Source organism: Amblyomma maculatum, chromosome 9, assembly GCF_055883805.1.
Source record: "Amblyomma maculatum isolate TAMU_Amacu chromosome 9, ASM5588380v1, whole genome shotgun sequence".
Lineage (NCBI taxonomy): Eukaryota > Metazoa > Arthropoda > Arachnida > Ixodida > Ixodidae > Amblyomma > Amblyomma maculatum.
The window spans coordinates 38027334-38088281 of record NC_139352.1 but is presented as its reverse complement, the minus strand read 5'-3'; the positions used below and the strand labels follow the sequence as shown (position 1 = coordinate 38088281).

General features: G+C 47.5%; 1 protein-coding gene across 5 annotated transcripts; it reads right to left on the bottom strand.

Moving 5' to 3' along the window:
• Positions 1 to 6511: 6511 nt before the first annotated feature.
• LOC146178874 (uncharacterized) lies at positions 6512 to 17288 on the bottom strand. 5 transcript variants are annotated; one of them, XM_084578613.1, is made up of 5 exons: positions 16468 to 17288; positions 13970 to 14108; positions 12759 to 12840; positions 10250 to 10456; positions 8633 to 8779 (listed from the first exon to the last, which is right to left on the bottom strand). In XM_084578613.1, the coding sequence occupies exons 1-5, from the start codon at positions 17068 to 17070 to the stop codon at positions 8767 to 8769; spliced, it is 1044 nt and encodes a 347-aa protein (XP_084434739.1). In that variant the 5' UTR covers positions 17071 to 17288; the 3' UTR covers positions 8633 to 8766. The 5 variants fall into 5 exon arrangements, with proteins under 5 accessions (XP_084434741.1, XP_084434738.1, XP_084434737.1 ...); XM_084578614.1 differs by having other exon boundaries at positions 8633 to 8773; XM_084578615.1 differs by lacking the exon at positions 12759 to 12840 and having other exon boundaries at positions 6512 to 8779; positions 17002 to 17288.
• Between the last annotated feature and the right edge of the window lie 43660 nt (positions 17289 to 60948).

Here is a 60948-nt window from a genome sequence, read left to right as displayed (position 1 = left end):
CATTTCTTTTTGTATGTAGTTGTTGGCAAACCCACGCAATATCACGGATGCCAGTTGCATCTGCAAGGCCGGGTGCCACTGTTAGCGATGCGATACATCGCTCTCGTATGATTTCCAAGGAAACCGCAAAAAAAAAAAAAAAAAAAAAACTCGATTTTCGATTGCCTCCCGATGGTTTTTTTTTTTTTTAATAACTATTATGACACCCATAAACACAACAGCAGATAGAGCTGTTAGTTTAAAAGGACGTTTTCTCTTTGCGGGGAGCCATATGAACGTGTGTCAAGTCAGAAAGCGCACACTCCTGCAATGTGCTTCGCTCTCCATGTCGTGCTTCTAGATCTTCTACGTACGTCAGGCTAGGCTTCCCAAAAGCGAGCGCCGAGAACAGCTGGAAACTATCATTAGGAAGTCGTTAGAAAAAAAAAAAAAAAAAGCTTCCGTTGGGCAGGAAGGCTCCGCGCTCTCTACAACACAGGCCGTGTCCGAAGACCTGCCAGCGCTGGTTACAACAAATTTTAGTAGTTGTTACAACTTTAGAGCTCGAGCTGGGTCAAAAAAAAAAAAAAATAAAAGACCCGTTTTTTTTTTGTGTGTGTGTGTGTGTGTGTGTGTGTGTGTGTGTGTGTGTGTGTGTGTGTGTGTGTGTGTGTGTGTGTGTGTGTGTGTGTGTGTGTGTGTGTGTGTGTGTGTGTGTGTGTGTGTGTGTGTGTGTGTGTGTGTGTGTGTGTGTGTGTGTGTGTGTGTGTGTGTGTGTGTGTGTGTGTGTGTGTGTGTGTGTGTGTGTGTGTGTGTGTGTGTGTGTGTGTGTGTGTGTGTGTGTGTGTGTGTTTCGCGTGCTGCGCGCTCGATACAAATAAGCGATCGCTCGTGCATGCTTGAAAAAACCTAGTCAAGTACTGTACAAAAAAGAAAAAAAAAAGAAACGTGGGAAATGCGCAGCCGAAACGAAAAGCAATGGGTGCGATATGAGATTCGAAATGACTAAGTAAGTACAGGCCCTTGTTTTAGTCGCTGTTTATTTTTTATTCTTACGGGGAACCAAAAAGAAATCGGAACACAGCGTCGGCGCTACTCACGGTTGCGGATCCAGACAGCCGCCTTTTACAGCGGCGCCTCCCAGACGGCGCCACATGTTCGGCCAAAGCTGCAGCGCACCAGGCGTTTTGATCATCCATGGTTTTGATAGCGGTGTTTTCCAGTGTTGTCAAGGCTAGCGAACTTCGTAGAGTAGGTCGTTTTCTCTCGTTCAGTGTCAGCATCGGCTATAAATGCCGTCTTGAAAAGCTTTGCAAATGATAAGGAGTTATAAGCAGTGAAATAATTTTTCGTCGGGTATTTGTGCTACATGCGAGCTCCTCAAATCAAGGCCTATGCGAAAATATGTAAGGTCTCGCTGCGTGAATGCAGGCCGCGATGTCAAAGAATGTGTTTTACGAGCACTTGTAAGGTTCATACACTCTTATGCGAATTCTCTGGTGAAAAATCGGCATAACTGGTTTATGGAACAATTACCAGCTGGTAAAGTTTCCTGTTCGTGCGGACCCAAATATGGCGCTTTAAATTCATGTCCTGTGTTTGAAGAGAGACTTAGAGACAAGATCGCGTTAGGTAGAGATACTCATTTGCCAGCATTTTTTTTTTTAATGCTCGGATCAAATTCGGAAAGCTTCACATAAGATATAACAAAAAATAGATGCCCACATTGTCCAGCACTTTTTTGTCTATTATTGTGCAGCACATTGAAGAATTGACAGCCAAAACAAATGGTATAAAAGCAAATTGTTGCTGTGTAGCAAAGCAGATTTTACTGACTGCAGCCTAGGGGCTGATATATATGCATGAAAAGTGATTGTCTACACCTAGGTATATATATAGCTTACATATGAATACACTTATACTGCACTCATTGTTTTCACGATATCGCATACAATAATTGCTTGTGTCATTACTTCTCGTTTCAAAGTTATTCCACAAGGCTTCAGAACAGGTGGAAGCCAATTTCCGGCAGCAACGGTCTGCCTTCGATGCATTGTGTTTGAGATACAACACTTCTCTTTTCAAGCAAGGCATCAAGCTTTACAAATAAAGAAAACAAAATCCAAAGGCGTGTTGTGATCTAAGCCATCTCACAGAGACAGTGATTAGCTATTTCAAGAAGTGCAGGATGCCGCAAGATAGGCAGAGGTCGGTCTAGCTAGTAGCTGTTGGGTCCATTAAGGTCATAGTCATCATCATTATCAACAGCCTGACTATACCCACTACAGGACGAAGGCCTCTCCCATATTTCTCCAATTAACCCGGTTCTGTGCTAGCTGCATCCAGTTCATCCCTGCGAACTTCTTGACCTCATCCGCCCAACTAACTTTCTGCCGCCCCCTGCTACGCCTTCCTTTCCTTGGAATCCAGTTTGTTACCCTAAGCGACCATCGGTTATCCTCTCTTCGCACTACATGTCCTGGCCATGCCCATTTCCTCTTCTTGATTTCCACTAGAATGTCAGTAATTTGAGTTATTGCTCTGACCCACTCTGCATGCTTCCCATCTCTTAATGTTACCACTGCCATTTTTCGTTCCATAGCCCTCTGGGTTGTCCTCAACTTATGTAGAACTCTCTTGGTTAGCCTCCACGTTTCAGCCCCATAGGTGAGTACAGGCAAGATGCAAAGGTTGTATACTTTCCTCTTGAGCGATACCGGCAAACTGCTAGTCATAATCTGCGAGTGCTTGCCAAATGCACTCTATCCCAATCTTATTCTTCTTGTTATTTCCTTTTCAAGGTCCGGATCTGCGGTACTACCTGTCCTAAGTAGACATATTCGCTTACTACTTCCAGTGCTTCGCTACCCAACGTAAACTGCTGTTCCTTCCCGAGGCTGTTGAACATTACCTTAGCCTTCTGCATATTGATTTTCAATCCTACCTTCCTACTTTTCCTGTCTAGGTCACCAATCATTCTTTGCAGTTCATCTCCTGAGTTACTTAGCAAGGCAATGTCATCAGCAAATCGCAGATTACTGAGGTATTCTCCATCTACCCTTATCCCTAACTGCCCCCATTCCAAGTCTCTGAATGCTTCCTCTAAGCAAACTGTGAATAGTACTGCGGAGATTGTGTGCATACATCGCCTATGTCATATGCTGTGGCGGAGAAGCAAAACAAGCCGCTGCACCAACAGTGGCACCGGTGGCCCCATCTTGTGCTATTTGCGACGACTTCCACCAACCTGTGACACAGTGGCTGCAAACAGCACAAGATGGCTCTACCAGTGCCATCGCTTGGGCAGCGGCTCGTCTTGCTTCTCCGCCGCCGCATATGACAGGAAGATCCGACTTCTTCTGTTCGAATCAAGCAAGTAATCCGAACAAATTTAGTACAAAAAAATAATGCTGACCAAATGCCATTTTTGTTCAAAATTTGAGCTACAAGGATTCAGCAGTTTAGCTGGGAGAAGCAATTTATGGCAGACATATGTAATTGTGCAGCACACTGTATGTGGAAAACCACAAAAAGTATATTTTCATAAAAGGGCAAAATGATGCTGGGATAATGAGACATAGGACATTGTGGGAGTGCAACAGGTATGAGCTGCTGAGGGATATTTGGAAAGGAATTATGGTGCCAGGGCTTGCATTTGGGAATGTAGTTTAGGGCCTGAAGGCAGAAGTACAGTCGAGATTAAAATTAAATTGGAGAGCTGTTGGATGATTAGCTCAGGTGCCCACAGCGAAAACCGCAAACGATGTGGTACAGGGTGATATAGGCTGGGCATCATTTGAAGCATGGGAAACTCAGAGTAAAATATAAGGAATACCTGAGGAACATAGCCAATAACAGCTAGGTGGGCAGCAACAGTAGGTATTTAAAGTCCCGAGATGCTGAAGCCGATGTGCACCACCTGCTGTGGCAGTGTCCAGCACTGAAGCCAATGGAGATCCAACATATGGTGGCTGCTGATCTCCCTCGCCACAATCCGTCATCACATGCCACTTGGACACAGGGACTGCATTATCATTCACTCCTGGACTGTATTACATCAGCTAACCTTTTTCATAATTCACCATACCCTTAATTCATCATAACTCATCTTTTTATGCCCAGAGATTAAAAATATTGAAAAAATACCTCTACCTGAAAAGCACCGACTCAAAATAAAGGAGAAGAACTAGATATTTAACCAATACATATGCAGGGCATAAGGGCAGAGAAATACAGAGTGTTATAAACAGCAGGTAAAATGACAAGAAGGTAAAAATTGAATAAATTATGTGGAAAAGAAGCAGTGTAGAAATATATTGAAACTGGAAAAGGCAGATCAGGAAGGAATCTTTGATAACTATAGTCGGGTACAAGTGTCACAAAATAGGATCACATTTGCGTTACGTGAAGCGTGGAATGTATTGATGGGGCACACCATCCATGATTCGGTCTTCTCGTTTGATAACTCACCTTTAAGAATATTCATTCACAGCACAAATGGATATTATACTTTGTTAACCTTGTGACTTAAAGAGCCACTCTCTAGGGTTATGGCATTTTAAACAAAGATGCCCAAAGCTTCGACTGAGTATGAGATATAGCCTCTGCAAAATACAGCAATGCATGCATTGGAAAGTAGCAAAAACACAAATCAAAGCTCTCTCATGCTCCCTTTTGGAAAGCCAGCTTTCTCACTCCTGGCAGATGCTGGCAAGAAGACAGACAGGGATGTCAAACCAAAGATGGCATCCACTGGTCTGCCTTTCTGACTGACAGAAGGGTGGGTGTAGACCACTAATTGCATCGCCCACTTGCTGCATGCTTTTCTGTCGAGCCTTTCGTTTTCACACAAGCGTACAACCATACTAAAAGGCTTTTAATTTCTTTTCTTAGTGCTATATACACATCAGTCTTCTGTGCTGGTCAGACTCGCATGACCGCAAACACAGATAAAGGCACATGCACAGACATAGCCACACAGACATCTATTCGAGCACCTGCCTGATTTTTTAAGATAAGCCAGAGACAGCCTGGTGAGAGGAAGGTAACTCCCTCAGCTTTTGAACAAAAGGTCGCCTGGTTTCACCCTGCACAGTGGGGACTCGGCAGAATGCGTATGAGAGAGCAAAAAAGGAAGAAAAAAATGTCTCAAAACACTAGGCGATGACGTGTATGTGACATACTCCACCAGACACCACACCTCCCCTCAAACATGGAAGAAGGGGAATTCGGCTTGTGGAGGCTAGATGGCCAGGAAGGAGAATGAAAAACCTTCGAGGGAACGGAAGAAGCGTGATAAAAATGGCTGACTGCAACTTCTCTATTAATTACTTTTCATTGAACCGATGTGGCTGGGAAGTCTTTCCTTCAGGGAAATGCTGCAACAAACTATTAAAAAAAACCTACCCGTGGATGCATTTGGAATTAGTACATTGTTAACAATTACAGATGATGGGCTACCACTGGACATAATCATGGTATTGGGCATGCACAGTGTTTGGCAATCCAGAGTAGCTTTCAGGCATGCAGACATTGATGCAAGGAAAATGCGGCAGTACTTTTAAGAATCCGCTGCTAGCATTTTTAATGTTTCCAAGACACAAGACCGAGTACCTGAGTTGCTTCCGAGAAAGGAAGCACTGCTACACATGTGCAAAGTTTAAGAGATCACGAAGCCCGAGCTGGCGTGGTTTTTAATCCATGTTATGTGTTTGTTGCATACTATTCTGTTGTGTGAAATCAGGTTTGAAGTTGGCAATAAAGAAAAAGAAAAAAGTAGTGGCCTTGTGGTAGAGCATCTGCTTCGCATTCAGGAGGTACCAGATTTAATCGCTGGTGCTCCCAGGTACCCACAGGTTTTTCAATGGGCACAAGTTTTTCTGAGGCCTGGTACTCGGCTCTTCTGTTCAGAATTACTTACGGCCACATATGAGGTTCTGCCGCATGAGGCAGACTTATGGTTGTGATGGCATAACGAATCACTGGCCCATCAGTCTAGCTTTTTGGTAAAAAGGTTATTGAGCATAAAAGCTGCGCTGACGGACAGTGATTTGTTCAGCCATTAGGTAACCTTAGTCCGCATCCTGTGGCAGAAACCCAGTTGTGGCCCTTTCTTGCGTGAATGCTGCTCAGTGTGCTAGAAGGTTTGAGAGCCAGGATGACGAACCACCTCTGCAGGCTGTGGGTGTCATTCGGAACTATGCTTCAGCCCAAGAAGGCGCAGCAGGGTTTATGGAGGTTCTCTCACGCTTATACCCCTGAAGAAAGCTGGACGCTAGATCAGGAGACGCACGCACCCATTTTTACAAGTGCGTTTTGAACCAGCTACCTACTGCGAACGAGATGGGTGCCTTAACCAATACGCCATGGCATGTTTGTGACAGTGCTTTTCGGCGATGAAGCCTGTTACTGGGAAAGAAAATATATTCAACCGGAGGGTGCACTCTGACCCTTTAATGCTCTGAAAGGCACGCAGTCTACTGCAGGGAAGTGTGCGCGACTATCTTTGAATACCAACAAAATATTCCATTAAAACAAGTTATATTTGGAACACCTACCACCTTCTGAAAAAAAAAAAAAAAAATCAATGGCAATGTGTAGAGCAATCCAGCCACCAACCAACAGAACTAACCGTGATTAAGACCAAACACAGGCCTTCATTTGAAAATTGACCACATTAACCACTTTTCTGTGATTATGTAAAGTGAATGCAACAAAACTAGCGTCAAGAGGAATAAGGAAAGTAAGCACTCCTTAAAAGAGTTCTATATACGAGGGCCAGCTAAGCTTCAAATGAGAATAAAAACAAGTGCAAAGTAAACCTGAAGCTGAAAGAAAAGTTAAGATCAAGAAGAAATGGCAAGTCTAGCTAAGAGGAAAACTGCAATTGCCTTCCAATGTGCAAAAAAATTTCCAGGGTTTAGCTCCTCTGAACTGATTAGGACATGTGAAAGCACTGCTTGGCTTGACATGGTTTTACTTAGCAGTTTAGCATTGAGAGACTGATAGAGGTTGGCCAATCATTAAACGTCTTCAACTGGTAATTTTTGAGGAAAGAAAAAGCACAGGACAATGCGTCAGTTCTTGGTGGACACCTACATTTACAATCAATGGCATAAAATTGAAGGTATAAAAACCATTAGTTTGAATCCCAGCTGAAGACTTGCCTCCAATTGACTAGCAGATGGATGCTAAATGGAAAGCAAAATGGTATGACACCATACTGAACTCTGCACATGAATAGTTTCATGATAACTCTGACATGAAATTGCATCGAAATTTTCCTGCTAGTATTTCCCACACTTCCACACTGTGGAGACAATGCTTTTGCCTTCACCAACTCCTGCCTCCTGTGCCCCAAACCAAACAAAAATAAACACACAATTACATCATTACACCAGAAGACCTTGGGAAGCAATGAGAGAAACCATTTGGAGGCTATCAGACTATCAAAAAATGCAACACATTGCTGTCAGAACCTTCAAAAGATTTATAATGTAGATATAACTCCTTGCACTTCCCAAAAAAGTACGGCTGAGATGGAGCAGCAAAGATTATTAACAAAATAATCCTGTCATCACTCGCACTATTTCTCGAGAAATGCACTACTTTGCACTGCTGAAAACCAATGAAATTAAAATTAATACTCTCAAGCAACTATTACAACTATTATATTTCCAAATGAGGCAACATTGCGTTTTAAAAATGACCACCTGTATCTAAGAAAAACAGTTGAACAGAAAAAAAGAAAGCCAATATGGAAAACAAAGCACACTGGCTGCCTATTCTTGAGATAGCTGACAAGATGCTTTCCCAAGACATCAATTTCAAAGCAACCCTTCTTGTTTTGAAGAAAGTGACAAAATTAAATGGGCAATGCATAGATTTCAGTCACTTGCATAAAGTGACAGCGTCAGTAAGGGTGCCCATAAGATTGAATACCAGCTTCACATAGGTTACTTTTAAAGAAAGCTCCTAGAAGCTGGAGGTAGGGTCATGATATCTACATGAGAAGAAACCGGCATGTTCACATACAAATGGACTGGTTCACTTTTAAGTTTATGCACTTCAGATCCGAAAGTACTGTTTACTGGCACTTTAATTTGCCCCTACATAGCAAAAAACATAAGAAAAGGTGATCTTGGAGGTGCTAGAAGAGCTATAACATTGATTACAAAATGCTAGTTGAAGCACACAAACTCAAAAAATGGCCTCGATGACTGATTTTGCGAGCATACATGGATGTTACATTATGTACAAGTTTGCCTTTCCCCGAAAGCTAGCATAACACGCAATGACTTACGGAAACAGTAGACTTCAGGAGTTTCAGTTTATTGTGCTTCAGGCATTCCCTGTATGTAACAGCAAATGATGTCTCAAGAGTCATGTGCCAATACCTGTTCTGGTTTGTGGTGCCTTCGTAGATGCTGACTCAAGTACCAACTCCTTATAAAAGCCATGTCACACATGTGGCATTTGTAGGGCCTCTCACCAGTGTGAATGCGAACGTGATCTATTAAGGGACCAATATGTTTAAAGCTCTTGCTGCAATGTTTGCAGTGATAAGGTCTCTCACCTGTGTGGGTGCGAAGGTGCTGTACCAAACCATTTTTATTTGTAAAGCACTTCCAGCATTCACTGCACTGAAAGGGGCGCTCCCCTGTATGAGTTCTCAGATGTCTTTTGAAGTGGGTCACGATATTTGTCGCATAGCTGCACTCGGGGCACTGGAACCGCTTGTTTCCCTCCGGTGAATTTTTTGAAGGCATAGGCTTGTCCAGGCTTGCATCACTCGCTGCATCTGCAAATTTGTAAGCAACCTGAGTGAGGCAAAATAAAGCTAAGCCTCCTATTAGGCAGTTAGAGTGAAATAATTTTTATGATGCTTTAATGAGACTAACATATATGATGTAAAATTTAGACCTTGACATGCCAGAATTGAGATTAAGAATCATCCCATAAAAAGTTACCCTTGCCTCTCATCAGCAGGTCAACTGAAAATACGCTTACAACTAGGGGTGTGCGAAATCTGAAACTTCAAATGTGAACTGAATACATTTCTTAATCAATTCGTATTCAAAAGTTTACAAATATTCAAAAATGTCAGGATTCACTGCAGTTTCATTCCACAGTGCACTTCACTGCAAATCTCGACCGCGTAGACATGCAGCGCCAGAAAGGAACTTTTCAAAAAAACGATCCCGTCATGTTTTGGGGATGTTTCGCTGCAATGCTTGAGTGCATGTACTATGCAGTGAAGCATCCCCAAACGTGACGCGCCCATTTTGTGCCGGTCATGGGGCCATTTCGGCTTTATCCTCTCTTCCATGATTTTACATGGTTTCATCTTCTGTCCCCGTTTTGGATGTGTGCAGCCTCTAACTATGCCTCTATATTGCGGAGGCCTTTATTTGGCCATGTGCTGGGCGGCAGGCCGCCCAGACGCATCGTATGAACCGGGAATATATCAGCAAAGTTCTACTGTAATATCTTTTGCACAAGACACATAACTCAACATATTATAGGAACGTGAACTTTTTACAAATGAGTTCATGAAAGCACATGAATAAAAAGAGTGAACATCAAGAGTGCTCATCAAAGCTAGACAGCAACAATGAAATCCCCATAAGGATATATTTTTTTTTAATTATCACGTTCAAATCCAAATGGACTTGGAATTAGAAAAGTCCAGCTTCAAAACGGCAATTGCAAAATTCACAGACAACACATTCTATTAAAACATGTGCCGAGTCCATAGCTTATTGACACTATAATTTGCACCTTCAAAGCAACACACAAAAGAAATGTGCTCTTAGAGGTGCTAAAAGAACTATATCACTGATTGCAAGATGCCAATCAACCAGGTAAATAAAGTCTGAAGTTGGTTACATGATGTTTGCTACTTAGATAACTTAAGTGTAAACACCTGTCGCAATTGCTGGGAAACTGTCCCCCTCCCCCACGCCTGCATAACACGCATGACTTCATGAAAAAACATGAGACTTCAGGTGATTTCAGTTCATGGAACTTAAGGTATTTGCTACATATATGAGCAATTTCCATGTCGCAAAAGGACATGCCAATCGCTGTTATTTCTCGTGACTTCGTACATACGGATTCAAAAAGCTAGACATGTCTGCAAAGGCCATGGGAAAATACTGGCATTTGTAGGCCTTCTCATTAGTGTGAATTCAAAAGTTGCTCAAAGCTGACTGCTTACCTGGTCGCTTAAACATATTGTTGCAACCTGCGCACAAGTATTGTCACTCACCTCTGTGAGTGCGAAGGTGGCGCACCAAAGTGAGTTTCCGTGCAAAGCACTTGCTGCATTCGCTGCACTGAAAGGGGCGCTCTCCGCTGTGCGTTCTCAAGTGGTATTTGAAGTGGCTGTTGGTATTTGTGGCATAGCTGCACTCGGAGCACTGGAACCGACTGTTTCCGCCTGTTGCTGAAAGCCTGCTTGTATAACTGGCTGCATCTGCAAATTTGGAATAAACACGAGTGGGACAAATTGAAGCTCACCTTCCAATAAGGAAGTTACTGTACAATGAAGGCATTCTTTAGGACATATTTATGTAACTAACATATGCAGTGTTAACTTTCGACCCCTTGACAGACCTCAGGCTTAAATAAAAGGATCAACCCCCTGCTCCCATCAGCATGACAACTGAAAAGACCTTAATTCACAAAAACGTTGACACTGTAGCTCAGTAAAAGTCTAGATATCCCTAGGCAATGTATGACTTCTGACCTAAAAAGCTCACCAAAAAGACAGCATTGACATCTCATGGAAGTCTGAAAAGCACAAAGGATACCCAGCTCAATTCCTTTACAGGGGGAAAGTTCCAACTGCAAACCTGCAGTCATATGCTCCGGTCCAATCCATTTTACAGCTTCAATATTCTAGAAGGAGGCATACAAACTCAGCTATGACCAATGAAATACAACTGCAGCTACACATTAAAAAAGAGTGACTTCAGGGGCAAGGCCTCTTTACAAAATTCGATTTCTTCCTTGAGGTTACGAAATCAGGATATGCAAATAAGGTTGGCACATCCTGAAATATATGTCCTAGCAAACCAGACTCCCAATTAACATTACAAGTTAGTTGCAGAGACTCACAGGAAGCATCCAATATAGGTGGGTTATGAGCACACACAAAAAAAGCTTGCTTTCAAAAATAGACTGAGCATCTTAAAGCTATCTTAGTGCTTTCTTGGATGCACAAAAACTTTCATTCTTTCATTTGTGGCACCTTTCCACTCAGTTTGAGTGCCAAAGTCACCTTGAAGCCCCTCCAAAGGGTGACAATGACTTTAATGACATTGATATCAATGACAAAGATATTTTCTGAACGGCCTGCTTCCATGTGTCCCTAGAATTAACAACATATTTTGTTGGAAGCCCAACTCCGAAATAATCAACTAAACACAAGAAGCAAGGCTTTAATGTAGGGACACTCGGTCATAAGTTCATGCTTGAATAAAAATTACCTAAAGGTGTGTTCCAATATCTAGCTCCAAAAATAATTGCCCACTTTAGTGAACTGTGACTTGATCAGCTTTCTCTGCTTAAGCAAATGTGACCACCTACAGAGCTAAGTATGCAGCTGCAGGCCTCAAAAGCTAGGAAGCAGTTACAATGTCTTGACTAGAGTGAAGGCTAAACTGGAATGACAGCTATTACTGCGCAAAGAATAAGACAGAAATATAAAAAAGAATACTCAAAGGGGCTGGAAACACAAAAGCATGAAAAATAGAGAAAGGTTGTTTCACAGACATGCAGGCATCTGTGCTGGCAAATACAATACAAGGAACACCACCGGCGTCGCACACATGCTCTTATCCCTCCGTGTGCGGTATCCCTCCCCCGCGGTCTCACCCGTGCAGAGGAGGCTGCATTTAGGAGGATCCGGGTCGGGGTTACCCTCACACCAGCTGTCACTCGGATGTGGTCTCACTTCCGATACTTATATCCCCGCCCAGGGTGTCCGATATGTAAAGATGAAAATGTTGAAGCCGACATTCACCATTTGCTGTGGGTCTGCCCAGCTCTGAAACCGACACGAATCCGGCACTTGGCAATAGCTGGCCTTTCAGCAAGCAATCCTGCCTCATACCTCGCTTGCATGCAGGGAACACATCATCGCTCACTCTTCGACTTAATAAAATCAGAAAACCTTTCCATTCATTTAATCATTAGCTCATTTTTCATCTCATACTCTACTGATGCCCTGAGGCAAATTAATATTGTTAAAGAAAAAAAAAATGACGCAGCCTCAAAGAGAAAATTTTAGCCATGAAAGTGTCAAGGATCTAGCTAGCATTCGGTCCACAAATACGCCTTTACAGCACGCATTTACACCGCCCACAAACGCTTGAAGGGTGCCTGCACACCCTATCAGCACTGCATTTGCTGGGATCACCACTACGCTCATTAGAACTTACAAGAGACACCTATTTCCTTTAGATCAACGCATTAAATGACACGCCGAAAAGCTACTGTGACCAGGTCTAACACTAATCGAGGCACAAAGTAGAGGGTGCTGTTGTGCAGAGAACGCTACAAAGGACAACAGGATGTCACTTGGATGCTTCCGATAAGCGCAAGTATGCACTGTCAGCTTTGTAGAATTGGCAAATTGAATATAACCAATAGATCAGTCCTTTGAAATATCAGTAGCATCAGTATTCTTTGTCATGATGTGACTAATGTAGTTTTAGCCCAAGGAGAGAAAGAGGAAGTGGAAAAGAAGTAAAGGAGCGTAGGAGCGTGTCCACCTGTACTTCCGAGCGTATTTGGCTTGGGATTTGGTTGCATTATTTCGTTCTCTCAACGGTAGGGTCCTCAGAGCAGCATCACCTGGCGACAAATAGCGTAAATATTGTCAAAACGAATAACAGCGAATTTAAAGCCTGCCATTCCCATCACTTCTGTGGCACAATGGGTTCTTATCTGTGCACTGAAACGTGTTCGAATTCGCTGAGTGCAATTTTTTCGGATTTTTTTTCCCCAATATTCAAATAAATTACTAACATCTTTCTTAGAGTGTGTTCCCCTTTAGGTTGCATTATGCAATGTTTTTGATTCTTAACAGCTGAAAAACCAGCCGTGAACAGAGCCAGGAGGTGATGGTATGGCAACTGTTACACTATGTGAAAACTGGTGAACATGGTGGATATTCTTAATGAATGTTTCATTCAAGCGGCTATGAAAAAGAAAATAACACAAAGAAATTGTAAATAAAAACATTAAAATCTTTTTCACTAAAATAGCACATGAAATAATCAAAAGATACTTTTTCTGTAGGAAGTCTGCCCTTATACCAGTAAATAACATTTTATGTACAGAATAGGTTTTGCGAGAAAGTGTTATTCCTGGTAAATATTGTGCCAGCTGGAAAAGCAATGATGAGGTCGACGCCGGCTATCTCGGAGCGTGATCAACTGTATGTGCGATCGCAGGCAAATGATTGCTCCATAAAAAGACTGACACTGTGCAGAAAAGTAATTTAACGTTTAGAACGTGAAGGATACCTTTAATCAGAGTGCGGCAGACGCTGTTCAATTTGGATGAGAAACACTGATCAGTGGATGCCTGTTGCATTCCAGGTTTGTCTAATGCAGTTTCACTGTCTGTGTTAAAACCTAACAAACAGAATTGTCCTGTGTGTTGCTGGGACCATAATAATTTAAAAAAAAGGGAGAAAAGAAATGGGTATTTCCCACAGAGCAGCTGTAATGCACAGCCTCTATGATGTAAACCCTTTGCACATCACCTGATCCGACTCCAGAGTTTTCAATATCACCACGAGGCAGAAAAATTGAACAAAAGACATTGAAAGAAGAATTCCTTTGTAACCAATGAGGTGGCTCTAACTGTCCAGAAGCACTTGGCAAGGGTAAAAATACAAATCTGAAACCATCAATAGCAGGCTACTGATGTGAAGTGCGGGAAGCAAAGTGTTAATTAAAATATGAGTGTCTGATACCTTTGTCGTCTATAACCCCTTCCACAGTTTGTGTAAGCATGGAGACCTTCACTGAGGAGCACTGCGACGACTTGGATAGGCCGAACAACTCCAGTGACTGGGCAGCGTCTTGAGCGACATACTGGGTCGATGCATCATCCTGGAGGGTGTGGACAAACTAATTAGCTTGACATTACCAATTCCAAAACCTACTGGGATTGATCACCGGGGATGAAATAAATATTCACTTAGAGGCATAACACATATAAGCAAAAAAGGCACCGTGTTACATAATAATATGTGCACAGATGCGTGAAAACTGCTGCAAACTTTCGGTCCCTACAACACATCTATGTCCTTCTGGACAACCACACGCCATCCACATAACGCAATATGTTACACTAAATTACTTGATATGACTGACTAATACCAAAGCAAGAAGTTGTACACATTCAAAACACACCATTGGGTGACAGGAAAGGTGAGGACTCCAGCGTGACAGAACTGTACCACTCAACATTGCCATTTTGCCGAGAAATCTTTGCCAGCACCGCGACACCCTAACACTTAATTTTATGGACCATTGCACAGACACAAATGCGTGGTTCACACCTGCAGCATGCATTTGGGAGCAGATGTTGCCCCCTCAAAGCGATCATAAAACATTTCGTCGGTTCTATTACTTTGAATAATTCTGATTTACTGTAATTACATTCTAGGCAGTTTCCCTCAAATTCAATTCTTAATCTGGTTTTCATTATGCATTGCCCTTTTGAGGCTTCACGCAAAAAATGCATATGCATAATGAAAACCTGGATGTAACGAAAAATCACAGACATACTACAGTTTCGTTATAACCAGGTTTAACTGCATAAACAGGACAGCCTGACTAACCTCCTTCTCATTATCTCTAAATTTTTCAATTTAGTTTACAACTTTCAAGTAATGGATGATAAATTTTGTTGAACAAAGCCACTCTTGTGCACTACTAGCTGTTTAGAATGCACTTTAATAAGGCTCATTAAACATTAAATAATTCCTGCACTGCACCTTCTTCTCTAATGTCATCTCAGCCACATAGCATCAATATCTTTTGTTACACGGTGGGGAGCAAAACAACAGGACAACAAGGTGCCATGCCTTTAACGGCCGGTGGTACAGCCTGACAGCATCACCTGGTCCACTTTGTCATCAAGTTCTTCACAACAACATTAGATAGTCCGTTTGATACTTGGTTTAAAAATCTATCCTACCAACACAGGCGTCGAACATCACGTGATAACACTGGGTGATCTTATCGGCACTTGGCAGCAACACCGAACATCGGCCTCGGCATGTTATCACGTTATCACAGAGTGCTATACTCCCAAGAAAATTTGCATCCACTGTAAGCACAAGGGTATATAGTGTCATAAAGGGAACTATGAGATCATTTACAGCAGCTGTAAATTAGGCCAGCTTGTTCAACACATGTGCACATGAAAAAAATGACAATAACATGAACCTTTATCAGCCATGGGGCAGCGAGATGGCAATGGTGACAAATGCAGGGCCAAAGAAGGCCACGCTCTGCTAAGCACTCCAAAAGCAAAACTCAGGCACAATATTTTGCAGACAGCAACTTGCTTAATTAGTTCTGTGTCACACAAGAATTTCTGAAATGGAACGTAAGGTTACAGTAAATATGGCACAATTTGGGATGAGCATGCCCATATGTACCATTCAATCCAGTTTCCTGAAACCAAAACCTATTATAACCCACTGTTTTACAATAGCAAATCATGTTGCAAAGCTGTGTCTCGGGCAATAAACTTTTTTTTTTCCAAACTAATACAAAATAAAAAAAAAGTTGGGATATGTTAACATGTGGCTGCAATTTAACATTGCATTTCAACTTAAAGCGCCAATTTAGAGCAAGACTGCCTCTGAGTAGCACGGCTCATACAAATCAAACCCGATCAGTTCCAAATAGCATTACATGTGGCTAAAGTACTTTTGCCCAAAAATACAAGAAGTTGGTGGTGGCGGTAGTGGTGTGTGGGGTTTAACGTCCCAAAGCGACTCAGGCTATGAGAGACGCTGTGGTGGAGGACTGCGGAAATTTCGACCACCTGGTGTTCTTTAACGTGCACTGACATCGCACAGCACACGGACGCCACTCCGTTTCGCCTCCACCGAAACGCAGCATCCAAGGCCGGGATTCGATCCTGCTTTCTTGGGCACAGTGGTCAAACACCGTAACCACTGCGCCACCCCGGCAGGGCAAATACAAGAAGTTTTTAACGCTCTTAGGCTGAGTCACACGCTTAACAAACGTGCTCACAGACTGGCAAAATTGACCTGTGGCCAAAGGAAACAGCAAGCACCATTTTAAAAATTTGGAGAACGCTTAAGCTTCGCCTTTAAGGCCCCGTTCGCACCGTCTACTCATTTGCTTGTCGCACTTTTCAGTAACACAAAGACGTATTTCACATGATACAACACTCGTCCAACTTGTCCAAGGCATGCTGACGCCTGACCTGAGTTTCCCGCGTCCTGCAATGAGGACTTTCATGCCGGTGTTGTCTCCTGGCCTCGGCTTCACGCGCTATCAGCTCGGGGTCTTCTTGCCTATGGTGACGTTTGAGCTCAGCTTCTCGTGCTCGAAGATCGGCATCATTTAGGCGCTCTTGACGGCGGACCTCTGCTTCCCGCGCTCGTAATTGGGGATCCATGTCGCGGCGCTGACGTTTCATCACAGCCTCCCTGGCTCTCAGCGCGGCGTTCGATTGTCGCTTCTGCCGTTTGGCGTCTGCTTCCTTTGCCCTTAGTTGCACATCTGCCTGACGTTTAAGCCGCATTGCCTCGGCCTCTCTTGCCCTGAATTCCGGGTCCTCGGCCCGCCGTCGTCGTTTCGCCGCAACCTCTTGTTCCCGGAGTTCAGCATTTTCGCGTCGCTTTCGCCGCATGGCCTCAGCATGGCGAGCTTTGGCGTCTGCCTTCTGTGCCTCCGTCCTACGCGGCCTCCCTCGCGGTCGAGCACCAGCCGACGTAGATGGCCCATCAGTACTCACCGACGAGGAAGTTACTGATGAGCGACACACTGTAGTGTGTCCGGCACTGGTAGACGGCACCGGTTCCATCACTCGTTTCTCAAGAGCAAGCCTATGGTCCGACGCTTCATGTCTTAGCGGTGACGTAATCGTTTCCCTTAGCGGCTTCTGCGAGTAGTAGAAACTTTTCGCTACAGTTCGCGCGCACAAGAGACCAATGGGTCGGGACCCGTCAGGTTTCCTGGAGCAGACAATGCGGAACACGAATTTCTGTGCTCCCTCAGCTGCCTCAGCCGCCTTGCCTCAGCCTTTCATTGATGCATCGGCACTGGTACTAGACGCAACCTAGCCAAGTCGGGCCATTGGCAACGGCGATGCTGTTGCTATGACAATTCGGGCCACTAGCAACAGCGTTGCTAAGGGCCCTAGGTAGCTTTGTATTAGCTCTAATATAGGTAAAAGCTAATTGATTTATATACAAGCGCCATGTTTATAAACAAAGGTGGCGCTGCGATCGGCAGCGACAGGGGGTGTAGGCAAAAACTCGGCGTGCCGCGTGCCTACTAGCGCCAAGCGACGCTGCCTTCGAAACCAGTTCGCGCGTGCGAATATTCTGAAGTGGAAAACAAAAAAAAAGAAATCGTTTGGTTTATGTTAGAGAGTAGTTCAGCAGTTTTTAAGCTGATTAATGCTGGAATTACCCGGTGAAGAGCTGCATTGGCTTCCTTCGCTGTGGCCTCAACGGCGCGCGGCTACCTACGCGCGGTGGGCGGCTGTAGTGACTGATTAAGTTAAATCGAAAAGAGAAAGCGCAATGTTTACAGCAAAAACTAATAGAAAACACTGTTCAACTCCCGGACCTATATTGCTAGCGCATGAAAGGAGAACAACGATATGAATTACTGGAAGCGGGTTTTTTATATGAAGACTCTTTTGATGGACTTTCCGCTGCTCCAAGCACAATTATGTAAGGAACAATTATTACCGGCAAATAAGGAGACTAGAAATCATATTTCTAGCTCACTGTACCTGTAACTTAAGGGACAGAATTTCATCGTATGATCTATGGAACATTCGCCTATAGTGCGCTACCAACTTGTTTTATCTTGGTCGATGAAAAAAAAAAAAGAAAACGTTTTCATCTGTTCGCATAGACGTGTTAGGGTCATTCACAGGTTTATTTATTTATTCATTTATTCAAGTACCTACATATCGCCCTGGTGGGCATTACAGTAGGGGGGACGAGGCAAAAAACTGGAACACTTGGCAGCGCCGAAGTTCTAAAGTGAAAACAGTACAGGCATCAAGTCCCTCGTAATTTTTTTTTTCTCTTCTGTCCGCACGAGGCAGCGGAGGTGGCTCAGCTACAGAGCCAGTAGCAGGCCCGTGCATTTTCTTTTCCTTCTCGCAACAGTGGTGCATATTGGGATTCCGAAATCGTGGCTATTAGGCAACAAACTGAGGCGTGGATGGGTCGGGAACTTTAGTGTTTGCTCGCAAGCAAATCTGAAAAGCTTTCTTGTTTGCAACCTTGCCTACGCCCTGCAAATTCTACATTGGGCGAGAAAGAAGGTGCAGGCAATACACAGAATATTCACAACTTTTGTATAGTGCTTTCATTGGGAACCTCTGCGTCGTGATAACCTGTTTCTTCCAATAGAGTTCGGTGCATTAGGTTTTGTTCACTTGTTCGTACACCAGCTGGTTTCGCCTTTTTTTTTTTCTTGTTCAAATTGGAAAGCCATCCCTTATTAGTACATGTGCGTATCAGGCGTCTTTGTTCTCACTTGCCTTCTCTATTCGCACCGACTGGACAGGCGCGCGAAGGGACTCTATGGGGGTTCCTTCAGTTTCCTCACTGCGCGCTTTTATTTAGATTACCTGTATAATTCACCCAGAAGGCAGATGACCGAGGTTCTTACTCTTTTTGTTCCCCAACCTTTGCATCGGCAACCTGATGAGGAGTTTCTTGACACTAGAGTTCTAAAGCATGCTAAGCGCACGTGCATTCAGTCGACTGCAAAGATGTTCTTTTTTAAATAGCACACATCAACGCTCCCTGTTAAGGCGTGGCTTTACGCCAAGCGTATATTCATGCCATGGCCGTTGAATTGCTGCCTGTGTGACACGCCAGAGACCACTGAACACTGTTTTATTAATGCAAAAGCATTACTTCGCTATGTTCACAGATTTCTGTCCGCAGACCGTGTCCGCAGCAGTTGTAACTGAGAAGTGCTAGATGTTAATGAGTTGTGTCAATCGATAAAGGGTTACGTAATGTTGGGTCCGAAAAAATAATTAGGCCATAAAGGTAATTGTAAATAATTAGAATAACTGGTTCGCAAAAAAGGAAAGGCGCAGTATCTGCCAGAGTTGTTCTGTTGTTGTTGTGGCTGTAGGAAGAAAGAAAAGAAAATGCACGGGCCTGCTACTGGCTCCATAGCTGAGCCACCTCCGCTGTCTCGTGCGGACGGAAGAGAAAATAGACAAGAAAGAAAAGAAGAGGGACAGAAAGACGCGCGCCGCAACAACAGCCGTCGTCCACCACCACCGAAGCGGTGGCGGGTGCAATGACGGCCTACAACAGATAAAAATCAGTGGCTGGCTAACCCCCGCCGCAAGCGGCGTTGACCTACCGTCCCAGCCCCGTAGGGCCAGGAACTGCCACCCTTCCGTCCCCAGACTTGTTCTGCGGACTGATTTATTTATTTATAGGAAGGGAAAGGGGTGCCGTAGTAGGTAGATATGCCGCCAAGGATGTGACGTTACGCAACCGGAAGTAGAGCCGAAAAAGGGCATAGGAAGGGATTGGCGCGCAATTTGAAAGTACCAAAGACTAAAATGGGCAAACAAGCAGTGAATTAAGCAACTAGAAGCAACCAGAAGTAACCAACAGCAGCATCCGTGCTTTCGCACTACTCCAATGCAGATTTTTCAGTGCTCTGTAATTTTATTGTTTGCCGTGATGCTGTGTTTTTCTGGGCCATATTGCAGCGGGCGCTAAAGGACATCAAAATTACGCCATATAGTATTTGTGTTTTTGCACGTTCGGAAAAACTGTTATGTGTCTGGTGATTTGTTTATGTTGACGCGGCTTTTCAGTTAATGGAAATGCTGAATGATGGACCTTTATGCTGAACCACCACGATCAACGGTTTTTATGTCGAGAGCAGGACGCTTTGGTGCGGGGAGTGCCCTTGAAGAGCCACCTATTGGATACCGCATCTCGATGCTTGTGTGTGCCTTCCTGTATTTTGACATTTGTTATACTGATGAATTACAGGGTTTTAGCAGGCTTCCATTATTCAGATCAAGGATTTGAAGCATGAGATGGTTTAGTTTCTACTCGTTGGAAGTTTTCATATGCAATAAAAAAAAAAGCCCGACTTGGAATAGTGGTTTGTGCGTTCGGCTGGGGATTGGAGGGATAGGGGTTAGTTTCCCGGTAGGGAGAGATTTCTTTTCAGTCCTGGCAACATTTCTCGCAAACATTTCTGCCTACACCATACACGGGTCAAGAAAGGCTTTCGCTCTTTAAAAAAGAAGAAACCCGTAGTTGCACGTGAGCAGGCCTCGAGGAGACAGCGAAGAAGCGTGTCGTTCTTGTGCTGAGGCCGCGAACTGTGTCACAAGGAGTAGCCGTCATGGATCCTTCGGCCCCCACCGCGAAAACCTCTTCTGTCGAGTCACCCCACAGTGGAAAGAAACACCACCGGAAACACCACAAGGGCAAGAGCTCATCCGGTAACCCGGACAACGCAAAGTAGGTCACACTTGTGAACCGTCATTGCTGACGGTTCACTTTGTCCTTGCGTTCTACGCATCATCGCAGCCGGGAGTATAGGTCGGAAGAACGAGCCTAGTGACGAACGGATGCAGGCTCGCTATTTTTGCCGTTTCTTGTGCCTGTGGCTAGCGGCTCATGTTGCGGTTGATATTAGTGGTGCTTTCACCAGCGATTTGTGTTCTGGTTCATTTTTTTTTTGGCCGCTTGCCGCCTGAGGGGTTCGAGGGGTGCCTGCTCCACCGCTCTGTTCTCCCACAAAGTGGCCAATAGCTCATCATCGGCTCGTAGTCACGACGCTTAATCACCCTCTCCGACACATTTCTTGGGGATATAAGCGCATTTTCTAAATTTAAGTTTAGTACAACCGTAAATAAACAATCTAGCTTATCAATATTTCTCGCTATTAATACCGTGAAACGTAAAACGAGACTGCGCAAATGCTGGTGCTATGGGCAATCGCAGTACTGCGGGAACGGGAGCGACGTTGTACTGTTTTCGCCCGGTTATTCGCTGTACGCCCCTTGGCACCACCAGTAAGGCATTACTCTGGGGCAAATTTCTGTTGCACTGCAGTGGACGCTTCTGTGGGTTAAGCCTTCAGCTTAACGCGGGGCAAGAATGCCCATCTGGCTTCTAGCTGTACTCCGGTGCATCGGGAAATTCACTACTTGTATTGTCAAGGTGGGCGTAGAATACTAATTCTGTCTGCCGCTCGCTACGCGCTTTTCAAAAGAGAAGGATTTTAGTTTCCCTTAGTACATGCATGCTTCTGTGTGCTGTTCCGGCCATACACTCGCGGAACCGCGAACACAGCAGACCCGCATACTTGCACTCGCCTGCATTTGCAACAAATGCTGGAGAGGAGGGTAAAGGGAGATATATTTGTAAATTGTTTTACAGAAAGGGAAAGGCGCAAAATCTGTCATACTTTCTCCGCGGGCACCGGATCCGCGCCGTAAGGGATATGAGGAAGGTGAGAGTGAAAGCGGAAAGAGAGGTGCCGTAGTTGATGGCTACAGAGTAATTGATTATCTGATGACCTTAAACGTAAACTTACGTTGCACAACACATGGGCGAATTTCTGCTTCGCCTCCATCGAAACGCAGGCGTTGGCGGCCGGGTTCGAATGCGGAGTTGCTTCTTAGCTACCTAGGCTAGGAGGGCAGTCTAGGTAGCTCTGGCTCCCTTCTCGGTTTTCGAGCGAATTGACGCATTTGGGCAACCTGCGCGTTGGAGACTCAACCCAAAGCACATGAGGCAACCAGAAGGAAGAAAAAAATTGGCTTTGGGTTAGCTTCGGTTAAACCCAGTCTGAAGCGATAGCTGTAGCATAGTTACACATGGTAAAGCTGTTTATTTAGCAGAATGTTTCTTTTATTGCGAAAGCAATACTACTTGCACTTTCAGCCTTTGCCGTGGCGCGGCGGTGCCACCATTGACCTTAGTTGACCTCTGTGTGACGTCATGTGTGACATCACGCTGAAGAGAAGGGCGACCGGCTCGCGCCGTCGCAAGCCGCGGCGGTGCCACCACCGGCGCCTAACTCCTGCGCTCTCCGCTAGGAGCGCAACAGGTGTTGTGACGTCACATTGAAAAAGACTGGCGCCCGACTCGCGCCGTCGCAAGCCGCGGCGGGGCAACACCACCTAGAAGACTGCTTCTAGGTGGTGTTGGGCGGTGCCACCACCAGCGCCTAACTCCTGCGCTCTCCACTAGGAGCGCGATTGTGGCGTTACGCTGAAGAGATTAGGCTCGACTCACGTCGCTAGAAAGCAGTAGCTGTGCCAACCACCAGCGGCTTAACATTGCTTCGTGGCGATGCCGCCTACTACAAGGGAAGCTCGTGGTAATGCGCGTAAAAGAGTGTAAAAAAGAAAACCTTAGATTTACCAGGACACTTACCATGAGTGCCAAGCATGCCATTGTATAGCAGTTCTACTGTCTGCATTAACATCACCAGCAACCAAGTATATCCTCACAGCCGCAGCGATTAAAGTATCACTACTAGTTGTACATAGAATAGCCAAGTGATCACCACAGCAGCACAAGGTATACAACAAGTTTCACACAAGCACCACAACAGCACGACTATCACGTGAGCGAGGGCGTAGCCATGGGTATTGCTTTCGCAATTTCCCGGATTAACCAAGTTGAGCCACAGCCATTTTTTATGCCTCCGGAGAGAGACAGCTGATCCGTAAAGAAGTTTGCTTTGGTGTGAACTCGGAGTAATCCGAGTCCATGGCGCGGCTACGGCTGTTGTTGCGACTGAAAGAAGAAGGAAAAGTAAATGAACGGGCATGAAGCTACTGGCACTGTAGCTGAGCCACCTCCACTGTCTCGTGCGGATGGAAAACAAAGAAGAAAGAAAAAGAAGAGGGAGAGAAGACGCCCATCGCAACAGCCGTCGTCCACCATCGAAACGGTAGCGGGTGCAATGACGGCCTACAACAGGTAAAAATATGGTGGCAGGCTAGGGATGGTAGGGATGGTAGGCCCCGCCGCAAGCGGCAGTGACCTACCATCCCAATCAGCCACCCGCTACGGCCGAGCTTTTTTTCTTTTGCGGCTGTAGGAAGAAGGAAAAGAAAAAATTTGGAGGACGCTTAAAGGGCAACTCCGGTGGTTTTTTCATCATTTTGTGTTTTTAATTGAATTACATTCCTCGGCACGTCCTGACTCCAACACAAAAAACCGTTTTCCAAAATTCCAATTAGAAGTATTTTTAAAAAAAGAAAAACATCAAATCGAAACCGAAACTGATTTCACGGCCAGAAACGACGTCACATTTGACAAAATGGTGACGTCACACTCAGTATTAGAAAAACACTCGTACGTGCGTTGGATGATGAAAATAAAGTATGGAAATCATGACGCACTGCATAAAATGTCTGAGGTATGTTCAATATAAACCTCACAATTTCATAATCACGCGGGAAGTAGACGTTAACGCCTGTGTACTGTTTGTGACGTCAGAAAGTCAGTGTTGCCCGCAGAAATACTCTCAACTTAAGCCATGAAAACGGCATATTTTAAAGCCGTATTGCGCGTGAACGAATTATCGTACGGCACCCAAATTTTGTAGAATGCGCCAGGACGGAGAGAAGAACCTGTGGTAAAAGTTTCACTACAATATTCGAATGTCAAAAAACCCCCGGAGTTGCCCTTTAAGCTTCGCCTTCAAGAGTGGAAAGCGATAGCGTTATTGTACCTCGTCGAGAAAACTTACTAAACGCAAGGGTATTGGGGCATCCTCGCACCGGTACCCGCGCGGCCCGAAGGGGAGAAGCGGGTGAGCGAAGATAGTGATCTAAAGAAAGGAAAGACGCTTGATTCTACAACCTGTGAAGGTGCACGGCGAAACGTCAGGGGCGAGTGGCGCGCCACGTGTCGGGGCAGCGCCGCACATTGCGAGGAGGGGTTCTTCTGTGTTTGCCGCAAGATGGCTCTGCATGTGCGCAGAGCGCAGAAGAAATGTAGCGGAAACCTACTTCGCTACTCGTGTAACTGCGACTTCTGTAAGTAACATGCTCATAATTACCGATATACACTGCAGTATAACGTTCTACGGCATGTTTCTAAGGCAACACCGCATTCACTAGAAGCGCTTTTGTACCGCTTTCAAGCATCGAACTCGTGGCTGAGTGGTAGCGTCTCCGTCTCACACTCCGGAGACCCTGGTTCGATTCCCACCCAGCCCATCTTGGAACTTGCTTTTTATTTATGAAGTGCATGCCGGGATTTATCGCTCACTGGACGCCGACGACACCGGCTTTTCTGCGACACGAGCTCCTTAACGCTGCCGCGTTAAAATGCACGGGCTCGCTACTAGCTCTAGCTGAGCCACCTCCGCTGCCTCGTTGTTGTGGCTTTAGGAAGAAGGAAAAGAAAATGCACGGGCCTGCTACTGGCTCTGTAGCTGAGCCACCACCACTGACTGATGATTGATTTATAGGAAGGGAAATCCGCGGTAACTGTCTCACTTGTTTTCTGTGGGCACCTCAACTGCGCCGTGAGGGAAGGGAGGAAGGTGAGTGTGAAAGTGGAAATAGAGAAAGAGGAGCTGTAGTGGAGGGCCACGGAGTGATTTCGACCACCTGGGGACCTTTAACGTGCGCTGTCATCGCACAGCACACCGACGCTTCTTCGTTTCGCCTCCATCAAAACGCAGCCGCCGAGGTTGGGTTCGAGCCCGGGTGCTCCGGCACAGTAGTGGGCGTCTTACCACTGCACCACCCTGGCGGGGCAGCCACCTCCACTGCTTCGTGCGGACAGAAGAGAGAAAGTAGAGAAGAAAGAAAAAGAATAGGGAGAGAAAGACGCGCGCCGCAACAGCTGTCGTCCACAACCTAAGCGGTGGCGGGTAAAATGACGGCCTACAACAGATACAAATTTGGTGGCTGGCTAGCCCCCGCCGATAGCGGCGTTGACCTACCAGTCCCAGCCCCGTAGGGCCAGGAACAGCCACCCTTCACGCGGCGGGGCCCTTCTCTTGACGACCTTGGGGAAAGCGAGACCTTGCTCGGGTGGACACCACGAAATCATGGACACTCACTTTTCATTAGGTCAAGGTCACATAAAGGTCAAATTTAGTGCCACTCGAAGACTGGCTCTACATAGCGTAGTGAACATTTAGCTGCAATGTAAATTAGTTTGATAAGAAAAGGCACGCTACCTGTCAAGGTCACTTGGAGGTGAATGCCGGTTGTATGCTGAAGGCTCGAACTACCTTCCGCAATGAAGCTTCAGCTTCAAAAAGTGAAAACACATCATTCTTGTGTTTGAAACGCCATCGCATCATACCTTTAACGATGGAGCTTAACTGTCCCCGTAATTTTTAAATTACTCTTTTACAAATTGTTTCCGGCCTTGCATTCTGTGTGGGCTCGCTCTCATTGAGGAAGACAATATGCCTTTTAATACGAAGCTTGAGCGTTCTCGTAATTTTTTTTTCGATTATCCTATACCGGAACGCGGTATCATCATCATCATCATCACCATCATCATCACCAGCCTGATTATACCCACTGCATGGCGAAGGCCTCTCCCATATTTCTCCACTTAACCCGGTTCTGTGCTAGCTGCATCCACTTGACCCCTGCGAACTTCTTAATCTCATCCGCCCACCTAACTTTCTGCCGCCCCCTGCTACGCTTTCCTTCCCTTGGAATCCAGTTTGTTACCCTCAGCGACCATCGGTTATCCTCTCTTCGCACTACATGTCCTGCCCACGTCCATTTCTTCCTAATTTCTACTAGAATGTCGGTAACTTGAGTTATTTCTCTGACCCACTCTGCACGCTTCCTATCTCTTAATGTTACCCCTACCATTTTTCGTTCCATAGCTCTCTGGGTTGTCCTCAACTTAAGTAGAACTCTCTTGGTTAGCCTCCACGTTTCAGCCCCATAGGTGAGTACAGGTAAGATGCAACTGTTGTATACTTTCCTCTTGAGCGATACCGGTAAGCTGCTAGTCATAACCTGCGAGTGCTTGCCAAATGCGCTCCATCCCAATCTTATTCTTCTTGTTATTTCCTTTTCATGGTCCGGATCTGCGGTTACTACCTGTCCTAAGTAGACATATTCGCCTACTACTTCCAGTATTTCGCTGCCTAATGTAAACTGCTGTTCCTTTCCGAGGCTGTTGAACATTACCTTAGTCTTCTGCATATTAATTCGATTTCGCTACAGAATAGGTATTCAGCTCTAACTGAGGATGGCGACATTACCTTAGAGGCAAGGAACAATAATTTCAGAGATATCATTACTGAGTGCGCGGTAGAAGTAGGCGGTAGGATAGCTAGAGAGGATACCGGTAAGCTGTCTAAGGAGACGAATGATGTGATTAAGAAACGCCAGAGTATGAAAGCTTCCAATCCAACAGACCAGATCGAATTGGCCGAGATATCAAAGCTAATCAATAAGCGCAAGGTGGCTGATATAAGGAAGTGTAACATGGAGAAAATTGAGCATGCTGTAAAGAACGGAGGAAGCCTTAAAACGGCGAAGAAGAAATTGGGCATAGGCAAAAACCAGATGTATGCGACAAGGGACAAGGCGGGCAAAGTCATCACTAATATGGAAAAGATAGTCAAAGTAGCCGAGGAGTTCTATACAGATCTCTACAGTAGCCAAAGTAGGCAGGACCGTAATGAGATTGGCGATAGGGAAAACCAGTCAGACGTTCCACCAGTGACGAAGGACGAGGTCAAGAAAGCACTAGAAACTATGAAAAGGGGAAAATCAGGTGGAGAGGATCAGATAACTACAGATTTGCTGAAGGACGGGGGGATATCGTGCTAGAAAAACTGGCCACCCTGTATACGCAGTGCCTGGTGTCATCGACGGTACCGGAACCATGGAAGAATGCAAACATTATCCTCATTCACAAGAAAGGGGACTCTAAGGACCTTAAAAATTACAGACCAATCAGCTTACTGTCTGTTGCGTATAAGGTATTTACTAAGGTAATCGCTAATAGAATCAGGACCACCTTAGACTACAATCAAGTAAAGGATCAAGCAGGGTTTCGGAAACGGTACTCTACTATCGATCATATCCATACCATCAATCAGGTGATAGAAAAATGCTCGGAATATAACCAGCCCTTATACATAGCATTCATTGATTACGAAAAAGCATTAGACTCAGTTGAAACCTCTGCGGTGATGCAGGCATTGCGAAATCAGGGGGTAGACGAGCCGTACGTGAAAGTGCTGGAAGATATATATAGTGGCTGCACAGCAACCATAGTTATGCATAAAGAAAGTAACAAAATTCCCATAAAGAAAGGTGTTAGGCAAGGAGACACAATCTCTCCAGTACTATTCACAGCTTGTTTAGAGGAAGTATTCAGGGACTTGGAATGGGAGCAGTTAGGGATAAAGGTAGATGGAGAATACCTCAGTAATCTGCGATTTGCTGATGACATTGTCTTGCTAAGCAACTCGGGGGATGAACTGCAAATAATGATTGATGACCTAGACAGGAAAAGTAGAAATGTAGGCTTCAAAATCAATATGCAGAAGACGCGGTATCAGGGCAGAGCATATGGGGAGGCTGTGCCCATCTTGCCGCCAATTCACAGAAGAGCTTTTGGCTCGCAGGTCGGGAGAGGAAAAGGCCGAGTCGCCGCCTTCCAAGCCGGCCGAGTCCGATGGTGAGGCTCTGCACCGGAACAACGCAGGGCTGCCGTCTGCGCAGGGCCCTGGTGGTGCATCCCATGAGCAAATGGCTGCGCCTGTGACCTCGAATTCGGGTCCACTCCCAGGCAGTGGTCCCGCTAGCAGTCCACCGGTAGGCGGGGCTGTTTCTATATTTCTGATTACTGTTTACCTCCTTTTACGGTTACTGCGGGTGTGAAAGAAAAAAATACGGATGGTATAACTCAGTTAATCACGGAATATCATGCAGCAGCAGGGCGTTTTGACAGGATTGTGCTTGCTGTGTCTGTTATTAAACGTTATTTTGCTGTGGTAATCGGGCGGCTGTGCTTCCAGACCACATATTGAATGTGTGCTGCAGCATCAAATGTTTCTAGAGCACTGCATATTCTTATGTGGAGAAATAACCAAAGCCTGAGCGTTGCTGCTGCTGCGCACGGTATCACGGTACATCATGCGCCCCTTGTCGAACACAGCCTTCCATGGAACGTATCAAAAGTTTTGGTTTGTTTTATTTCAAGTAGATTAACGTCTCAAAGAGACTCAGACTATGAGAGACGCCGTAGTGGAGGGCTCTAGAAATTTAGACCACCTGAGTTTCACGCGTACTGACATCGAACAGCACACGGGCGCCTTGCCTTTCGTCTTCATCTAAAAGCGGCCGCCGCGTCCTGGTTTAGTTTAGTTTGCAGGGGTTAACGCCCCAAAGCGAGCCAGGCTAGGAGAGATGCCGTATTGAAGGTCTCCAGAAAGGTCGACCACCTAGGGTTCGTTAGCGTGCACCGACATCACATAGCATACGGACGCCACTCCTCTTCGCCTCCATTGAAACGCAGCCGCCGGCGACCTGGATTCAATCCCATATCCTTGGGCACGACGAACGCATTCAAGTTCACCGGTGTTGTATAGTTTAACAGGAAATAAAGGAGCATTGTCTGTGAAACGTGTTCCTGCGGACACATGACCCCCTTCAGAAAGGTCAAATCGGCTTCAGACAACGAGTTTTAGCGAGAATTCGGGTAGTAGTTTATGCTTTAGCACTAAAAATGAAACATTCAAGACATTACAAAAGTACCGAAAAAAATTGCCGACGATTACGCTACTTCCTAACGTGAAATTTGAGCGCTGTTCATTAGCTATTTCAGGTTTTTGGTAGATTGAGACAAAGAATTCGAACAAGACATTATTTTTCACACATATTCTTTCAACAGACACTCCACTAATAGTTCTTGACTGTCATGAAGGAAGCTTTGTGGATCGGGAGGTCGTGGGAGGCAGCGCGTGGGCCCATAGGAACGTAGGTAGCACCGACTGACTGATGCCGCTGACGCCGCTAGCGAGTCAAGTCAACGTGGCTCTGCGTTTCGGCTTAGTATGCACGCAACATGATCCGCTGATGCAGAGCCGGCGCTTCGGCAACCGGAGATTGATTAATTTATAGCAAGGGAAAGGCGCGGTAACTGTCTCACTTGTTTTCTGCGGACACCTCAACTGCACCTTAAGGGAAGGGAGGAAGGTGGGAGTGAAGGTGGAAAGAGAGAAAGAGGAGACGTAGTAGAGGGCTACGGAGTAATTTCGACCACCTGGGGATCTTTAACGTGTGCTGACATTGCACAGTACACGACGCCTCTTCGTTTCGCCTCCATCGAAACGCAGCCGCCGAGGTCAGGTTCGAACCCGGGTACTCTGGCACAGTAGTCGGGCGTCTTACCACTGCACTACCCCGGCGGGGAACACCTTTGCCGCTACGCAGGAAGGGAAGGGGGGGGGGGGGAGGGTACGTGCAGCGGCGAACGGTGGCGGGAGGAGCGCGCGCAGTAATCGGAGAACACGAGAGAGGGATATACGCAGCTGCGAACGGTGGCAGGAGCGTGCGCTGCCCCGCCTGTGGAGCTGGTTACGAGGGAGAACTGTGACGGTGACGCCAACGGCCACGCCGACGCGAAACGCAGGTCTCGTCACTGTAACGCAGGAATGGGCGTCAAAGAGCGGCGTTCTAAAAAGTTTGTGGCACTTTGGACAACTAAAGTGCGATGAGGCGAAAACGTTTGTTTGAAACGCCCCTGATTCCTGCCTCTGGTTCTGTATTCTTAGTTTGCGTCGTTATCGAAAGTGCCGCTGTCTCCCTGGCATCGGGTCTTCTGATTGGAGGAAACGCCGGAACCGGAAATGATGGCAACCAAACTGATTCTTCTCACGTTTCGTGTTGGGGGAATCAGGAATCCATCGCCGCTTCTCCGCACCGCTTAGCACACAGTTACTAGGCCGCCTCTGCGCCATGAGTCTCACTCACTCGACTGCGCCCAGACGTCTGTCGGAGCGTCGCCACCACGTGTCGCCACATCTGCTGCCGCCGCCGCCGAAGCGCGCGGGCCCCTCCCACCGTTCGTGCCGTCATGGTTGCTATGCACAGCTGCGCCCCCAACCGGCGCAAGTAGGGAGAGAGGATGAGTGCAGTGGTAAGACGCCCGACTGCTGTGCTGCACTACCCGGGCTCGATCCCGACCGCCGGCGGCTGCTTCTCGACTGAGGACAAACGAAGAGGCATCCGTGTGCTGTGCGATGTCAGCGCAAGTTAAAAGACCCTCAGGTGGTCGAAATTTCTCCGCAGACCTCTATACGCCGCCTCGTTTTCTTTCCATTTTCAATCTTTCCTCCCTTCCCCTAAGGCGAGGTTCAGGTGTCCATATAGTAGAACAAGTGTGACAGATACTTTGCCTCTGCTTTTCTGGAACCAGTTAATACTATTATTATTAATAGAATGTAGGGTGTAGAACGATTGCGCTGGGAACCGGCACGACGTTTTCGACTTCTGAGGGTTTAAGCATAGTCACCGCTTATTTCGTTATTCACAAGATTTCAAGCAATATCGATAAAAGCGAAATTCTGGCTTAGCACGAACACCTGCAGGCGTATTAGAGATTATTTTTGATGGGTGCGGAGTTACTCACACTTTAGATCGAAGGTGGTACACAGTATTAGGAGCAGAACAATCTTTACACTCATGTAACATCGCCAAATGTTTTGCCTACTCACAGGAGGGCCAGAGTGCCTAATTAGGGCCACAGTGATTGAACCTTGAAGCTCCACTTTTTTACCACACTCCTACTTTACCTTCAAACAAAATCCGCCTTCTGTTTGCAATAATGTTGCTGTTTTTACTACATCTTTTGCTAAACCACTTCAATAAACTGGCTTGTAAATAAATTTAACAATTCGTCATGTTGATAGAAAATCAAAATCGGTTCTGACAATCTCAGCTTGCACCAATGATAATAGGGCGCGAGCTTGACATACCGGTTGCGCTGCACTCTAGCGCGCTGTGCTGTAAATCTCAGAAGAGTAATCCGTCGTGGTGGTGCAGTGCTGAGGGCTCTCGTCTACTGTGCCCCAGTATGCGGGATCGAATCCTGGCCGCGGCGGCCGTTTTCCGATGGAGGCGAAACGAAGAGGCGTTCGTGTGTACTGACATCGGACACGACGCCAGTGCACGTTAAATCCACACAGGTGGTCGAAATTTCCAAAGCCCTCCACTACGGTGTCTCTCATAGAGTCAGTTGCTTCGGGAGGTCAAACCCCGTACACCACCGCTATCAGGAGAAGAGCGAAACTGGATCACGATTATGCTGAATGTGTTGCAGATCAATGCACCCAGCTCCGAATGCTTCGTTCTAATTACCGCATGCCTCGCGTTACAGCGAGACCCAGCTCCAGCTGCACGTAAGGGACCCCGTGCTGTTTCACCAATTGAACAGAGAAAGCCTAAGAGGTGAGCATGGGTTTTTCTTTGTCAGTCAAATAGTAATGAGCATGGAGTAGTTCCTGAACAGGGAGAAGCCCTAGCACTGCCCGATGACAAATTATATTTATGATAGCGCAGCCGCGCAATTTTCAATAACTTTAGTTCTTCCAAAATTTGATTTCTTATGCGCACTCCAAGGGCGGGGGGATAATCTCAGAATAGCTAGCGACATTGCACACTGAACCGCATGCGTCATAACAGGACGCATACAGCAGTATAAATATTTCAGTATTTCAGAAAGCTCTATAACGTTTTTACGAACCGCCACAGCAGCGGTCTCAATCTTATAGTTCTAGAAGGCCTCCCCAAGACATTATCATCCCTCGTAGACCAGGAGCCAGAAATGGCAAAAATGACTACAGAAACAATAAATAAACCAAGAAAAAACACAAGTACTATAAGAAAATAAAAAAAGATTGGCTGAGGTTTAACCCTATTAGCCGAGGCGAATGGTCGTTTTGCTTGGTTTTTATTTGGTTAGGCATGTGCAGACATGTTTTTTCAGTGATTAAATTACCGAGACCATGGAGTCGAAGATGCCGTTCACCGAGAGAGAACATGTGATGCCGTTTCTGCCGTCAAAGGTGAAGTGGTGGTATAGGTGGCACCGTGGTTAGGCTATCTAGCCGCTCTGACCTCTAACTCGTTGAAGGTCAAGCGGCCGCCCAGGTTTACCTTGACTGATACATAGCGTTGTGAAGCTTTCCCTTAAAAAATCATAACATCACGTTTTCAGACCACATTTCCTTATTTTTTGTGGAAATGAAAAGCGCCTCTATCTTTTTGCCTATATGCATTGCGTGTCCTCCTGGGGAGCCTCCACTATCCTACAATGTATACGCTGCGGTGGCTTGTGGGTTAGGGTGGTGGTGGTGGTGGTAAGCATTATTTATTATCTATACAAGGGCCAGGAGGTATGTTTGGATCAGCCCATAAGGGACCGGTCTTTACAAGCACTAGGTGGAGGTCCCTAGTTTGGGACCCCAGCTGCGGTTGCCGCCGCCCGGGCGCGCCCGACTAAAGGCCCGTTCACACTTGCGACTAGCAGCGGTCGCGCGACCGTTTTGGTCGAAAAGCGACAGTCGCAAATGGTCGCATCGGTCGAAAAGCGACTGCCGCGGGCCGATCGGGCACTGCTCAAATTTCCAGTCGCGCGACTACTAGTCGCAAACCATTTCACTAATCAGCGAGGTCCCAAAGTACTCGAACGAGCACCTTCTCAATGCAATTAAAGAATACCCCTACCTTTTCAACAAGGCTGCAGGGAGAAGGAATATCCGGTAAGTAGCATGAGCTTTTGAGAAATGGGTCTTTCACGCAGGCGCAACATTTTATATTGACGGTGATTGCCACCGTCTATTCGTCGTCGGCGTTCTCCTGGAAACACGAGAGCGCGGCCTGCGCACGGGCTCGCCTGAAAAAGCTGAAGTGTCTGGCAAGCGGCTGTATACCGACGTTCGCTGTCATCGCCCAGCAGCTCTCCTACTCCCAACTCGTTCGGAACCAGAACAGAACGAGAAGGCGACAGTCGCAAGTGTGAACATCGGTAGTGGCGAGCTCCTCTCCTCTGTCGCAAGTGTGAATAGACCTTAAGGCTTGTTGGGCCTGTAAGTCGTGGCAGCCGAGCAGGATCGCCTCCCAGCTCTCCCGGGTTGGGTTGCGAATGGGAGGAATAGCCGGGTTGGAGGGGCAGGCCCACACCATGTGACAGATGTCAGAAGACACCGCTGCACAGTGTGGGCAGCTGCCACTAAAAGAGGGATAAACATGTTTTAGGGCTGCCGGGCACAGCAAAGTGTTGGTGAAAAGGCAGAGAAGGAGCCACTCATCCGCCGTTTTGAGGCCTTTACACGGGCTGGGGTAAAGGAGATGACAATTTTGATAGTACATCGTGATATGTTTGAAGGTGTAGACTGGATTAAAATTGGGTTCCTGATCTGGTGGGGAGGAGAAAACAGCTTAGTGAGAGAGCGCGCGGGCGGCTGCGTCTGCTGCCTCATTTCCTGCTAAATCCTGATGAGCAGGGACCCATATAAGGTAACGGAGTGCGGGGTCCACATCCCGTGTGTAATTTGAGTAGATTTGATAGGCAAGGACGAGAGTCCAGCCTTTGACGTTCCGACAGGCTCCTCGCGTGTCGGTAATTATGTATTTTGAATCTGAGTGTGAGGCCGCGAGAGCAATAGCCACCTTTTCTGCGTGTGTTGTACTGTGGGCTCTAAAGGTGAGACCGTTCTTGCTGTTGTGAACAACAGCGGCCGTGTGCCATCCCCCGTTGTGAGGGCCGGAGGCGTCCACATACACCTCTTTTGTTGCCATAATGTCGGGCTAGGGCTTTCGCTCGTGTCAGGCGCCGACCATTATGATCTTCGTGTGATATATTGGCTGGAAGAGGTCGCACACAGAGGGCGCGTCTCCACAGTTCTGGGATGCAAAACCTGTCTTCCATGAGAGTAGTGTGTTCGATACGGAGTCGAGAAAGAAGGCGGCGACCCGACTCCGTTTGCAATAAACGCGTGTACTGGTTTGTAAGGTGCGCCTCCCGGAGCTCCCGGAAAGTATTCACCACCCCAAGGGCGATAAGACGGCTGTTTGAAGTAGTGATGGGGAGGTCCAGGGCACGCTTAATAATTTTGCGAAAGATGACCTCAAGGGCATCCTCCTCTTGTTTCCGTAGGTGAAGGTGTCGAATAGAGAATCCGACTGGTCACGAAGGCGTTTGCCAGCTGCAAGCCATCCTCACTTCGTAACCCCGCGCGTTTGTTTGAAACCCGGCGGATCATGTGGCCCACCTGGTCCCCCACCTTACGAAGTTGGGCCAATGTAGTGTCTGACCGTCTGTGTTTGTGGATGTACAGTCCGAGTAGCCGTATCTCGTCAGCTTCGTGTATGGCAACATTGTCTAAAGAAAGAGTGATTTGAGTTGTGCACTTTGGCGAGTGTCGGAGGTGCGCAAATTCCGTTTTTTGTGGGGAATACTGGAGACCGTAGCGGTGGGCGTAGTGGTCTGCTATCGTCGCCGCTGTTTGCAGGCTGGTTTCAATGTCCCCTATGCTGCTATGCGTGGCCCACAGGGTGATGTTATCGGCATACAGGGCGTGCTGCACACCATTGACACCATCGAGCTGGGCAGGCAGGTGCATCATAGCCAAATTGAAGAGCAGCGGGGAAAGTACCGCGCCTTGGGGGGTTCCCCGCGTGCCGAGTAGGTAAGGACCATGCTAATTATCTTGGATGCGAATGCAGGATTGACGATCCGTGAGAAATTGCTTTATGTATTGGAATGTGTTGAGGCCACAGTCGGCCTGGCTTAGGTTAGTGAGTATGATCTCGTGTGTTACGTTATCAAATGCTCTTTGAGATCTAAGGCCAGTACTACCTGGTCATTATGGGGGCATTCGAGTGGGTCAAGGACTTCCCGATTGAGTTGCAGGAGGACATCTTTAGCGGATCTGTGTGGGCGGAATCCGAACTTGGTGCCCGCGAATACATGTTTTTCTTCAAGATATTTAGGTAGCCGGTCCCGTACCATCGTCTCCATTAGTTTGCCCATACAGGACATGAGAGAGGTGGGGCGGAGGTTATCTGTGTCAATTGGTCCACCTGATTTAGGAATAAAGGTTACCAGAGCCTTTTTCAAGGAGACAGGGGGTATCCTCGCTTGGCAGGAAAGTATCCCCGCGCCAAATTGCACTGATGTAGTCGAGGAGGGACTGGTATGCCGAGTAGGGCAGGTTCGTCAAAAGCTTGACGGTGACCTTATCCCTTCCCGGGGCAGTGCCCCTTTCATTTTGGCAAGAGCTGCCCGCAGATCATGGAGCTGGAAAAGTTGATCCAGCTCTGTGTTCTCTCTGCCTGCATAAGAGTATGCTGATCCACGGGGGTCTTGGGCTGCAAGCAGATACTGGTCCCGGAGTTTCTGTGCCAGCTGAGTCGTGCTGCCAGAGAAAGTATGCATGACTCTGCAAATGTTTGTGTTTCGGTTCATGCTTGGGTTGGGTCGATAAGGGCTCTAAAGAGGCACCATGTGTTGCGGCTGGAAATTTGTCGCGCTGCCGTGTTGCATCTATCCACCCAGTTGGAGTCGGCGAGTTGGGCCGCGTACTCAGCCGCTTTTTGGGTGAGCTCGGCAATTAGAGCTTTAAGTTTGTGGTTGTGTTTCTGGCGTCGCAAATGCGAACGAGGCAGCGGCGGGCTTCCCAGAGGTGTAGGAGGTGGTTATCCACGTCCGTGACCGCCTCTGAAAGCTGGACCTGTGTTTCATGCGAGCGAAGGTGTGTCAGCAGCTGTTGGGACCATGCTGAGTAACCCTGCTCGGACCTCTTCAGCCGCGCGCTAAGAGTAGCGGGTCGCGATCTTGCGACTTTAACGCTCCCAGTCAGCTGTGGGGGTATCGCAAGGAAGAGTCGCGCGGACGTAAGCTGGCGGAACTTGCGTCCACGTTGGGCCTCACCCTCCACGCTGACCCCGTCCACCCAACACGGTTAGGAAACTCCGTGACACGGGATACGTGTCCGGGCTTAACCTTCACTCGCAACATAAGACACGCAGAGTGGCTAAACACCCAGGAAGCCCTAGGTAGTGACCACTGCATCCTTCGCCCGCTCAAACGTCCCACAGCACAAGCCCGTATCCCAGATTGGACAAAACCACGACAAAACTCAGGCAAACTTTTCACTCACTTGATTGTTAGGACGCTCGACTGTTCAACCCAACGATCCGATTCCGGCTGTGGCGGCCGCTTTTTGAGGAAGCAAGGCGCCCGTGTGCAGTGCAGTGTCGGTGGGTTAAAGAACCGCATTTGGCTGAAATTTACGGAGCCCTTCCCTAGTGAAAAAAGCCGTATCAGTTACAATAACCTCATACAGATTTCTCATACTAAACACATACAAATGTCATACAATGTCTTATATTTGTCATAGGTTGAATGAAATTTGATTGAGATGATAGGAGATTTGTATGAGTCTAGTATGAGTTTAGTATGAGAATTTGTATGAGGTTATTGTGACTCGTAGGGTTTTTTTCACTAGGGTTATTTACGGAGCAGTTATTACTTTTTTCTATTTGGGCAGCTCAGGTGCCTCCGTGCTTGATACGGCAGATACTACAACTGAGCAGTCTCTCTTCCTCTTTGTGTTTTATTGCGTCAACATTAAGTGTGGATGTTTTCAAGGTTGTGGTACCAGATGTTTGCCGGCAGGATTAGGTTCTAAATGAGTAAGAAAACGAATGGTCGCATAGACAGAATATGAAAAACGTTGCTGGGGAAAGAATTTGGTGCATGTGTAGCAATTAGTTAAATAACTACAGCCAATTAAGTTAATCAGACGTCGGGTATGTTATCTCACCAGAAATGTGTCGGCAGGATTACGCTCGAACGAAACGAGTGATAAAAAAAACTAATGATTGCACCAGATAGGTGACGAAAAAAAACTCGCTGAGGAAAATTTGGCACATGAAGAAGTTTTAGTTAATTTGTGTCAGGCGTCGGATATGTTTTCAAGGTCTGTCGGCAGAATTACGTTCGAAGAAAAGGAGTTATAAGAAAACAAATAGTTGTGCTAGATAGAGGATGAAAAATGAAAAACTTTCGCCGGAAAAAGTTTCAATTGGAGCCAGTTAAGTCAATCAGACGTCTAAATAGCCAATGGGGAGTCCGTGTAGGTGGAGTCACGTGGTATCAAACTTCTATGCAGTGTTACGTCATAGTGTGACGTCACACACTGGAAGTCTCTTCTTCGTTGCCCCTTCTTTGTTCGACAAAAAATGCTAACGCATTCCATCAATGCAGGTGCCACAGTGATTTCCAACGTTTTTAAATAACCCCGTACTACTACTACTACTTAAACAGTATACTAATACTTAAGAATATAAGTAAAACTAACCTTTATTGCTATGTTTATCACTTTCTGTATATTTACTATATCTTCCGATTTCTTTGCGGTGCCAATTATGCAGGTTCTTCTTTGCAATGTTCCCAGCCTTCAAGAAAGAAATAAGTTAATATTGCGTGTCAACTATTCTGAGCAGAAACGTTTACCTGTAACGCGTTCGCTGCGTGTTCGAGGCAGCGAAAGCCGGGGCCGAAGTGAAGTCCACCAGCAAGGCAATACGATGGAGCCTTATTAGAGGGGTCCTGGATCGACATATCCAGCTAATTTCTAATCACGTCTTATGTCAAGATGCCAAATATGCGAAGTCTATAGCTTGCTTTTTAGGTGATGAGCTTCTGCTCAAGGGCTTGGTGTTCAGGAGCTACAAAGTGCAGGGCAAAATTAATGGTTTCACTGGAAAGCATTGTGTTTGTTACTATGCTGTTTTGAACGCATGTTTGCATAAAGCAAGGGCACATATGACTGCGTATACCCACAATTTGTGGGAGGCACTTTCATGCGCCTTTTTGGTATATGTTCGTTGTTTAGGCTTTCCTGAACAATTCTTTCCCTCTCTACAGTTTGTCTGCATTACTTTATCACTCCGCGATTCTTGTTTGCTTGTCTGCCGCGACAAAAAGCCAAGGCAAATTTATCTCAGGTTGTAGGCTGTGAGGTTCCATATTGTGAAAGCTTGTGCCATCAAATCGCAGTGCCATCGTTCCAGGCCTCGTGGTCGCTGCAGTGATTTCCCTCGTAGTGCTTGCGGTGGTCATCTCGCTGGTCTGGGGCAGCACCGCCGCACCCCTCAAACCATCCTCGGTTGCCAATACGTCCGATGGGGCGACGACGCTCTCAGCCATCAAATCGACGCCATCGTGCCCAGCCATTGTGAACCTCAGCGCCGGCGCAGCCGTGGTAAGTCGCTCGTGACCTTCGTGTTGCCCTGTACATCGGCTAAAGAAACGACGTGCAGGTAACTTAAGGAAGCGTTGCATTTAGGTACTCCGACTTAAAATCATTTAACGGACTTTTATACATGAAGGCTGTCGGAGTACAAATTGAAGTACGAAACGGATTTACCATAGCAAACCGTTCAGGCAACACATCCGTACTCTGCATATTTACGACGGCGATTCTTATGTGCCATCGATAAGATAATACTCGTTGAACTGCCCCGCCGGCGTGGTGCAGTGGTAAAACGCCCGACTACTGTGCCGGGGTACCCAGGTTCGAACCCGACCTCGGCGGCTGCGTTTCGATGGAGGCGAAACGAAGTGACGTCCGTGTGCTGTGCGATGTCAGCGCACGTTAAAGATCCCCAGGTGGTCGAAATTTCCGGAGTCCTCCACTACGGCATCTCTCATAGCCTCAGTCGATTTGGGACGTTAAACCCCACAAACCAAACCAAACTCGTTGAACTCGTTCCAGGAGTTTGCTAAACATTACTTCGGACTACACTGTTAAATCGCTTATTTCCAACAACTATATACCTGGCTGATTTCTTGAAAACAAAGTGACACATCGAATTGAAGAGGCACGCGGAGCCCGTCGCAGAAAATCGGGTTTTGCATTCCGCTGTGGGTGTTCTTAAAAGATGGTAAATCTTTTAAGAACACCCACAGCGGAATGCAAAGCCCGATTTTCTGCGACGGGCTCCGCGTGCCTCTTTGGTAATAATAATAATAATAATAATAATAATAATAATAATAATAATAATAATAATAATAATAATAATAATAATAATAATAATAATAATAATAATAATAATAATAATAATAATAATAATAATAATAACACGTGCCCTCAAGTTACGCAAAAGCAGTCTCTTTCGGAAGTTACTTTCTTGAATTCAATGTCAGGAAATTAAACAAAAGCTATTTTGTTTCATGAAAAAAAAAAAACAGAATTTCGTGGAAAAGGGGAACGCACGACACCGGACGAGCACTGATTACCCATTATTTATTTTGCCTTAAACCAGAGCGATATATAACAATATCAGTGACCTCTTGGCCTTCGCCACGTAATAAAGGGGAGAGCGCCTTGAAAAAATGTGAAGGAGAAAAGAGGCCTATCAGCGAAACAGAAAAGAACATCGTCACATGGGGCGCAAATCAAGAGTACAGAGAATGGCTCGTCTTACAGGAAAAATATGTAGGATGATAGGAAATAGAATTGGGTACAAGTGATGAACAGAAAAGTGCCAGATTGCAAAACAAATGTTTGAAGAACACAGGCGATGTGTAAAGCGGGAAAAATAAGTGCGAAGAAAATGTAGAACAATTAAAGAGCTGCGGAGAAAAAGGAGATATCAATACACTCAAAGAGAACAGGCCCACTGGCCGCCAACGATAAACAGGGGAAAAAAGAACTAGATCGCTGACTGTCAACAGTTTCAAATATCTGAAAACAGTCAAACAAATTACAGGAAAGCAACACCAGGAAGAACACAGAACCATAAAGAGAAAGCAAGAAAAGAAAAACGATACATGTTGGTCCCTCACCAGACATGTGCCTTTTGTACAGCGCGTACCATAGGATGCACAGAATTAAAATTCATTCAAGTGTCCATTAATTATTGTAAAGCAAACATCGCGCGTTATGCAAGAAACACAATTATCTGCCAAGCAGAAATATTTAAAGGATAGGGATGCGTGCGTCCTCGGTCTTTTAAATATAAAACCTACAGATTTCTCCTGATTTTTTTTCTTTGCTGTCGCCAAGAACTTCGTGTCCACCATTAGGGGCAAATATACATGACGGGGATGTAAGGGGATGTCTCCCCGACTGGATTTCCTCATTTAGGAAGTGCGCACCTGCTTTACATTTTGGCGATTTTTTTTTTTCGCCATTAGCAATGAACGAATGAGCTCAGATAAAAGTGTTTTCAAGCTTGGCGCCACTGCATTCAAGCTACCTTGGGGATTGCGACTGTTCACTCCATCCTACTGGTTTTCAGTGGCAGTCAGAATAGTAAGCTAGAGCGCGTGTTTCTTGTGTTCTCGTTTTCTTCTCTGTGGATTGTCTACTGTTTGCGCTCTTCAGTTCCGTAGAAAATCATGAACCAACTAGGCCCAACCGAAGTTTTATTGAAGCATCTTTAGTGGATTTCGTTTTCCGCATAGGGTCTTTTACCGGCCGGCGCTGGCTGCCCCTGGTGCGCGCCGTGCTGCCTACCGTATGATTTGCCTGCGAGCCTGGCCAATAAAGCATGCCGTGTGCAGTGCGCTAGAGTGAAACCTGGGGCGCGGATGAGTGTGTCGTTTCTTTCAGGGTTAAGGGACTTTAGACCCCACCGTTGAGAGAACGGAGTCATGTGCAAGAGAGAGAGAGAGTGTCGGTGTCTTCATGCTTAGTTACTGTTTTATAGACATTGCTGATGCCTCGTACCAGAAGTCCAGTTATTTAAGGCGGAGTCACACTGCGGAAACACAACAGCGACATCAACCGAACAAGTTCGCCAAACAAGCCGCCAACAAGTTTCCGAACCAACTTGTTGCCCAACAGCATGTCACACCGCAGAAACAGCAGGGAAGCCGAACAAGTTGCTGCAGTGTTGCCTCGGTGTGACAGTGTTCAACCAAACAAGTTTGCCAAACAAGCCGTCAACAAGTTTCCGAACCAACTTGTTCCCCAACAGCATGTCACACCGCACGAACAGTCGGGAAGCCAAACAGGTTGCTGCAGTGTTACCTCGGTGTGACAGTGTTTGGCAACCAAAACAAGCAGGAAACAGTGTCCGTCAACGGTGTTCGGCCTGTTCGCTGGCCGGGCGAATTTCCGGACGACAACAGACCAACCAAAGTACTCATATTTGAGCTGATTGACTCATTCCTGCGAATTTCCTACTTGCAGATACGGTTTTCTTTTTTTGCAGAGTTTCCATGCAAACCATTTCCCCTGTTGTGGCGTCTTGCAGGCAGCGCATTCACCCGTTGGCAAGGGCGCGGAGCTTCGGCAACGGCGCCTCCCGCGGGTGGCGATGATATGCGCTGCTGCCTGCCAGCCGTAACGTCGCCGGCTGACTTATTGCGCCGGGAATTCCCGCCTTGGCGGCGGCTGTGTGAACCTTGAACCAAACGTGAGCGTCCCGTGTGTGTGCCTGGGAACATGTAAACTGACAACCCCCATCTGCAGCGTCCCTCCGACGATTCGGCGCCGCGGTGGCTGGCGCCGTGCCATTCGTGTTTACCTTGTTTTGGTAGTGGTGTTTTCTTTTTGGAATGGGCTTAGTGCGCAGCAAATACAGCGTCCATGCTTTGATGCGAGAGAGTGCGATCACGGGACACCGAGCAGCAATGCGTGGTGCGTCGACAATGAGAGCGGGCACGTGAAGAAATGGGCGAAGGAGTGAGTGGTGCGTCAGCACGGAGAACGGATGTCTGAAAACTGTGTGCGAACGTGCGTGTGTGAAACGAAGAAGTGTATTTGTAATCGAGTGGTTAATTATTGATAAGGCGTATCACGTGATCGGATCAGCGAAGCTCGCGTGGGCGAGCTGTATGGTTGTGCGGTCAGAACGCCGACTCGACGTCCGGACGAGGAATTCCACTCGTGTTGTGTTGCAAGCCAAGGTGGTGGTCTGTCGGATTCGCGTTCTCACGGTCGAGGCTTCACAAATGCCTCTCATATGGCTTCCCTGTACTCCTGTAAGTATGTAGATAAATCACGGCAGAGATGCCGTAAGCCTCTGCCCATTCCTCCAAACTGCTCATAATTTCTCAGGACGGGACCTGAGGAGATCGACCACAGTGAGAGCCGAACCGAGGGTCCCACAATAACAGTGCCCTCGTTCATCATTAAAGCAAGCTCAGAGTAATTGGGACAGCCTCTTTGTCTATTGAAGTTTTCACAGGCACGTGTATAGCGCATGAATTTGGGCGAAATAGTAGCAAAATGGGCGGCTCCTGACATCAGCGCCTCAACGAGCAGCAAGTTTCCGCGGTGTGACACGGTGTCGCCCAACTGTCGGAGAACAAGTTCGCGGCAGCTGTTGGAGGGCGACAACGACATGTTTCCCAATAGTTTGTGTTGGCGCGATGTGACAGGGCCGCCAACACTGCGCCAACACGCTGTTGACGGACAGAGTTGACCAACTGTTTCCGCAGTGTGACTCCGCCTTTAGTGGCTTTAATCCTAATATTTCAGGCAAGTTCGTCAAATGACACAAGGAGTTGTGGCCAATGGTCATTTTGAAAGAGAGACGATCACACCACATCCCTTTATTGCCTTAATGACACCCTAGTTAAGGGTATTACCTATTTTTATATAGGTATAAACATATACAAAATAAATGTACTATTAGTTAAATTACTTTAAATTAGTTAAATATACTATTAAATCATATGAAGTATATGATTGCAACAATTTTGTGTGGAAGGACATTCCAGTCTACGCCTGAGCGAGGAATATATAGAGAGGCGAAATTTCTTTGCAGACTAAGAATGGCGAGAGATTCTTTTTGTGTCGTGGAGTAGTCAATGACTCGTTCAACATTCCCTGTGCATACTCCTACAGGACAACATACACAGTAGAGAAGAAGACTGAGTTCACTGAGGTTTCACCTCTGCCCTTGTTTAGTTTGCCTGCTGTTCTTTACGAATGCCAGATTCCTGCCTTTTGCCTACCATTGTTACCTGCAGGTCACCACTACTACAGGGAGAGTAGTGGGCAACACGGTGTCCGTGGGTGGAGTCAGTTTGTCGCGATGGCTGGGCGTGCCATACGCCCAGAGCACAGCAGGCAAGCGACGTTACACCAGCCCTATGCCACTCGAAGTGTCCGACCCATGCTTGGCGGTCACTGTCGAGGAGCCTCACCCGCCATGCGCCTACTGGGTCGAGGGCACGGGAGTGGTGGGCAGCGAGGACTGCCTTCGATTCAACATCTGGGCGCCCACAGAAACAGCTGCAGGAGGCGCCAAGAGAGCGCTGGTGCTGGCGGCCACGGGGCACTGGTTCCAGAGAGGAACCAATGACGTACCTCAGTGGGAGCAACTAGCCGCACAGGGTAACGTACTGTGCTATGCCTTGAAAGAAGATACGTCGCAGGCAGGAACACCAAAGCAGAGGTCATAGCATACTTAATGGCTTCCTCGGTAATGCGAACTGTTACTGCGTGATAATAAGCCACCGTGCAATTTATGGTCATAGAAAACAAAAACACATATCCAATCAGCAGCATTTTTCACAATTTTGTCGCAGCATAGGAATTTGTAACCTTTTAGACAAAAAGCACAGCAAATGCATCCACATTAGAATGCACATGGTCTTTGAAACTAGAGAAAAACATTTCCGGTAACCCATGCAACGCTAAGATCACTCCACCGCAGAAATCTTCGCGCATTGTGTTTCGCTGTACACAGTACACAGCAGCTAATGTCACTGAAGATACATTTATGAAAATGTTCCGCTGCGATAACCCAGTGTTTCCGTAACTTGTACCTAGTGTACTAGTCACGCTGTGAACAAACATCAAACTATGGTAATAAGCATATCGATGTCCGCAAAAGCCTGCAAAGGGGACACCAAGTGACTAGGGACGCTGTAACACTATATTTCCTGCCATAATTCGTAGGTGAATTTGAATGTCATCCTTGTTTTCGACCGCTCGTGGTTAAAAGAGTCCGGTAAATGCTGTCTCCCTTATAAGACCCCGAATCTTTCTTGCATAACACAAACCAGTAACCGGTCAGCAGCGCTTTGAACGCCAGTATAGGTTATGCGCCGTGCCAGGTGAGCATCCTAGACAGACTTCAGTTGGCGACTGCGCAGGCCACAGTGCGAGAAAGGAGTTGAAGAAGAGGGAAGAAGGGGGAACAGGTACAAACTTGGCAGCATGGAGTTTGTAGTCGATATGCCGATTTATATATTCAACTCGCATTTAAACTATTGGCAGTTAGTGCGGGGTACTACAGCATTCGCTAACCTTGAGGGGTGCTACAACATTCACTAACCTTGAACGTATTCATTTAATGCAAAAATATCTCCGAAATAGATATAATTTACCGTTCCGACATCCAAGTGCAGCTTTCTTTTGTCATTCCAGAGTTATTAAAGCACATAATCTTTATAAATATCGCCTCAGTGTTACTTTTAAAACAGAAGTCGGGAATAATGTAGCAAATCTTAAGAATTTAGCAGAACTAAGGAAAAAAAGAATCAGTCTATCCAAAAAGACGTGGCGAAGAATGGAGAGTGCCAACACCTTGACTAAATCTTGGTAGGGAATGCCTTCAATACACTCTTCCATCTCTTCTAAATAGGTATATCCACATTAACCTCAATTTGTTTTCTTTTTCACGTCGTGAACTACATAATTTGTTTTTGAATAACATGGTTTAAGTTTCATTATGTATACATATTGCTGTTTCGTGTATTCTCTGGTGTTTCCTTGATGTGCTTGTTTTTGAAATTGTATAAACTCTTGTGTTGCCTCCCTGCCAATAATTAGGATTGTAGACTCGTCAAGCTGCCCAAGGACAGCTTTTTTCTACGATTCCTCCATCTTTAGTGTTAGATGGTAAATAAACTTTTGCATAGTCGCCTTAAAGCCCGAGACATATAGGAGGGAATTGCTGTGGTGTACATCCGCAGAATTGCCTGCTGGAAAGATTCTGAGTGCGACTATATATAATAGAGCTCGATGGACACTATGAGCGGTGCTAATATGGCCCAATCAGAATTTCATCTTTTTACATGAAGAACAGACATTAGTGCGTAAGCACAACTGTACCGTATCGCGTTATGCTCTTGAAATACACTTTCAAAGCACGAACACGGCTACTGATGCTACTCGCAGCGAACGTGACGGTGATGTCTCCCAACGTGCGGCTCGGGGTGCTTGGCTTCCTGCACCCCGACATCAAGGGCATCGCAAATGACGTGGCCGAAGAAGATGCCAAGGCTGCGCTTCAATGGGCGCTGGACAACGCGGCTGCCTTTGGCGCCAACCCATCGGCGCTGATGTTGGTGGGAAACGGAACGGGAGCCTACCTGCTCGCACAGGCGGCCGCCATGCTCAAAGTCAACGTCTCCCGCGCTGTCTTCGAGGGCTCCCTGTACAAGTCATTAGTACCGTTTAATACGGCAAGTCAAGCATTACCGCTAATTATAGTGAAACTGCTACGTCTCTACCACCTACATTCGTCCAGTAGTGCTTAGTCGCGCCGACAACATTAGTTGTAAGCGTTGAACTGCTGTGCGTTAAGTCCTGGAGCCGAACACTATAGAAAAGGTACTCTGGTCATGTGCGGTGTCAACTGTTAAAAAATAAGAAGCACTTCTCCTATACTGCGCCGCTTGCTTAATTCACGCCCTCTTCATCAACCGAGAGAGGCAGTTACTTGTGTCTCTCGTGTCCTGAAAAATTAGCATTTTCGTGCTCTTCCGGTGCCGTTTCTGGGTGCATTGAGACGCTGCCTCCTCAATGGAGGACAGCACGAGAGTCTGATTAACGAACTTTGATTAATTCTGTGAACATTTTCGCTGGTACAATCTTTACTTTAAACTGCGTGCTATTAATTATCTTATTCCCAGCAGTTTGATAAGTGTTCTGAGATCGTAGCAACGCTGTTGGTTCGGTCGCGAATTCACGGACGAACGGATCTCGAAGCCCCGCCGGGGTGGCGCAGTGGTAAGACGCCCGACTACTGTGCCGGAGTTCCCGGGATCGAATCCCGGCCTCGGCGGCTGCGTTTCGATGGAGGCGAAACGAAGAGGCGTCGTGTGCTGTGCGATGTCAGCGCACGTTAAAGATCCCCAGGTGGTCGAAATTACTCCGTAGCCCTCCACTATGGCTCCTCTTTCTCTCTGTCCACTTTCATTCCCACCTTCCTCCCTTCCCTTACGGCGCGGTTCGGGTGTCCACAGAGCAAGTGTGACAGTTACTGCGCCTTTCCCTTCCTGTGAACCAATTTAATTTAATTAACGGATCTCGAAACTGTCGATTGTGCCCCGTTTAGTTGGTATTTAAGAAATGTTTATCGTTGGTGTAATTTTGATTGTGGCGGGGAACATTTGACCCCACAAACGAGGCTACGATCATCATAGACATTCAAGCATTTCGATCTAAACAGCCAGAGCGGGGCCGTCTTTACGAAATTGGTAAGATATGCTGAATAGATTTAAGGCAAACGCCTTCTTTTTCTACGTGTCTAAGCCACGCAATGTTCCTTAATGGAAACCCATTAGGTGCTGGCTTTTCAGTTTATACTGTTTTACAGCGCATGTAAATGCCCGCTTTACTATTTGCGGCTATATGCATTCCTATCTCCGGCACTGACGTCAAGTGGGATTTATTTAGACTAAAAGGACTCTGAAAAAAAAAAAAAAACAATGCTATTCGGCTTTCAGATTTTGTTTGTTTTTGAGTTCATTTATAAATGAATAAATGAATTTATAAATGAAGCCACACCAACGTGTGGTGGTAGCATTAGGCAAGGTAGTGAATCGTGAATACAGTGTCAACGCTAGCTTTGTAGAAATGCACCCAAACACGTCAGCATTGACTCATTTCAAACTTGAGAATTCGACTTCGAAAGCACGCAAAATCGCCCGCCGGAATGCTCGGCACAAAATACGATCGGTCCATGGCTGATTCTTGTAGCTGGAAAAAATATCCGTCGACTTCCAGTAGAATAGGGTGGCTAGTAGGGTGTGGCGTTTGGCTTCACTTTGGAATTCCATGGGGACGTGGGAGCTTCGTACTGGAAACTTGAGCGCTTTACCTGAACGGTGCTGGGGATTCGATTCCCGGGGGAGATATTTTTCGTTTTAAGTGTCGCTAGAGTGTTTGCTGAACTGATGTATACTCGCAGTGTGCGACGTCGCACAACACACCGCCAGATATGGTGTGACACCACATGGGTATTGCATATTTTTTGCTTTATAAAGACACACTTTGCCCTCTGGCTCATTGAATGTCATATGTGAGTTCGCTGATCTTAGCCCAAGATGGCATAGTGAAGCTCACGCTTCAATAAAAATTAGGCAATGCTGAAGTACATTCTGTCTGATTTCTGCCGCACACGGAGATTACCAGATTACCAGAGATCATCAGAATAGGCAAATTCGCAACGCTTACAGCACCTAATGGCGCGACCTTACCAAAGCGGTGCCACTCGCTAGCGCGGCGTACGATATTGCTCTAGCTGTGGGATGCGCTGCTTCCTATAGTCGTCGCTAGGCCTATTTTCTTTCGCATCGATGGTACACGAAACGGCGCAATGAAATTCCTTCGTGCTATAGTAAATGGTCTACGCAAAGAACTACCTAACTCTCAATGCCATTCTCGAACAATAAAAGCAAAATATGAAAAATTTCGGCTGCACTTTTTAGCGGAGTTGGTATGCAATCCGACCGGAGCAGCCGCGCCGCAACGGCGGCGGCTGGCTTTTGAGCAGAAACTTGCTTGCATCGCAGCTGTGCAGCCACTCGGTACGGCTCAGCAATCCCCAAGAAGGATTCTGTATTGACATTAGGCTTATTATTTACGGGAAGAAGGAAATTTAACACATTTTTCTGAAGTTTTTCGTACCGTCAGCGCGCACGACTCTGAGCTGCAGCCGACGCGGAGCGGTAGCAAGTGCTGCCATCGCACGGCCGCCGGCGAAAATATCTGTTTGTTGCGGGAAAATCGCTCTCTGTGGGTCGGCCTTTACTCGCTGCAGCCCCATACTGCGAAGACAAAGAATGCCTATCCTACCTCACTTCCCTTATAAGTCCAGGCGCTAAGAATAGTCTGAAGCGGAGCGTGCCTCTTCAGCCCTCTCCCAATAGGATGTGACGACTCACAGACATCCCTTCCCCTCCTTCGTGATTGGTTCCACTGACGCGCCTCCTCTGTCATGGATGTGTCCCGTATAAATACAGTTAATTCTCGTAATTGATTACCACATGTCTGAACTTTAATTTTCAGAGGAGGTGTAGTTTTATACCCTTGATATGCAGAGCTAATGCAGTGGTTCCATGCGTCTTGAACGAGGTTCTTTCATTGGAACAGACTTCCTGCTCGGACAACACACAGTGTGATCTAGCCCTGGAAGGTTCTTATGGCGCCGCTTAAGGGTCATTGCGTCTCATCACGATCTTTATTCCCAGACGCAACTGAGACGTCCGGCGCTACAATACGCATGCGCTGTCAACAGAAAATTAGGACCCCTTCATTTCTATTGGATACCTGGAATAGCTGAATCGCAGCTGACGTTGAAATCGGCAATGCCCAAATCTTCGCATGTTTTCTTGTCATTTAATATATGCACAGTGAAGCGTGCTTAAAGTCTATTATGAAGACATTGCCAAGGCCTCAAGACAGTAACGTATCTGAAGGATAGTGTACGTGGCCCCGTATCTTCGTATGAGGAAAACCGATCTTAACCACCTGGACGTTATCATTCGAACTACTTATAAGAAGGCGCTCGGGTTACCTTTGAAAGCATCTACGCAGCGTCTGCCACAACTGGGGATGCACAATACGGCTGATGAACTGATTAGCGCCCACCTTACAAGCCAGGTAATGCGACTGGCCACAACCAAGACTGGTCGCAGGTTCTTAGAAAATTTGAACATTTGCTTTCCACGACAAGTGGCTGGGAGACAAGATATACCTCAAGAGTGGAAGAGCAAAAAATCCTTACGCTTCCGCTTTCCAAAAACATGCACCCGGAGCATCATCATGCACCCGGAGCATCATCAGCATCATCATGGCGAGAAGCAAGAAGATGAACGAACCTTATTCAAGAGAAGAAGGAGCCTTCTTCGTGGACGCTGCGGGTCCTGTAGCGGGGGTATCAACAATATCAGTGTTGTTGTGGCTGTAGGAAAAAGGAAAAGAAAATGCGCGGGCCTGCTACTGGCTCCGTAGTTGAACCACCTCCGCTGCCTGGTGCAGAGAGAAGAGAAAATAGAGAAGAAATAAAAAGAAGAGGGAGAGAAAGACGCGCCACAACAACAGCCGTCGTCCACCACCGAAGCGGTGGCGGGTGCAGTGACGGCCTACAACAGATAAAAATTCGATGACAGGCTAGCCCCCGCCGCAAGCGGCGGTGACTTACCTGTCCCAGCCCCAACAATATCAGTAGTGCACCAAATGCAGGTCGTGGACGGGCTTTCAGTTCGTAACGGGGATACGCAGGCTATGGAGGAAGGGGCGATAGCCCTAGCCGCAACGCACTCCGCATCGAAATACATAGTTAGATTCCCAGGCATCTTATAGAAACTATATGCGTGACAGAATCACGTGGCTAGCCTGCAAAGTTCTGAGTCAAAGTAAGACTTCAGCTGCACAGAAGGAGCTAATATGGGTACCAGGTCACCAGGGAGTTGAAGAAACCGAGCGCGCACACGCTTCGGCCGGAGAGTTTCTTCCCCGGAATCCTTCTACGTCCTCCCTTGCTGATTTAGGCTCCCCCTCTCCGTTAACAACATATTCGGAGATATTACAGCTTTTGCGCCTTGAAAGGCAGACATTCCCGAAGTCCGCTAAGGGTCTTAGTAAATCAGAAGAGTGGCACCTTCGATGGTTACAAACTATGTCATTTAATAATCCAGCAACACTTGATGCCATTGAGTCCGATTCCTTTTCGGCGCAGTGCAAATTTTGTGGCCAGAAGGCAAACTTATACCATATCATCATCATCATCCAAACTATGTCATTTAATAATCCAGCAACACTTGATGCCATTGAGCCCGATTCCTTTTCGGCGCAGTGCAAATTTTGTGGCCAGAAGGCAAACTTATACCATATCATCATCATCATCATCATCATCATTACCCTGACTATGCCCATTGCAGGGCGAAGGCCTCTCCCATATTCCTCCAATTAACCTGGTTCTGTTATACCATATGGCATGGGCTTGTCAACAAAATACCAGTATTGATATAAATCAGCCAACGTGGGAAGGCTGGGAAGCGGCTCTGTCCAGCTCGGACCTCGAGGAACAACGAGCCCTCGTCGAAGGAGCACGGGCAGCGACTTTTACCAACGGCGTCCCGGACTAGGGACCCGACCAGCCTTCCCTTAATCTAAGCCAATGTCAATAAATGCTTTCATCATCATCATCATAGCGGAGGCAGTAATACGCCAAGTCTAACCGCTCGTCACTGTGTGCCGTGTCCGTTGGCCGTGGTCCCCGAGTCAGCGCTGCGCCTAACAGAAGAAGAATGCTCGGTAACCAGCAGCCAATGCTTTCGCTCCATATTCGGTTCAGCAGCATTGAACCATTCTATTTTTTTTACTTTACCCTAGAAATTGTATCCGATTAATTGCAGTCACAAACCACTTGCGGGGAGCGGTAAGGGGCGAAGTACCGCTCGCTATTCTTCTATTTGGGAGCGTTCGTTCTGCAGATAGCGTTTCATGAAAATCGCAGATGCATATTTCTCGTTGCCTTATTCTTCGCAAGTAGAGTTCACTTTTAATATTTGGACTTACGCAGACACGTACCAGTTTACTAGAAACGGTTCTTTGAAAATGCAGGATTCTGAGGACCCTTGTAAAGTCCTTGCTAAGAAGCTGGGCTGCGACGGGAACAAGCGAGACAGCTGGCCTGCTTGCTTCTCGAGCGCCAGCCTTGAGGCGCTCCTGTCCAACGCTGCACGAATGGAGCTGCGTTTCGGGCCTTCGACGGGCCTGGGCATCATTATGAGCGGCGGCAATAGAAAACTTCCTCAAATTACCGACGTTATCGCCGGTGTTGACATTGCGCAGGTACTGTGGGGTCACCTTTTTGCTATAAATAGTAAATTATGCTTTGTGAACGAACGATGTACCTGTCAATTGAGGTTTTTGCGGGACATGCTCTCGGGGCAATTCGATGAAGTCATCCTTAAGGCGAGAAACAGTTACGCTCCCGGACATCTTTCTGTGGCTATGCAGCCAATCTTCAGACCCGGAGCGCACCAGTTCATTGCGCAGCAGCATATAATTAAAAACATTCCGAGCGCACTGCAGAAACTGCAATCATAATCATTATTATTAAATGCAAAAGCCCGAGCGTTGATACCGCGTACGGTACACCGCAATCCCCTTGTCGTACACAAAGAGCGTGTTGAACGCATCAGAGTTCACCGACGTTCTATAAATTGCGTTAAAGGAAAAGAAAATTTTGGCTGAGGCTTAGCTTGGTTAATCCTGGTCAGATGCGAAGCATATTGATTGCTAAACTCGGCTTTCCATGGTTACACTTGGCTAAACTTTTCTTTCCTTGGTTACACGTGCTTTTACACGGTTTAAACTTGGAATGCACAATGTTTTCCCATCGCATAAAACTAGGTAATAGCATGACTCCATCTCTAATCTAACTGTGTTACCGACACGCACAACGAACATGTCGTCCCCCAGGCCAACGATACTCGATTGCCACTACGCGAATATGTACGCAAAGCAAAAGCTCTTAGAACACCGACGTGGTAAAGGAATCAACGATTTTGATTTCTTCGGCAACAACACGGTCGTATGGGAAAGCCTCCCCGTAAACTACCCGTGTCCAGCGGGCTTGACGTGCACTAACGGTCGTTACTGGACCCCCGTCTCTCCTCTATCGTGACGTCAGCGTATCACGTGGTGTGACGTCATCATACCACGTGATCCTCACGGCGTGCAACCGCAGCCGACGGCGCGAGCCGGTCCCCCGTCTCTCCTCTGTCGTGACGTGAGCGTATCACGTGGTGTGACGTCACCATACCACGTGGTCCGCACGGCGTGCAACCGCAGCCGACGGCGCGAGCTGGACCCCCCGTCTCTCCTCTGTCGTGACGTCAGCGTATCACGTGGTGTGACGTAGCATTCCACATTCTTTGCATGGCGTGTAACCGTCACGAAGGGCTGTGGTTTACCTCTAGCAATATGCTTCGCATAAAAGGCGCAGTATCTGTCACTCGAGAAATCCCGCTGACACATCTCGTGGGCAGCACAGCAACGCCGAGGCTTACGCTTTCTCCAGTGCAGATTCGGTATTGTTCTCGGCCCCGCCGGGGTGGTGCAGTGATAAGACGCCCGACTGCTGTGCTGGAGTATCCGGGTTCGATCCCGACCGCGGCGGCTGCGTTTCAGTGGAGGCGAAACGAAGAGGCGTCTGTGTGCAGTGCGATGTCAGCGCACGTTAAAGATCCCCAGGGGGTCGAAATTATTCCGTAGTCCTCTATTACGGCTCCCCTTCCTCTTCCCTTTCACTCCCATCTTCCTCCCTTCCCTTAAGGCGCGGTTCTGGTGTCCACGGAACCAAGTGCGACAGATACGACGCCTTTGCGTTCCTGTGAACCAATTATTAAGGCGGAACTCTTTAATTGCTGATACTGTCGTGGACAAAGTGTGTTCCGCTTTTGCGGCGGCTGTCGCGTGTCGTTCCTTGGCGCTCGTTCAAGTGTGAGCATGCAGATGGCAGGAATTCTAGACAAGATGAGACTTCTCAGCCCCGCCGGGGTGGTGCAGTGGTAAGACGCCCGACTACTGTGCCGGAGTTCCCGGGATCGAATCCCGGCCTCGGCGGCTGCGTTTCGATGGAGGCGAAACGAAGTGGCGTCCGTGTGCTGTGCGATGTCAGCGCACGTTAAAGATCCCCAGGTGGTCGAAATTACTCCGTAGCCCTCCACTACGGCTCCTCTTTCTCTCTTTCCACTTTCATTCCCACCTTCCTCCCTTCCCTTCGGCGCGGTTCGGGTGTCCACAGAGCAATTGTGACAGTTACTGCGCCTTTCCCTTCCTGTGAACCAATTTAACTTTTAACTTCTCAGGCTTTCGGCTTTCACTACTTTAATCTATAATGTCTGTCATAATTGTTTATTATTTTTGTTCTTGGGAAGGGTGGAGACATGATTTTTATTTTTCTGATGACGTAATCAGGATGATTGAAAAGTGACAGACAGCCCACAAGTAAGGCGCACAGATCCCGCGCACATCGCGCAAAAATCTCGCGCACGGGAGTTCGTTCGATGAACAGAGCAATTAAATAATTGGGAGGTTGCGGGGGGCAGCGCGTGGGCCCATAGGATCGTTGCGTGACAAAGAGATAGCTGCGACTGACATGCCGCGGACGCCGCTAGCGGGTCAAGACAACGTGGTTCTGCGTTTCGACTTCGGACGCACGCACCGTGAAAATAAACGCCTGTTTAGTGTCACTAGCAGCGACTAGGGCTGCTGCACAGTTACTTACAGGATGTTATCCACCACACACACAAACGCACAGACACCGTTGCAAACATTTATAAATATGCTCATTCTTGGTCATATTCACAACAGGGCATTGTCAATACCGGGAGTAAGGGTGCAAGGAGGAAAGAAACTCTAAAATAAGCAGGGTTTTACTAAGGTTAAACCGAATTAGATGTGCAGAAGTACGTCTTAATTCGCTTTAGCCGATTGGTCGGTGTTTTGTAGCGTGAGCTACACTGGCCGCACTCTTGCTGGCTTCGCGTGGTTCTCCGGCAACCGTACTGCGCATGCGCGAGGAGCGAGTGACGTCACTGCGAGTAGAGCCGAGTGACGTCAGGAGTCGGGTGGCGTTGTTGTTGTTGTGGCTGTAGGAAGAAAGAAAAGAAAATGCAGGGGCCTGCTACTGGCTTTGTGGCTGAGCCACCTCTGCTGCCTCGTGCAGACAGAAGAGAAAATAGAGAAGAAAGAAAAGCAAGAGGGAGAGGAAGACGCGCGCCGCTACAACAGCCGTCGTCCACCACCGAAGCAGTGGCGGGTGCAATGACGGCCTACAACAGATAAATTCGATGGCTGGCTAGCCGCCGCCGCAAGCAGCGTTGACCTACAGTCCCAGCCACGTAGGGCCAGGAACAGCCACCTGTCCCTATCTCCCCAATCTCGGGTCATATTATTGGTGGAAACGCCGGAACATAATGTTGCCATCTTTTCCGGCTCCATAGTGGCAACACCCGGTGCCGGCGTTTTAGCCCGTGAGATGACTCGAGGTCACGTGAGATAGCGACACTTCGATAACGACGCAAACTCGGAATACGGGCTCAGTTGTCAGTGGGCTGCTCCTAGCCCTTCGGGGCTGGGACTAGTAGGTCACTGCTGCTTGCGGCGGGGGCTTGTCTGCCACCATAATTGTATCTGTTGTAGGCAGTCATTGCACCCGCTACCGTTTCGGTGGTGGACGATGGCTGCTGCGGCGCGCGTCTTCCTTTCCCTCTTCTGTTTCTTTCTTCTCTATTTTCTCTTGTGTCCGCACGGGGAGTGCGCGTTAAAGATCCCCAGGTGGTCGAAATTGCTCTGTAGCTCTGCACTATGGCTCCTCTTTCTCTCTTTCCACTTTCACTCTCCACAAAAAACAAGTGAGACAGTTCCTGCGCCTTTCCCTTCCTATAAATCAGTCAATCAGGCAGCGGAAGTGGCTCAGCTACAGAGCGAGTAGCAGGCCCGTGCATTTTCTTTTATGCGAAGCATATTGCTAGAGGTAAACCACAGCCCTTCGTGATGGTTACACGCCGTGCAAAGAATGTGGAATGCTACGTCACACCACGTGATACGCTGATGTCACGACAGAGGAGAGACGGGGGTCCAGCTCGCGCCGTCGGCTGCGGTTGCACGCCGTGCGGACCACGTGGTATGGTGACGTCACACCACGTGATACGCTGACGTCACGACAGAGGAGAGATAAAGTTCAGCATGTATGCTGACGATATTAACATCTGGATGAACAATAGAAGTGATGCAGAAATTGAGTGGAGCCTGCAGAGAGCTGCAGACGCCGTGGCGAAGTATGCAGCCGACAGAGGACTAGCATGCTCACCGCAGAAGTTGGAGTTCTTTAGGTACAACACCAACAGCAGAGACAAAAAGCCAATAAACATCAAAGTGATAGTAGAGGGCCTAGTGGTGCCGAAGGTCGAGGAGATGAGGGTCCTGGGTATGGTTATCAATCATAAAGGCAACAATACCAATACCATAAAGAAATTAGCAACATATGCGGATCAAGTGCAAGGCATATTCAGAAGGATAACAGTAAAAGGGAGAGGCCTAAAAGAGAGAAGCCTCCTAGGAATATCACAGGCGTACATAAGCAGAATCTGCTATGCAACGCCGTACTTAAATATGAACAAAGAGAACATAGATAAACTAGACAGGATACTCAGGAAATGTGCCAAGAGGGCTCTGGGACTTCCCATATCCACATCAACGGAACGTCTTGAGAAAATGGGTATCCACAACAGATGGGCCGAGCTAGCTGAGGGAGTTAGAATAGCTCAGCTGGAGCGACTTAGCCAATCTGAAACAGGAAGAAAAATACTAGAATGGATATACATCCAACCGGAATACACTGCTCATAAGACAGTGGATATCCCGGAAGAGATAAGAGACAGGATACGCGTCCCGCCTATGCCAAAAATATGCACCCCGAATTTAACAAAGAGAAGCGCGGGTGTAGAGCCAGAGCAGAACAAGTGGCCTACGTAGATGCTGCATGTGGACGGCAAGGAGCAGCCGTATCCTCAGTAGTCGACGGAACAGGAGCACCTGTAGTATCGGCTTCAAGCCGCACGAGAGATGCCAACGCGGCGGAGGAATTGGCAGTAGCGCTTGCTTGTGTCGGTACCAAGGCTAAATTCATACTATGCGATAGCAAAAATGCGGTCAGAAATTTTGGGAAGGGAAGAATATCAGAAGAAGCTAAACGAGTCCTCGAATCGAGGCCGCTTGAGCGCAACGTGGAAATTATATGGATACCAGCACCTGAATCCATCGCAGGGAATGAGGCTGCTCACGAGTTTGCCCGAGCTCTCTATCACCGGGCGGCTGCAGAGCAGCCCTCTTGCATGGATATAAAAGATAGCCTAATCTCGTATAAAGGGGTTACAGTGCACTATAAACTAAGCAGAAGGGTCTATCCACCGCCAGACCGTTCCCTCGGAAACGGGGAGGCAATTGCATGGAGGTGACTACAAGGGGGCAATCATATTAGTCCCTTTTGGGTATATGCAACAATTTCAAAAGATGAAAAGGATCTACATTGCATAACATATGGGAGATGGGGCACTCTAGATCATATTATTTGGGAATGTAACAGCCCAGGAGCTGAAAAAAATATAGAGACGCCTGGGAGACCCTGCTGCGAAGCGAGGACCCCGCTCAGCAGCAGCAAGCCATCCGCCTGGCGGCTGAGGCCGTGAAGCAACAATGCATATTCACCAGACCTTAGTTCGCGAGGCTCCTGAGTAAGGCTCCATCATGCCTGCGTGCCGGGGAGTCCGAAACGGAGCTTCTTCGCGGTGGAAATAAAGGTTTTGAACAACAACGGGGGACCGGCTCGCGCCGTCGGCTGCGGTTGCACGCCGTGCGGACCACGTGGTATGGTGTCGTCACACCACGTGATACGCTGACGTCACGACAGAGGAGAGACGGGGGTCCAGCTCGCGCCGTCGGCTGCGGTTGCACGCCGTGCGGACCACGTGGTATGGTGACGTCACCCCACGTGATACGTTCACGTCACGACAGAGGAGAGACGGGGGACCGGCTCGCGCCGTCGGCTGCGGTTGCACGCCGTGCGGACCACGTAGTATGGTGACGTCACACCACGTGATACGCGTACGTCACGACAGAGGAGAGACAGGGACCGGCTCGCGCCGTCGGCTGCGGTTGAACGCTGTGCGGACCACGTGGTATAGCTCAGGTAACATAGATTAGAGATGAAAGAGCCATGTTATTACCTAGTTTTATGCGATGGGAAAACATTGTGCATTCCAACTTTAAACCTTGTAAAAGCACGTGTAACTAAGGGAAGAAACGTTTAGCCAAGTGTAACCATGGAAAGCCGAGTTTACAATCAATATGCTTCGCATCTGACCAGGCTTAACCAAGCTAAGCCTCAGCCATTTTTCTTCTTCCTTCAGTCGTAATAACAGCTTAGCCCGTAGTTCTGCATGGAGAGCGATGGCGAAGAAAGTTAGGCTCCTGCTAAGTCGTGTAATAGATTGGAAAATTTCAACTCCTCTGACCCCGAGGTTGTCGCCTGGCAGTTTGCCGTTGAATTTAGGAAAAATGAACACAAGAAGACTAAGATAGATAGACTAAACTTTAATGTCCAATGGATAAGGTGATCTACCCACCCCCGACACGCAGGTCAGGGGGCTGGCGCCGCCGCCTCAGATGCAGGCTGGAGGTCTTGGGTCCCAGCAGCCTCTTCAGCTAGTTGGATGAGTAGGAGCTGGAGCTCAGGATCCGAGCTGCGCAGCAGGGTCTCTCAGGTGTCTCTACTGCCTATATTGTGCGTCCTCCTGGGAGAGGCGGGCATTCCCATGTTATGTGGTCGAGGGTCCCTCTCGCCCCACAAAGATTACACTTTTTCACTCCTGGCCTCAGGGAACATGTGGTTCACCCTAACCGGGTGCGGATATGTATAGTCGCCTCCGCGCGACTGCTTGTCTGCTGTTTAAATTCGAGTCTGGCGGGGGTACCAGTCTGCGATCCAATCTATAGTGCTGCGTGATCTGCCCATATTTTAGCAAGCGCTCTCCGCTCCCTCGGTCATCAAGGGGCCTTGTAGCGGCTCGGCGGTAGAAATCTCGAGCCAGCTTGTGGGCCGCCTCGTTGCCGGGGGGGGGGGAGAGAACAAGAAGACGGAGAGAAAGACGCGCGTCGCAACAGCTGTCGTCCACCACCTAAGCGGTGGCGGGTGCGTGCGGAGAGAAGAAAGTAAAGAAGAAAGAAAAAGAATAGGGAGAGAAAGACGCGCGCCGCAACAGCTGTCGTCCACAACCTGAGCGGTGGCGGGTGCATTGACGGCCTGCAACAGATAAAAATCAGTGGCTGGCTAGCCCCGCCGCAAGCAGCGTTGACCTACCGTCCCAGCCCCGTAGGGCCAGGAACTGCCACCCTTCACGCGACTTCCCAGCGGGTCGAAGAGTATACGAGGCAGGACAACGTGAAGAAACGCAAGGAGAAGAATGCCTTGCCGAACGGCGACGCCAAGATGCAGAGCGCAATAATAATAATGAATATATTACTAAAAAATTAAAGAGCACTGCAGAATCTACATTGGAGTAATGCGAAAGCACGGTTGCTGCTGTTGGTTGCTTCTAGTAGCTTAATTCACTTCTTGTTTGCCCATTGTAGTCTTTGGTACTTTCAAATTGCTCGCCCATCCCTTTCTAGGCCCTTTTTCGAATCTACTTCCGATTGCGCGACGTCACATTCTCTATCTCCTCCTCTACCTCACATTAATTGCGTTGCGGCGAAGCCCCGCCGGGGTGGTGCAGTGGTAAGACGCCCGACTACTGTGCCAGAGTACCCGGGTTCGAACCCGACCTCGGCGGCTGCGTTTCAATGGAGGCGAAACGAAGAGGCGTCCGTGTGCTGTGCGATGTCAGCGCACGTTAAAGATCCCCAGGTGGTCGAAATTACTCCGTAGCCCTCCACTACGGCTCCTCTTTCTCTCTTTCTACTTTCACTCCCACCTTCCTCCCTTCCCTTACGGCACGGTTGCGGTGTCCACAGAAAACAAGTGAGGCAGTTACCGCGCCTTTCCCTTCCTATAAATAAAGCAGTTTTTTTACCCTCTTTAGAACTTTGAAATTGCGCGCCAATCCTTCCTATGCCCTTTTCTGCTCTACTTCCGGTTGCGTGATGTCACATACGTGACGTCATATCCACTACCGGCACCCGTTTCTCTTTCCACTTGCACTCCCACTTTCCTCCTTTTCCTTACGATACTTGGCGCGTTACGGCCCGGTTGCCCCGCCGGGGTGGTGCAGTGGTAAGACGCCCGACTACTGTGCCGGAGTACCCGGGTTCGAACCCGACCTCGGCGGCTGCGTTTCGATGGAGGCGAAACGAAGAAGCGTCCGTGTGCTGTGCGATGTCAGCGCACGTTAAAGATCCCCAGGCGGTCGAAATTACTCCGTAGCCCTCCACTACGGCTCCTCTTTCTCTCTTTCCACTTTCACTCCCACCTTCCACCCTTCCCTTACGGCGCGGTCGCGGTGTCCACAGAAAACAAGTGAGACAGTTACCGCGCCTTTCCCTTCCTATAAATAAATAAATAAGTCAGAGCTAAATAAATAAATAACGGCCCGGCTCAGGTGTCCACGAAACGAAGAGGCGTCCGTGTGCTGTGCGATGTCAGCGCACGTTAAAGATCCCCAGGTGGTCGAAATTACTCCGTAGCCCTCCACTACGGCTCCTCCTTCTGTCTTTCCACTTTAACTCCCACCTTCCTCCCTTCCCTCACACGCGGTTCAGGTGTCCACAGAAAGCGAGTGAGACAGTTACCGCGCCTTTCCCTTCCAGTGAACCAATTATTATTATTAAGTCAGGTGTCCACAGAACAAGTGTGGCAGCTAGGTACTGCGCCTTACCTTTCCTGTGAACCAGTTATTCTAATTAATTACCTAAATAACTTATTGGCCTAATTATTTTTTCTGCAGAAACATTACGTCAGCCTCTATCGATTGACACCACTCATTAACCTCTGCCACTTCTCAATTACCCGCATCTGCTGCGGACACGGTCTGCGGACAGAAATCTGTGAACATCGCGAAGTAACGCTTTTGCTTTAATAAATTGGTATAGTAAAAAATTGGTTTTGATGTAGCTCGGTTAAGCCTGGTAATTGCGAAGGCAATAGCTATGGCTACGCCTAGGTTCAGCTGGTGGCGTAGCTGGTTGTGGTGCTTGTGGTTATGCTTATGGTTATGCAGTGATTCACTCTGGCCATGGCATATAGTCCAACTATTGTTCATTGCAGGGGACTACCTGGTTATTCTATGTATAACTAGTAGCGAGGCAAGGAGTGCCGTGGCTGCAACAATATACTTGGTTGTGGGTGAGATTAAGGCAGAATGTACAACTGCCACTCCGGCACTGGCTGCAACGGCATTCTTTACGCCAGCAGAAATGAAAGCATCCCTGGAGACTGCGTTGGTTCCACCTGCCGCTAGGCCACCTTCTATAGTATCCAACACGTTGCACCCCCGGCGGTAGCTGCGGCTGCAGTCCCATAATTCTTAGCTTTAGGAGCATGTGACACAACTGCAGCTCCGCGGTTGGTAGCTACCGCCTCGCGAGCCGACGGCGCGAGTTGGGGCCCCTGTTTTTTCCGCAGATGGAATGATGTCACTCCGGCTGTAGCGCCCCTCGTGGAAGGAACGGTAGTTAGGCCGCGGTCAGTAGCTACCGCCTCGCGCGCCGACGGCACGAGTTGGGGCCCCTGTTTTTGCGGCAGATAGGATGACGTCACTACGGCTGTAGCGCTCCCTCACGGAGGGAGCGGGAGGTAGACCGCGGCTGGTAGCTACCGCCTCGCGAGCCGACGGCGCGAGTTTGGACCCCTGTTTTTGCGGCAGATGGGATGACGTCACTCCGGCTGTAGCGCTCTCTCACGGAGGGAGCGGGAGTTAGGCTG

What these genes read in the sequence shown, in the direction of transcription:
- LOC146178874 (XM_084578611.1), bottom strand. Translation starts at nt 17,070, where the DNA reads ATGGAACCGGTGCCGTCTACCAGTGCCGGACACACTACAGTGTGTCGC. An exon ending in GCAGGACGCGGGAAACTCAG is followed by an intron (nt 14,109 to 16,467) that starts GTCAGGCGTCAG and finishes CACACCCTCCAG; the next exon opens with GATGATGCATCGACCCAGTA. An exon ending in AGGGGTTATAGACGACAAAG is followed by an intron (nt 10,457 to 13,969) that starts GTATCAGACACT and finishes CCAAATTTGCAG; the next exon opens with ATGCAGCCAGTTATACAAGC.